Below are 72,089 nucleotides of genomic sequence, written 5' to 3'. Positions count from 1 at the left end.
TTTTTAACGTAACAATTTTTCAGTCATATCGCTACGATGTTTGCAGCGTGGCAGTTTATAGTGATGTCTAGCATTAAGTCATCATGCCAGATACATGTAGCATGCTGTCCCACCCAGTCACATTATCCTGACACCAGGCCGACCAGTCCTAATACTAACCTCGTAATGCTGAGTCCTAGCGATGAAGAATAGAACACATAAGATATAAATTGTATAGTAGCATGCTGGTCCTACCGTGCTTACTCATAGGAAAGCTGGAACCACTGAAACATGGAAAACAAGAAACATAAGGCGTGTAATTTTATATACCGTAAATTGTATTCAACTTTATGTAAAGTATTTCTGATTATGATTCTGAACAGAAAGAAGTCTCTCTATTCTTTGGGAATGGAATTTTATATTTTGTTATGATGTTGTAGCCACTAAGATTGTCTGTGCTTATTAATTATTTACAGTAAATAATTTCAATTGTAAACTAACACTTATAATGCTGATTGCAACTTTGGAATTCAAGGCACTGCAGTTCATTACATACTTGAATGGTCTGAAGTCCTGAATAACGTAATTGTTATGCATGTGTTCAAAATATAGAATGAGATGCATAATGTAATAATGGAATACAAATAGAAGTATTTTGTCTCCTCGTCAACTCTATCTGTATATCTGCCCAACTATATTTTCGATTTTGTAGAACTTACACATGGTAATGACTTTCTGTTTTGATTGCTGTATATATCTTAATATATATAAAATACCAGAAGACAAAGGAATACAGGTGTAGATACCCAAATTCCATAAATAATGTAACCATAATTTGTAATTATGTAATCCACAAGTAATTTGTCAAGTTGCTTGAAGAATGAATAGTCACAAATTACTTAGTTTAACAGCTGAGTAGTATTACTTAAATCTAGGAAATAACAAAGCTTTCGTATTCATAGATATTCTCAATAGTAAAATCTGGATATTTGATGTTTGTACTGCTATTTGAAATATCATCAAGTGCGGTTGTAACAATATGTCAATGCCACATATATGTACAGACTTTAGTATATCTCCTTAGTAACTGAAGTGTTTCTTTGCTCTCCATGTATGTTCCCTTATCCCTTCTTATTTGTCTCTTCTTGGTATGTTATTTTCTATTTCTTAAAGAGAGTAGAATACCTTTTAGGATAAGTGTGCGTGTGTGTGTGCATATATATATATATATATATACATATATATATATATATATATATATATATATATATATATATATATATATATATATATATATATAGAGAGAGAGAGAGAGAGAGAGAGAGAGAGAGAGAGAGAGGAATAGAATAGTGTTTATTTGTATTACAGGACTTCATACATATCTATACATTATGCGGTACAAAAAGATTTTTAGTGCCTAACAAATGAACAACGTATCTGTTGGAAATGTTATACATGAAAGTAATCATTACTGCATTTTCTTTTATTGGGTGAAATATAAATACATATTTCACCATATTTACACACACTAATTTGACGACAACCCTAAAGCCTGCATGGAGCAAATTTTGTTATATTGATCTAAAGTCTTGAGTTGGAGGAATAGATAATAAACGGTTTCTCTAATCTTTAAGGGTTTTATAATAAACGTTGCTAAATTAGCCACCAGGATTTTACTAACATTTATTTTGTTTAAAAGTCCCAAATGTTTGTAATGTTGGATTTTTATATACAAAGTGGGTTATGTTTTTTTTTTCGTAAATCTCTATAGTGCGGACAAGCAGTAATAAAATGGAATTAATCTACAATATTAACGTTACTGATATGACACAATCTTTCGTCATAACAAATACTTTCGTATATTTCGTTATCTCTGACTGGCAAGTTCCCCGCTCTAACTATAGTGATTATATAACAAAAATGCATTTCTCCTAACAATTCTAGATATATTTGAAAAGTGAAATATGTCCCCAAAGATCTCTTGAAACGCAGTCTTTCAATCGGCTTCATCTCATCCTTACAAATATCCAATACACATTTTCCTTTTGTGCTATTTCGTTCATTTTGATTAAATGAATGTAAGACGCTAATGATTTAAACCTGAATGAGGTGTTAAATGAAGAAAGTAAAGCAATAAAAACACAGCATGGTTACAATGAACGCGCATTGATTCACTGGCCTGCGTGCGCATTGAAATGAGTGTGGAATATAAACTAATCAAAATGGCGAACCAACAATAGCTAATGCAAGCATTTAATTGTACTCACAGTTAATCTATGACATTATGATGCTTGAATTAACACTGCAACCAATCATAATTTTTTTTAAAAATATCCTACATCTTTGTTCCCCTTTCCGTTCTTCGGTTTGAGTGCATCTTTTACCATCATTCTTAGCTGCCAAGAAATCGTTGCATGACACAGGTGAAAATACGACTTAACTCGTTTATTCGCTGATTTTCGCCCTTTTTGTGCTACGATGATCCAGACAGAGCGCCGGGAAAAACTGGTATGTGGGGAGAGAGAGAGAGAGAGAGAGAGAAGTGGTTTGGGGATTTCGAAGAATTACCAAAAGGTCATTTTTGTTATGGTCAATCCATGTGCTTCTCTGTTAGTCTATTATGGGGGGAGGGGAGCTGCCTTCTGACATTTTAAGTTGCAGAACTTTATTACCAGAAGAAAAAGGTATTAAATTGATTACAGTGTGTGTGTGTGTGTGTGTGTTTCCTCCTAGCCAAGTAATTTACCGTATAATCAGGCTATTGCAACAGTCTCTCTCTCTCTCTCTCTCTCTCTCTCTCTCTCTCTCAACAGATTACCCCTTATTTTGTCCCTTATCACTGAGACAGACAAAAAGGTAAAGCAGAAAGGATTGTGTAGATTACCATGTTTAATTCATTTAGAAAACTGGGATTATTTATATTTTATATTTTTTTCCCGTTTTTTGGTTATGTTAGTATTAATTAATGAGTTTTTTTTTCCACTACTGATCAATAGAATCGCTAGCCTGCTATTGAAGCAATAGTTACGTATTAACGCGCCATGATCGGATGATATATATATATATATATATATATATATATATATATATATATATATATATATATATATATATAGTTAATTATGTAAGTATAAGGTGTCGTTATCTGGTCCATACGGCAAAGGATTTGTGTGAATATAAATATTTGTGGCAATTTAAAATTACTTTTGGGATTATATGCTTACATTTGGGAATTGAATATTAGGTCTTAAAGAGAATTTAAAAATATATATTTCACTATTGTTAACTACCGGAATTGGCAATATTGGGTCGATATGAGACACATTTTGAATCCAATGTTAGTGGTTTAAGCGGGGTCTACTGGAATTTTACACGTTCGGGGCGGTATTGGGATCAATGGAAATTTAATTTTACGTATTACACTTTGCGACATATGGGAATTTAACATAACGGAATATTCCAGGGTTAGTGAAACTTCAACAGATTGGGTCTGCCGCAGCTAATAAAAGATAATGCTACTACTATTACTACTACTACTACTATTAATAATAATAAATATTATTATTATTTCTTTTGTAACAAATATTATCGATTAATTTAATAATAATAATAATAATAATAATAATAATAATAACTATTCTTAATAATAATAATAATAATAATAACTATTCCTATTTATTTTGTTATGAAAAATGTCGACTAATTTACTAATAATAATAATAATATGGCTAGGGCATTATGTTAGATGAAGTAGTTATTCTTTTTTGGAATTTAGTCATTTTGTGTGGGGTGGAGAGGAGCTATTCAAGTCAGCGTGGATTTGTGCAACCGCGCCACAATGACAAAATACTACTACTACTACTACTACTACTACTACTACTAATAATAATAATAATAATAATAATAATAATATCAATGAAGTCCACTACTGCGGAAATCCGCTCTCCTCAGCACAGCAAATACAGCTTGAGATCGAAAACCACCAGAAGCGCATCGATCTCAAGATAAGAAGAGACTGGCCTAAAAACTCAGAGCAAATACTGCAAATAATAATAATAATAATAATAATAGTAATAATAATAATATATAATAATTGGCGATATTTTTCCTTTGAAAGATTAATAGTTTTGCAGAGAACTTTTTCACTTTTGTGCAGAACTACACAGTAAAACTGTCAACAAGAATTAGTACTGTTGCTAAGGTAGGGGAGAGGGTGGGGATGGAGCAGAATGGGAGGTGAGGGTTTGGGGTGGGAGAGATGTGCATCTTTTTATGATCTCTACCTTCATTGAAACAAAAGGGAACATAATATGAAAAACGTTTATCACTCACCGGTAGTTGTTATCTGTATATTATCTATATATTATCTATATATTATCTATATATTATCTATATATAAACGAGCAAAATAAGTATCAACCAAGGTGTTTGTATTTATAGCATTTCTCTAAATCTTAAAACACTTTTGGGGGAATCGAGGATAAAGTGTAGGTGATTGTATTCTACCTTTTAAAGCTTGATATATATATATATATATATATATATATATATATATATATATATATATATATATATATATATATATATATATATATATATACCAGCAATCGCGTATATCTATCCATTGTAGCGATGTAGCGATACGGCAAACGGAAAATTTAGAGTAAACAATTCAAACCAATGCTTAAATAATAAATTTCTCCGCAACTATTGAATAAATAATGAAATGTATTCCTTTGATGTGGACATTCTTTATTAGGATCTATTGTGATCGGATTTGAGTGTATAATTTGACGCAGTCGCTTTATGAACATTTATACTTTATTCATGTCAGAAAATATTCACAAGCTTGTCACAAGGACGTCTGCAAAGAAACAGCCAATCGAAAACAAATACATAGGTGAATTATTCAAACCATACCACTCTCTATCCGGCGTGACAGGCATTCAAAAGTATTAGCTCTGTATCCACTCTGCTAAACACAACGTTTCGACTTTCGAAATGACCAGGTTCGTCTGGTGGAACTCAGATGCAATCAGTGGAACTGTCAGTAAATTTCACTTGGTAGAGAGTCAGCCCAATTCGTATTCAAACAAACTTGGGTGAAGAGAACGCAGCTTTTGCGACTGGATACGTTTGTGCCATTTTTATAATGATTGGAATATGGATCTAAGGTAGTTCAAAGACTCCTAGTTTTCCTCAATTATCTCTTGTGGACAACCTAGATATTTCTACTCTGTGGAGACAACTGCTATGAGCTATTTAGGTGACAAGATATTTCTGATCTTTATACGACCACAGACAACTGATAAATGCTAATTTGATGACTGGATATTTCTGACCTTAAAGCTTGTTATAGGATTGGAGAGAAGTGATAACTGTTATTTGAACGACAATATATGTCTGATCTTATGGCCAGTTATAGGACCACAGACAAGTGCTAACGATTCATTGGATGACTGGATATTTCTGACTTCAAGGCCTGTCATAGGACTGGAGACAAATTTCTAAATGTTATTAGGATGGCATAACAATAAACAAATAAATCTTTAAAAGTAACGTCGAGAATTAAAAACACAAATACCTGGATAGTATTATACTTTGCTTTTGGATTGGTCGTATGCACATTTGCAGTCTTTAAGCATTTCAGGTATTTTTATCAAGAAAAGTACCAGTACTTAATGCTGAAGACAGGTTTTCTGTCCATGCATCTGTAATGTACATTAGGTGACATAGGACTTTAGAACATTATACAGAGATCAAACCAAAGTGTTGCACTTCATTTTCTGAAACAAAATGAGTGATAGGATGTCAGTTTCAAAAGAAAGTCTGTTTCGATTCGGAATCGTCATTTCCGTGTTGTTTATATTTTGCTTCCATTTGATGGACGCAACGTGCAGAGGTCACGTTATTAAAGCAGGAACACTTGAGTGGGGTAAATTATACGACGGGGACATAATACGAACTTTCTTTGATATTTCTCTAACAAGTTGCGTTGAGGAATGTTACAGACGATTGCATTGTCTTGCGATAAATTATCAACGAAGGTTCTTGCTGTGTATTCTATTTGAAAAGACTCACAGCATCCAATCTACAGAAGACAGGGATGTCGTGTTCAGTAATGTTTCAACGTGGAACTTAGACCTTGAGTTATGTGAAAGAGGAGCTTGTAAAAATCTAGAAAGATGTGAACAAAACCCTGCTGGAGAACGAAACTGCACGAAGAGTGAATGCCCAGCTCCACCCACAATCCCAAATGCGAAAATACACATTCTTGACAGGGCATTTGGAACTAAAGGCTTGTATGAATGCGATCCTAAATACGTTGCCATTGGAGAGCTCAGCACCACGTGCTTGCCATCAGGAAATTGGTCAGATGCTTCAGGTCGCTGCATTTCGTGTCCCATATCTACGGATCCCATAGATACGGATCCTTACAGTTATACGCATGAGTCAATAAACAAACTCTGCTACAGAGTAAGCGTACTTATATGGACTGGTTCTGGAGCAAAAACAAAGTGCGAATCTGAGAATGGACAACTAATTGACCTGAACACTGTAGAGAAATTTCAATTCTTCACGTCTCTTATTACACTAAATAAATTCGTGTCAGCCAGAGGACCAAGATATTGGATTAATTCGCTGTCTGCTGGAGGAGAAGTTCTCAAACAGGGCCTGTTGCCATGGAAAAATGGTAGCAACTTATTATCCATCACATCCGTCGATCCTTGTGTTGCTGTTAATGTGGAACTGAATTTCACGATGGAAACGTTTATGTGCGATAACTCGTCATCCATGTTTAGGTTTGTCTGTGAAAAAATTAAATGACATGAAATTTATGATATCAAAATTGAAAGTGATAATGTGCTTTGCTTTTGTATTGATAAAATCGTCTATTCCTTCTAGCTTGCTTAGTTGATACAAATACACGTATATACGAATCTTCTCTCTCTCTCTCTCTCTCTCTCTCTCTCTCTCGTTCGTCCTCCAAATCTCTGATTTCGCTGAAATATTTTAACTGATTTTGTGTAGTTACGCTGAATCAAGTAGTTTCAAGGCAGACTGAAATACTTATTTATCAAATGCAGTTATTCCACAGGGTAGCGGTCGATAACATGACAGACCGGATTGTTTTTAGTGTGAATTTAGTAGTTGTAATATGTGTGTTTCGCTAATTAATTCAGAAAGTTTTAATCTTGAACACAGGCGTGTATTGTAAATTTAAACAACACACATTTCCAAGTGATACATAAATATTTTTAATTTATGTACTGTATTTTGCAACTGCTAAAAGCAGTATGTAAGTGAAACAAAAATTCTGAATAATAATACTAGTTGTAATGAAATAGTATGGAAGCATGGCTGCACAGACATAACATACCATATGGCTAAACATTTTAGTCCAAACAAACTGTAGTAAACATCATTTTTATTTTGCTTGAGCTCATCCTTATCTTGTCTAAAGAAGTTTAAGGGAGAGAAAATAACATTAATTAATATTTTATTAATTATGAAATGGCCCTCATGTTGAAGGCCCTACAGTAGTACCGTTGTATATTGTATTGTTTTATTCTTATTCGCTTTCTTTTCAGACATGTAACGTTTTTCTTTGTGTGACTTAACATTGTGAGGTATCATGGAAATTGATTATTATATAATTAAAATAGTGGATATTTGTCAAAGAATCATTGAATTTCCCCTAGAATTTTCCTACGATTATTTTTGTTGTTACTGGCTCGACCTACAATTTTCAGGCTAAATAATACAAATGAATTCAAAGCGACTGGCATTTCTGTAGTAACTTGAAAATATTGCTATCACCAGCTTATAACAACAACAAGTATTTCACAAAGTTTGAAGCATCAATATTTTTTTGTCGGAAGAAAAGGTGACACTTCAGCATTATCTTTTGGGTCACAACAAGCGTAATACAAAATTCCTACAAAGTCATTTACAAACGAAGAGACTATTACGTGAGATAAGTTATTTACACACCAAGAGGATATTACGTGAGATAAGTCATTTACAAACGAAGATAATATTTGCGTGAGATAAGGTTATTCTTGCCTGGTACGAAATTTGCTTCAAAATGGTCTCAGTGCGCTGAAATCCTTTTTAATTTACTTTTTACTTTTATTTACAAAGGAATTAGTATTCATAAATAAATCTGTATTACCTTTGTAATTAAAGAGCATGTACCGACATACGTATAGTTTCACAGTCATAAATAAAGTATTCATATTTCTAGACGTATACATTGTCTATACATTGTTTTATTTCCCACAACTAATCAAAATATTTATTTTTCATTTTCTGATTGCATTTTGCTTTATATTTTTACTAACTGTGAAATGCAGACAAATTTTGGTGATGTCTATGGCAAATGGGACACCATACTTTCAGTTGTATCTATCAAAGTCCGTATGTATCCATCTTCTGATTGACTGACAGATTTTATCATTCCTTCCTTCTTTCTTTCCTTCCGTCCATTTGCAGATACAGGACAATATCTATATGAATTTAAAATATTTTATTATATCTGTAAAATATGTAATTTGTATACATGTACGTTATTTTCAATATATGTTCAAGTCTTTGTAATCACGATTTTCTTCACCAAGACAATTGGTATTTCAAATTGTGTATTGCTTTCTTGAAATAATGAAATAAAAAAAAGTATTTATTCTTTTCATTTTGTCTTTAGAACGTTTGTGACATTTTCCTCCTTGTTTCACTTGTGAATAGGGTATGATAGATATGACGTCTTCCCACACAGTACAGTTGAAACATTCCATAGACCTCTTCCACACAAAACAGTTGTTGCATCCCATAGACCTCTTCCGATACAATACAGTTGGAGCATTCCATAGACCTCTTCCCTTACAAATCAGTTGTTTCATTCCATAGACCTCTCCCCCACCCCCACCCCCCACACACACACCAATTGTTGCATTCCAAAGACTTCTTCCCACACACGATTGTTGAAGCATTCCATAGACCTCTCCCCCCACACATAAAGTGTACTTTTCTACAGACCTCTTCCCGTGCAATACAGTTAAAGCATTGCATAGACCTCTTCCCATACAAATCTGTTATTTCATTCCATAGACCTCTCCTTCCCCCCCACACACAAATTGTTGCATTCCAAAGACTCCTTCCCACACAAACCAGTTGTTGCATTCCAAAGACTTCTTCCCACACAAACCAGTTGTTGCATTTCATAGACCTCTTCCCACAAAATACAGTTGAATCATTATATAGACCTCTTCCCATACAAACAAGTTGCATTCCATAGACTTCTTCCCACACAATATGCTTGTTGCATTCCTTTACCCTTTTCACAGACAATACAGCTGAAGCATTCCATAGTCCTCTTCCCACAAAATACAGTTGTTGCATTCAATATGCCTCTTCACCCACAGACCAGTTGTTGTATTACAATGACCACTTCCCATACAAACCAGTTGTTGCATGTCATAGACGTCTTCACACAATACAGTTCAAGCATTCCAGAGACCTCATCCCACATAATACAGTTGGAACATGCGATAGACCTCTTCGCATACATTAAACATGGAGCATTCCATTGACCTCTACCCGTACAAATCAGTTGGATCATTCCATTGACCTCTTCCCATACAAATCAGTTGGAGCTTTCCATTGACCTCTTCCCCTCTTCTCATACAAATCAGTTGGATCATTCCATTGACCTCTTCCCATACAAATCAGTTGGATCATTCCATTGACCTCTTCCCATACAAATCAGTTGGAGCTTTTCCATTGACCTCTTCCCCTCTTCCCATACAATACAGTTGGAACGTTCCTTAGACCTCTTCCATACAAATCAGTTATAGCTTTCCATTGACCTCTTCCCCTCTTCCCATACAATACAGTTGGAACGTTAATTAGACCTCTTCCCATACAAATCAGTTGGAGCTTTTCATTGACCTCTTCCCCTCTTCCCATACAATACAGTTGGAACATTTCTTAGACCTCTTCCCATACAAAACGACTGTGAAAATCAAAATTCAACGTTAAGAACTGACCCTGGGTCAATTTTCAACGTTAAAAGCAGACCTGGAGGGTCAGAATTCAACGAGGGTCAAAATTTAACACTACACCGGCCCTGATTCTAATCTGGGGAAATTGAACCGACACATGTAAGAAAGAAACACATTTTCCAGAACAGTCACATGTGAAAAGTGTAATATTCACAACCATGCTAAACCATGCAACCCGGAAAACGGGATCTATTTCGTGACATGCAAGATATTCAGCACGCAATATGTCAGAAAAACTCAGAAATTAAATGTTAGAAAAATCTCCACCGATCAGACTGGCAAACCAATATAGTAGAAATGAACCAAGACTGCACATTTCTCTTCCACCAGCCTTACTTTCAATGACGTAATCTTGACTTTACTTAAAATGGTGCACAACATATAGTAAAACCAAAGAAAGCTATTGGATTCGCCCGCTACGAGCATTCATACCGACATTCTTAAATCATTTGTCCACGCATAGGCAATAATGAATTTACCATTTTTTAAAAATCACATTTTCTTCATTAATTCGCAATTTTTAAACCCATAGTCTTAATTATTATTTTTCTGTATATAAAAAATGTCAAATGTGAATAAATCCATATGAATTTATTCAAAATCTTATTTTGGTATTTTGGAGTTATTAATTGGTACAACTCAGTTTCGTAAATCTTCTTTAGATTAGAACTTTTTTACACACGTTTTACGAAACCGCCAGTTTAATAAAATAGTATAGCTTTCTAAGTGACAATGTAAACTCAATAAGCATTTGCGGGGTAAGTGAACGCTCGAGTGCATGAAACGTAGGAACGACCTTAGCAAACGCGGGGACCGATTTGGATCATTTTGGCGGAGCCCCCTGGATTTACGTGCTGGGCCTCCTGTGCGCGCGGAATTGGAAATAAACTTTTAAACGAGTTTTATATGATATTTAACTTAAAGTTTTCTTCCATTACACTAAATTATTACAGCGCGATGCCTTGTTGAACGGGAGGCTCCGGTGGGCCTAATCGGTTCAATCGGTGTAAGACCGGTCCTGACGAGACGCTGTAACAACAATATATCCGAGGATGGGGCCGTCCACTCAACTTTGTAACAGCAGCGTTGAATACAACAGTGTTGTCCACCTCCTTGAGTTAAATAATCAACAACTTCATGTAGTGGAGCAAGCCAGCACAAACCATCATATAAAATATGTTTTAGCTTCAACGCCCACACGACACAATGCATTCCAGATCCTGTTGTTGAATTCTGGTTTAAAATATGTCAACATTATTTGGGTGGGTCCAGATCATTTTGTTGTTTGCGGGGGTATAACGCTATTTCTCAGCGCAGGATAAGCTATACATGGCGGTCAGGATAACTTGTGCTAGCAGCTTTCTCACGTACCGGATCGACAGAACACGATATTGGAAGCATCGCTTACAGAGATGAAATGGCAGTTCCCAGATAGCTTATACCAAAAACGTTTCAAAAAAACTCCGGTTGTTGCTTTTTTAATCGCATCTGTATGTAGTTTTTTCGAATTGACAGTAGTAGTGTGGGGCACCTTAGGGACAATGGGAATTACCATTACAGGACCCCTTGGGCAACTCTGGGGACTATGTAAATTTAACATGGAGAAAAATCGTGGGCAACTCTAGGGACAAGGGGAATTTAACATGGGAATAGAGTGTGGGTCTGTCTAGGGACAAGGGGAATTGAACATGGAGAAAAATCGTGGGTCACTCTAGGGACAAGGGGAATTGAACATGGGATTTTTTTTAAATAAAAAAAATAAAAATAAATAATAAAAAAAAATTAAAAAAGTGTTGGCAATTGAAAGTCAATCTCTTTTCAAGAAATGTGGGTGGCCCTGAAAAGGGCCTTTGGGTTTATGTTAATATGTCCTTAACATAAAGGGCAGCTGCGGCATCTTCTTGTCCTCAAGCGGCGTCTTACTGCAGGGCCATAAATTAGAGTCCTCTTGAGGCAACCTTGTCTCTCCACGTACACTCTTCGTATCCACAGACTGATGTCCGACCTGTGGACAACTGTCCACTTGGATCGGACATACATTAGCATGTCCGTCCCAAACATCATTGAAGAAACAAGGGTTGATGATTGACTGTGGTCCACATCTTGAGGCGACAAGAACAGGTGAATCAATGCAGTGAACTGCGCTTATTTATAGGAGTAGGAAGGATTGAAACGGATTGAGTTCATTCACCAATCCAAACACGCGTTACAAAATTCAGTCAGCCCGCATCCAATCGGAAGAGAGCAGTCTGTGACGTCAAGTAGTCTATATAGATTCGCTAGTGCCTGTGTGCAGTCAATCGATGTGAGACAGTGATTCAATATGTCGGAAACTCAGAAAACGATCCATTGGCGTGCACCAGCAGTGGAGACCGCCCAAGGGAACCCGGACTTACTTCCAGAAGAGGTAAATTGGGATTATGTGGATTTTCTTACCTCGCAAGAATTTGTTCCAGAACCTTCGTCACCTTCATTACCACACGTGGAGAATTTTAGACAGAGACAGAAAGAAGAATTGGAGAAATTTATGCAGCAACAAAAGGAAGCAGAACAAGCTTTACTTCTACAGCAACAGCAGCAAGAAGAAGAGGTAAGAAAAAAACAGCAAGAAGAAGAAGAAGCAGCAGCAAAGAAACAAGAGGGTGAAAGTCAAACCGTCACGGTACTGTTAGACATTTTAGCGGAGTTAAGAAGTCTGAAACAAATGTATCAGACTTCTTTATCACGGCCGAAGAGAATACGACCTTCCCGAGCTAAACACTCCAGCCCTGTGACTAAGCCTAATGTACCGCCCTTAGTGATTTCAACCCAATCATCATCAGAAGTAGGCCTCGGCCGTGGCAAAGGTTTAAGGCAGTTAAAGATGATTGCTTAAACTCATCCCTGCACCAAAAAAGGCCCTTTTCAGGGCCACCCACATCTCTCGAAAAGAGACAGACTTTCAATTGCCAATAACTCAAAAAAAAACAAAAAACATTTTACCCCTATAGTACGTGTCTGTGTATGAGTGTGTGAATGTACGTTCTTATTTTAAAATCAAAACCCAAAGACACTTACCTTCTAATACTTAATTTATTCTTTTATCAATAGTTACAATTCAATTCACAATTCACAACACAACACTTTAAAAAGTTCATACACTTCTTCTGTCTCATTGTTTAGTCTCTCTGTTTTTTTAATTTCGTTTTTTTAATTTCTTCACCGTCACAGTCTTTTCCTCTTCTTCCTCCTCACTTTCTTCCCTTCTTCTTTTCTTTTCCTGTTTCTTTTTCTTTACCTGACTGCTTTCTTCCTCTGAAGAATCCCTCTCTTCTTGTGAAGAATCCCTCTTTTCTTCTGACTGCTCTTGTTTCTTTTTTGGGCAATCTGGAGACCAATGTCCTTTTTCTTGACAATAATAACAGGTATCTTGACTTTTGTCTTTTCTAGCCCCTTTTTACTTTTTTGACGGTCTGGACACTCTGAAGACCAATGCCCTTTCTTCTGACAGATATAGCAAGTATCTTCACTTTTATCTCGAAAAGAAGGGGAGTAGTCCGAAGGCTGGTCTGAAGAAATTTTTTTAATGACCCCTCGCAAAGCTCTTATGAAACGTTCGATTTCGCTGGTCTCTTCCATCGTTGTGCTCGGTTAGAGAGTGAAATGAATAGTGAAAGGACAAGACACACACCCTTTTATCTACGCTGGTCTGCCATGAAGATAAATTAGTCCATGCTGTTTAACGTTTAGTCATTTGACGTTTTTCACTCAAGATGAAACGATCCAATTCATTTGAGAAGAAAGAAGAAAGTAAGAGGCAGAAACGTGATCTATCGCCTCATACCAGAGCTGAAGTCTTGGCACAAATTCATGCCAGTGATTTTGAAGAGGACATGAGTGAACCAGAATCCGAACCCTCTAAACAAAGTTCACCACCCTTAGTTAACCCTGAAAAATACTATTCCATTCGAGAGACCGAAAAGCGCTCCTCTAGAAAATTTAGAACCACGGCTTACAAATACACGGTGAAGTTTAAAGATTTCAAGTCCGAAGCACCCTTAGAGAAAGCAGAAGGGTTCATCACCGGGGTGTGGGATTCTTTACTCACCACACTCAAGCGACAATGTCAACCCAAAGAATACGATCGCTTGAGACTTTCCATACAACACGACGGTTTGAAATCCCCTGTTTGGATCGAGTTTAGCAGCCCTGTAGAATTGATCGCTTCCAAAGTCATGGACAAGATTCAACACGTACAACAATCCAATGACCAGTTGGACATCACCGATGGAAAAGCCACACTGGACATGACCCACGTCTCTCCTCCTCAAGGAACTGGACGCAAAAAGATGTTATTGGTGGACGAGCTCCGCATCACCAAAACAAGTCTCGTCCGAATTCACAACCCTGAAGACCAGATGTGTTTAGCCCGGGCTATCGTGGTGGGACGAACTTATGTGAACAAGAACGACACGGCAGAATGGAAAAGAGCCTGGGAGAACATTCGAAAATCGGACCGAGCCAAACAACAAAACGAAGCAGAACTCCTGTTACAACAAGCTGGCCTGTCCAAAGACACACCCTGTGGCATTCCTGAATTGCGAAACTTGCAAGATGCCCTAGCTCCACGCTACACCTTGAAAGTACACCCTCAAGAAGTGCGCGGACCTCTGTTGTTTCGAGGGAAAGATTTTAAGGATGGAAAATACATTCACCGTTATCATCGCGATGACCATTTCGATACCATTACCAGTATCACTGGATTCCTGGGGTACAGTTATTACTGTGAGAAATGTGACTATGGTTATAACAATCGAGAGCAACACAAACATTGTGGATCGAAATGCTCAGGATGTTTGGCCTCTCCACCCTGTCTGAACGAAGGACAAGAACCAGTGCATTGTTCAACTTGTCAGCGCACGTTTGTCAGCCCTGCCTGTTACCAACAACATTTGAAAGCACAAGGTTCACAGAAGAAATGTGCTTGTCGACTCCTGTGATTGTGCCCTACGTGTGGACAAGGCATACGTACCAATAATGCCAAGGCGCACGTATGTCGAGGAAAGAAAAAATGTCACATTTGTCACCACATCGTGGACTTGGAACACCAATGTTACGTGCAAAAATACCAACCCCCACCAGAGAAGGACGATGGTCACAAGAAAGGCAATTTCATCTTTTTCGATTGCGAATGCATGCAAGAGACCGGTATTCACATTCCTAATTTCTGCGTGATTCATCGAGCGTGCGAAAAGTGCATTCAAGAACCTATCTTCAGTCATTGCCCTCACTGCAGTAAGATTCCCGGAGGGCGTGAAAAAATCTTTCAAGGACCGAACACGCTAGCCGATTTTGCACAATGGGTCTTAGACCCCATCGACAAGACGTGGAGCCAAAAGGACATCGAACGTTACGGAGATTGTCATCGTCATGCCACGGTGATGGCTCACAATTTCTCCGGATACGATGGACAGTTTCTTTTGAGGTACTACACGGAACAAGGCACCGAACGTCCTAAAGTGACTTTGAACGGAGCCAAAATCATTTTCATGCAAGTGGGACATGTACAGTTTAAAGATTCGATGAGTTACTTGGCCATGCCTTTGAGTCGAATGCCTAAAACGTTTGGAATGACAGAAATGGCTAAAGGGTATTTTCCACACTTTTTCAATACGGAAGCCAATCAACATGCCGTTCTACCCCATTTGCCTGGGGCTAAAGACTACGACCCGACAACATGCGTACCGAACAACGAGAAGCTTTCTACGCTTGGTACCAGGCTCACGCCTCCGACCCTTTGAACTTTTCGGAAGAAATGCTTAAGTATTGTCGTTCCGACGTGGACATTTTACGGCGTTGCTGTGGAAAATTTCGAGAACTGTTCATGGAACACGGAGGGGTCGATTCTTTGAAAGAAGCTTGCACCATTGCCAAAGCGTGTTCCTTAGTGTAACGGCAACGGTTCATGCCTGAAAACACCGTGGCTGTCATCAGTCCTCAAACCACCAACTATGTCAAACGTCAATACTCGGTCAAAGCCCTACGCTGGTTACATTACTTGTGCGACAAGGAAGACAAATGGATTCAGCATGTCCGCAACGGAGGGGGCGAAAAGACCATCGGAACACATTCGGTCGATGGCTGGGACTTAGAAAACCCCAAGATCGTGTACGAATTTAACGGTTGCTTATTTCACGGATGTCCCGTCTGTTACCCTGACCGCAACACTAAAAATCAGTTTTTGCAACGAACCATGAAAGACTTGTACCAGGCCACTTGTCAGCGACGTCTAAAGTTAGAACAGGAAGGATACCAAGTGGTGGAACTGTGGGAACACGAGTACGATCGCCGTTTGAAAACCGACCCCGAGTTTAAACGTCTCGTGGAAAGTTACCAGTTCATGGACCCGCTGAACCCGAGGGATAGTTTGTACGGAGGAAGGACCAATGCCACCTGTTTGCTGTACCAAGCCGACGAAGAGAAAGGAAAAGAAATGAAATACTTGGACGTGTGTTCGCTGTATCCCTACGTATGCAAATATTGTCGCTTTTCTGCAGGGCACCCACAATTGTTCACGGAACACATCGACCTGAAAAACATTCGACAATACGAAGGTCTGATCAAGTGTAAAGTGTTGCCTCCCACGGACTTGTCCCGTCTTACCTCACCATTGCCAAGGTAAACTGATGTTTCCTTTGTGCCGTACTTGTGCTGAAACGTGCAACCAAGACCAGACTTGTCAGCACACCCAGGAAGAACGCACCTTGACGGGGCTTGGGTCAGCGTAGAATTGTTCAAAGCTCTGGACATGGGATACCAACTGTTAGAAGTGTACGAAATTTGCCACTTTCCCAAGACACAACAATATCACAAGGGTGACCCCACACAGAAAGGCATTTTCGCAGACTACGTCAATGCCTTTTTGAAACTAAAGCAAGAAGCCAGTGGCTATCCGTCCTGGTGTCACACTCCCGAAGACCAAAAGACATTCAAAGAGAAATACCGGGAACAAGAAGGCATCACTTTAGACCACATCGAGAAAAACGAAGGCAGGCGATCGTTTGCCAAAGTGATGTTAAATTGCTTGTGGGGCAAAATGGCACAACGACCGTGTTTACCCAAGACGGAATATTTGACAGAACCTTCCCGCTATTTCCAGATGATTCACGACAAAACCAAATTCATGAAACACGTGGACGTCGTTCGCGAGAATTTGATCTTGGTCAATTACGAAGAAGATCTGGACTTTGTACAAGACGACCCTTTTGGAAATGTCATCATTGCGGCTTACGTGACAGCTCATGCTCGCTTAAAATTGTACGAAGCTTTAGAACTGTTAGGGGAACGCGTCCAGTACTTTGACACGGACAGTTGCATTTACATCCATCACCCGAGTCAACAGCACCCTGACATCGAAGGAGACCGTTTAGGAGCCTGGACAGACGAGCATCCCGACGACAAGATTCTAAGTTTCGTCAGTGGCGGTCCCAAAAATTACGGCTACGAATACCGGGACCCACAAGGAGAAGTGCACACGAAGTGTAAAGTGAAAGGATTGACTCTGAATTATCGTACCAGTCGAGTGGTGAACTTTGGGGTATTGAAAGAAGCCTTGCAATCTGGAGAGGATGAACACTTTAAAGTGACCACCTATCAACCGAACAAAATTGTACGTTTACCCACTCACCACATCGTCAGTCGACCCTTGGAAAAAGTCTATCAAATCGTGTACCAGAAGCGAGTGCGACTTTCCAATCATTTTACCTTACCGTATGGACACGTCGGTATAAAACATTGGTTGTAAGAGGATAGCCACTCACCAGAAGGATGACTTCGCCACAGCAAGAATCCAGTGAGAACTCCAAGTTCAAACCCTACCATTTTCCGGTTTTCTTACCTGACTATTGTGATTGTGCCCGTCGATTGAACACGTTTCAAGCATGGCCTACGGATAGGGAAGGATTACCTTCTTCGCATGTTTTAGCTAGAACAGGATTTGTCTACTTGGGACCTGAGTCTGGATTGGGATACGAAGTACAGTGTTTCGCTTGCGGACTGAAGTTACGAATGGATTTATGTATCTATAAAGACTCAGCTATTCTGGAACATACTCGATGGTCTCCACACTGCCCTTACCTTTCTATGGCCTTTTCACCCATGACACTACGGTACAATGACGACGGTACCTTAGAGACGGTACCTTCCAAAACAAGACATAAAAAAGGAACGATGTACAAGCTTGAGACTGCATTGCGACTAGTATAAAAAATGGTTATGGTCAAGATCGATAGTTCATTGTGACTACCAAGAACAAGCGAACAAGATGAATACTTTCAGAGAAATACAAAACAAGTTCAGACAGGCACAATTCAAGTGTGGGGCTTCTGAAGTGGAATGTGATTGTGAACCTTGCGATGGGAGCGATGCTGTACGCTGTGACCTGAGCGATGCCGTACAGCATCGTGGGAACTTTGTGCTCACTACCCCTATCATGGAAAGTGATGCTGTGCGTGTCAAACCTGAGGGATGCGAAAGCGATGCCACTCGTCCTCTGGGGCACTTTACTGGGTTTCGTTTTAAAGGGGAATGTCCACCTTCACGTCTACCTCCCTACGGATGTCATCCAGCCCTGAGCAAACTCCTGTCCATGTCACCCTGCCCTCATCGAAACGAACCTGTGAAAGACGAATATTCGTTCCCTGTGCGTTTGTCGGAATACTGCAACTTTGAAAATCGTTTTCAATCGTTCAAAGGAAAATGGCCTAAGTATCTGGAAGGACCGACCCCCGAAGAATTAGCCACAGCCGGATTTTACTACTTGGGCGAAGGGGATAAAGTCAAGTGCTTCAGTTGCGGTGTGTCACTTCATCACTGGGAACATCAAGATTCAGTCTACCTAGAACATGCACGATGGTCTCCTAGTTGTCATTGCTTACCCTTAGTAGGACAATATATTTAAATGGATACTTTACAAGAGAACATTCGTGCTTTGCCTGTGGAGTTGAGAGAACGCATTTACCGAGAGCTGGTCAAAATACAAGTCAAGCGTAAAGAACAATTGCATCCGTTACGTCACCGGTGTTTGAACCACTGGTACCTGAATGCTATACAAGGACTGATTGAGTTGAAAGTGTTCCATTGGACAGACATTGATCAACGACCCCCTAGTTTTAAAAAGGATTGGTTTGCTATTGATGATTCTATCTACTACATTGTAAACTTACTGCATCGAATTCCAGAGGAAGAGTTAAGGAATTACCAACATCTTGTACGCAGTGTCAACTTAGTGAAAGAGGAAACTTCTGAACGAATTGTAATGTGTAAATTAGTAATGAAACGATTTAAATTCGGCACTGAAGTAAAACCATGTCTGTGCAAACGGTACATTTCTTGTGTCAGACAAAAGAGGATTTAGTATGACCTATTCATGGATACTTTGCTAGGGAACATTCGTGCTTTACCTGTGGAGTTGAGAGAACGCATTTACCGAGAACTGATCAAAATACAAGTGAAACGCAAACTCAAAGTTATTCATCCGTTTTTAAATTATGCTCTGTTCCAAAGTATAAGAAGACTGATTATGATGGGATATTACATCAGGCACAAAGGTAAACGAGGCTATTGGCCACCACCCAAGGATTCCAAAAACAGTGTATATACTTATGGATACTTTACAAGAGAACATTTTGGGCTTGCCTGTGGAGTTGAGAGAACCCATTTACCGAGAACTGATCAAAATACAAGTGAAACGTAAAGAGCAGTTGCATCCGTTACGTCACCAGATCTTTAACCACTGGTACCTGAATGGTAGAAGAGGACTGATTCGTCAGAAATTGTTTCAGTGGTCAGACCTTGTTCAACACTTTCAGTTAGTGAATAAACTAAATGTTCATAATTTTGGTTACTTCGAGATTCACCTAGAGCAACGTATTGAGGAAGACGAGTTAAAGGATTACCAACATATTTTACGTGGAATCTGCTTAGCGGAAGACGAAACATCTAAACAAACTCTGAAGTGTAGGTTACAGTATGCAAGATTTAGATTCCCTACTGGAGAACGAAGATGTCTAGTTAGAAAGTACCTTTATTGCTTCCGAAATAACGAGACTAAAAAATCAGGAATCCATGCCACGGCTTATGTCACATGTGATTGAACAGATTCCGTGGAAGGAACTCAATGACTATATTCAAACCGTGGATCATTACCATCGATTTTTACAAGAACTGTATCCATTCAATTTGGGTCGACAAGTGGTGTGTGTCTTAGTGACTTGTTTTCTGGGATTTCGTTTACCAGCCGATTCTTTGTGGACTCTTTACGATCAATACTTACCATCCAATGGCCTTAAATGGTCACGAAAAACTCCCTTTGCTCAAAGCCTTACGATTTCGTCTGGATACTTCTCGACCTCTACGGGAAAAAATGATTCGTCAACTTTTAGCTACCCAAGACGTGTATGCCGATGTGTGTGTAGCGTGTGACTTACACCCCCATTGGACAGATGTCCGTGCCTGGAAAGAATGGGATTTTGAGGCTTGAACCCAAGAAGTGGCCCAGTATGCACGAGAGTTGTTCAAGGAAAAAAGTCACTTTTCAACCTGTGTTAGTGACGGTGCCAGAAGAACCCATCACCCAGGACAGGACTGTCGTGGATATGCCTAAAAGACCCTTTCGGGAGGACACTTGTGTGACCTTACCCCCTATAGAACTGGTTAGAACCTTACCCAAAACGTGTTGTACAGACACTTGTGTCTATTCCACGTTGATAATTTCGATGTGCCTTTTATCGTTGTACTTAAGTCTTTGGCTTTTATGTATTTTTGTCTTTCGTATTCATGTTTAAAACATTCAATAAACGTGTCCTGAAAAAAGTATCTAAACTCTTGTCTTGTTTGTGTTCGTGTCACAAGTGACATTCCTAACACTATGGCTACTTCTACTCCCTCTTCCTCTACTGTCAAAGTCATCGACGAACACTTAGATCGTGCCAGTTGGGAGGCTTTGTATCTTCGCCATCCCTTTAACATGCTCATTGCTGGACCTAGCGGTTCAGGCAAAATAGAATTCGTCAAACGTTTGATCGAACATAAACATCATTTGATCGATCGACCACCTCAACGCATCGTGTGGTGTTACAAAGAGTGGCAATCGGCGTGCAGTCTCTTGCGAGAAAGTCAAGGCGATTCCATCGTGCTTGTGGAAGGCATTCCTAAAGAAGACGACGCATCGTCTCTGACTCCCGTCAAACCCATTTGGTCATTTTCGACGACATGTTAGGAGAAGACGAAGAACAAATTAAACTGTGGTTCACGCGCAAAGGGCATCATCGTAATGCCAGTGTCGTTTACATCACCCAAAGTTTGTTTCAACAAAGTAAAGCCCATCGCACCATCAGTCTCAATGCACATTACGTGGTATTGTTTAAAAGCCCTCGAGATAAATCGCAAGTGCAAGTCTTAGCCAAACAGTTAGGGACGCCTTGGCTGACTCAGGCGAACGACGATACCACTCAGACTCCACACGCCTATTTACTCGTCGATTTGAAACCTACGACCCCCGATGATTTGCGATTTCGTACCCACTTGTTTCACCACTGGGGTCAAGACGGAGGGCCTGTCCTGTACACGTCTCCGTCCTCAACTTAAATTCACTATACAAAAAAATCTATAAAAAACCTCAGACACTTTTCGTCTTTCTCACACAACGTCAACATGACGTCCCTTCAATCACATCTCCCCGTCAAATTGATTCGTGCCTTGTATGGCATCAGTCGAGAAAAAAATCCACAAATACGAGCTCGTGTCTTAGAAGCTAGTCTCAAAGAAGTCTTACGATGATTCACGGTAACAGCACGTCAATTACTCCAAGGAATCATTCAGATTCCTCATCAAACCAAACGCTTTTTCGATTGAAACAAAGTCGCTTTGACCCAACTGGCCGATCCCCGCATCGACACTCAAACCAAAAAACAAATCATTTTGAAACCTGGAGGGAGCGGTAATCTAGTCATCATTCGCTCTCTCTTAAGATGGGATCCTAATGCCCCCAAAGTTCTCCCCAAGAAAAAGGTCAAACGAAGCTTCAAGAAGAAGAAGAAGAAAAAGACCAAGTCCCCAAGGAGACCCGTGTCTGCAAGAACTTCTCCAGTGGCGGGACCCTCCTCTTACCAGACACCACCCCGGAAAAAGAAAAGAAGCCCCCAGAAAATGAAGCAGAGAAAAAGTCCCCAGAAAAAGAAAAGTCCACAGAAGAAAACTAGTCGCAAGAGAGGCACTTCGGCCAGGACGCAACCTTACACTCGCAAACCACGACCTGCCACGGCGGTGACCGCGTCTCCGGTAGCCTCAAGTTCATCCACTTTTCCGTTGATGACACCAAGAACTGAAGAGAGATGTTGATCACACCAAGAACTTCTCCGTTGATGACTCCAAGAACTTCCCCAGTGGCAGGACCCTCCAATTTAGTGGCAGTGGCTACGGCTCACAAAGTACCTGCTCCCAAAATCACAGTTCAAGAAAGATCGGGCATGTTACAAAGTTTACTGGATTTGTCCAAGCAAGAACTGGCTGGATTTAGTCCGTTGCGTACCCCTGCACGACGTGTCATGCCTGTCCTGAAGTTGATACGACGTAAAGACAATCAGTGGCGACGCGTTCCAGTATAAAAAAGGTGTGTGACCAAGTAGGGTATCAGTGTTTGGTACTCCTGAAGATGTCACCCTCCAGAAAACATCCCTCTTCTAAACAACCCCAAGGAAAGAAAAGGAAAGGACTGCCTCCACGTTTAGTCAAACATGGGGACATGTTATCTGTCCTGTCCAAAGCTTCTCCACCCCTGCGAAAAAAAACTCATTCAATCGGCCTTCAAAGAGGTCATCGATACCGTGTGCGAATGTTGTTTGAACGTTTTGAAAGGTACGATCCCTTTGTCCAAACACCAGAAACAATGCTTAGGCAAACATCGTCACGTTCTTCGCCAAATGGTTCAAAAGAAAATTCCCCTTCGCCAAAAGATGAAGATGTTGGTCCAACGAGGAGGAATTTTACCCCTCTTGTTAGGCCCCTTACTGAAAGGAGTCTTGGGAACCATGTTGGAAGGACTGATGGGAGCAAGATAAAAAGGCCCTCTGGTGTCCCAAGATCTCAGAATTGACCCCTGACATCCCATGGAAGGACGAAAACTAGCTTTAGTGCCTTACAAACGATGGATGGAATACCATCGTTGGCAAGAACAACACACCCCGCATTTACCTCCCAATCCCAATTTGAGCGAGATGTCCCAGTTACAACACCAATTGCAGTCCTTGATGGATCGCCAAGGTTTGTCCGAAACAGAAAAATCGCAAAAGTACGGTCAACTCTTGCAACGACTGCAACTCTTTCACCAGAAAGCCTCAGACGAAACAGCTCTTCCCACTCTGAAAGATTTTAAGACCTTGATGAAATGTCCAGCACCATCACCAGTACCACTACCACCACTACCAGTGACCAAGATAGAAAAAGGAGAAGAAGAGGAAGGGTTTCAAACTCCACCAGAAAAAGTACGCAAGTTAACAACACCACCTACCTCCAGAATTGGATGGATTAAAAAGATGATGACCACCCCTTCTTCATCACAAGAGAAAAAGAAGGGGAAGACAGACGTGAAACAAGAAAAGATATCCCCTGTTCAGTCCTCCTCCTCCTCTTTCTCGACACCTGTTGCCGGTCGCACACGCAAAGCATTACAATCCAAGAAAGTACCCCAAGAGAAAAAGAGTAGCATCTTCCAAGAGTGGGTGTCTTATTAACACACAAACACAAAAAAAGGAAAAAGTGTTAGCCAGCATTTACTACGATCCCTCCCATCCTGCAGGTTACGCAGGAGTTCAAAAATTGTATCGTGCTGTCAAAACTCGACTGAAAAGTCTCCGTTTACCTCAAGTGCAACGATGGTTACAAGAACAAGCTACTTACACTTTACACAAACCCATTCGACGCAAGTTTTCCAGAAGTCGCACCCTAGTGGAAGGCATCGATCATCAATGGCAAGCCGATTTAGCCGATGTCTCTCATTTGGCCAGCTACAATCGTGGCTTCAAATATTTGTTTTGTGTCATCGATGTCTTTTCCAAATTTGCCTGGGTCGTACCCTTGACTTCCAAATCGAGCAGCGAGTTAGTGCGAGCCCTGCAACGAGTGTTGAAACAAAGCGGTCGTCACCCTCTTCGATGGCAAACGGACAAAGGCAACGAATTTCTGAACCGAGCTTTCCAAAAAGAATTAAAGAAACGTGACATTCATTTTTTTACCACCGAGAATCCCGAAACCAAAGCCAGCATCGTGGAACGTTTTCAACGCACTTTGAAAGAACGCATGTGAAATATTTTACGCATCACCACACTCTGAAGTACATCGACATCTTACCGCACCTGGTGCAAGCGTACAACCAATCTTACCATCGAAGCATGGACGTGCCCCGCAAGAAGTGACTCCCGAGAACGAAGTGTTGGTGTTTGAGCGCCTGTTTGGTACGTCCCCGACGAGGGCTGTCCCCAAGAAAAGTGGAGTGTTGACCGTAGGAGATTGGGTGCGCATTGGCAAAACCAAACGCACTTTCGACAAAGGTTACTTACCTAACTGGACTACCGAATTGTTTCGTGTCACTGGACGAGTGCATGGCCGTCATCCTGCCGTCTATAAATTAGAAGACATGAACGGAGAAGTGCTCAAAGGAACGTTTTACTTACCCGAGTTACAACGTGTCACCAAAATAGAAGTCGACGTGTACGACATCGAAAGCATTCTCGAACGCAGAACCAGTAAAGTGGGCAAACGACGTGTCAAAGAAGTCAAAGTACGTTGGAAAGGATATCCACCCAGTTTTGATTCTTGGATCGACGCTTCGCAAGTCATCGACTATAAAAAGAAGTGACCATCATGCCCTTTCACACAGACGCAGCTACGTCGACCACTCCTTCACCTAGTTCTTCTCTGCAAGATTTACAGAAACAACCCTTGTGGGTGTGGTGTGGAGAACGTGTGCCTAAAACGCAAATCGTCTTTTTCTGCCAAATCTTCGTGGTGTATTGTGTCATCGGGGCAGCCATCGCCAATCTGAGTTTGCAACAAGGAGACAAACAATTGTGGACCATTTTATTGAGCAGTTGCATCGGTTACCTGCTTCCCAATCCCTCCCTGAAATTCTCTTCCAACGGGAACCACGGAAACCTTGTGTCCAGTGCCAGTGCCAGTCACCACTCCAACAACAACAATAACCCCATTTTGGGCGGAGACACGCCTCTGACGTCCAGTAACCCCTTGGACAGCCACAGAACTCTGGAATTATGAGTCACCAAAACCAATTTTACTTAACCTTACCAAGTGACAGTTCCATGGAGGTGTTTCCCCACAACACGTTGTGCTGTTACACAGCCAAATTACCTCAGGCTATCCCATTAGACCACGAAGCCCATTGGGAAGTGGCTTTGGTAGAAATGATTTACCCAACACAAATCAAAAACATCACCGAAACTCAAAACACTTTTGACGTCGAAATTCTGGACCAAACAGTGCAGCAAACCATGATGACCACTCATCAACATAAATCACTTCCGAAGGACACAGTACCCCGTAGCAGCAGTGACACTTCTCCTCCTTTTTACTTTGATCACTTTAAAATTAACTCAGGCCATTTTTTTGTGGTTATTATCTGGTGGAGGCAATCGCTGACAAATTCCATGCAGCATTTGACAAAGTGCTGACCGGACTTAAAAAACGTGTCACCATTGAGTACCATAAACTGTCTCATCGTCTACTCATCAAATTTGACAGTGAGGAAAAAAGTATACGTATTAAATTTTGCCCTGAATTGTATGACATTTTGTGCGAAGACCTGAATATGGTCACGGATAAGCACTCCAAAAGGATTCACATCGCAGACATTGACAACAACGTGCATTTTGCGAGGTATTTTCGTTTCCCGGTAGAACTGAACCAGGGACGGAATTTGATGTTTGTGTACTCCGATGTGGTGGAGTATAACGTGGTGGGACACACCTCTGTGCCGTTACTGCGTGTCATTCCTTTCAAAGTGGATTCTGCCACGGCCACTGACGAGGAAGGTGGAAACACTTATCACGTCCACCGCGAATTTGTACATCCTCATTATTTGCCTGTCAGCTGATAGTGCTGCCAAAAGCAAAATCGAGGACGTCAAACTCTACGTACGACGCGTGGAAGTGTTACCTAAAGCGGGGAATGACATCAGTCAAACGTTGAGCAGAACGACTGCCAAGTATCCCATACGACGCGTGGAAGTGAAAACGTTCACCATTTCCGCTAACCATCATTCCATGATCCAAGATCATCTGTTTCAAGGACAGTTACCCAAACGTTTAATCGTTGGTATGGTCGAGAATGAAGCCTTCAACGGAGCTATCGCTAAAAATCCTTTCAACTTTCAACACTTCAACGTGAAGAAAATCGAAGTCAGTCGCGATGGCAAGACCTTGTGTACCCGACCTTTCGAACGTGACTTTAAGAACAAGAATTACTTGAGATCGTACTTGTCCCTGTACGAAGCCACCGGACAGTTAGGAACCAACACCAGTCACGGTGTTACGTACGACGATTATGCAGGAGGCTATGCTTTGTGGGGTTTTGATTTCACTCCAGACCAAGGCAGCGACGAGGGACATTTCCACCCTATAAAATCGGGCCAGATTCGTGTGGAACTTCAGTTTGCAGAAGAAGTGAAAGAGACAGTGAACGTTATCATGTATGCAGAATTCGATAATACCATAGAAATCAACAGTTTGAGAGAAGTCATTCTAGATTATTAGAAGCTATGGAAGACTGTTATCCCTCTTTACCTAGTGGAGAAACTTTGAAGATGGAATGTGAGGAGACCGTGGAAGAAGAAGAAGAAGAAGAAGAAGAATCCCAAGACGAAGAAGTTATCATGATGAAGTCAAGATGGCCAGAACAAGAAGCCCATTTAGTCTCCTGTTTTGCGACATTCCCGACAATGTAATGAACGAATTAATCAAGGAAGAGTGCTATGGATGTCACAACGATCATCCCAGCCAAATTCAACACGACAAATGTCTGATGTTGAGCCAAGAAGAAAAATTGGACGAATATCTGGACAAAGCTTGGGGTGTCATCGAGATAGAATTCGTGTTGAACGAGTGGTATAAAGACTTGGATAAACATTTTTCTCCTCCATTAACGTCTTTGGAGCGCCGTCGCATCGAATCTCTCTTTGACCAGAATAAGAAGTCGGATCTAAACGCCTTTTACTTGTCAAACATTTTCAAGCAAAAGGTCAGGATCGAACTGATGACTTATCATTACCTGTGAAGAAAAAACACACAAATGGATACCTGGGAACTTTATTATCTTTTGAACCACAGTTCTTATACGGCTTCTTGGAATCCTGTCGTCTGTGCTAAAGATGAACTCCCTCATCGCAAACCTCAAGACCATCAAGCTTATGTAATCAACACGGACGACAGTCATCTCCCAGGAACCCACTGGGTAGCCGTCTACTTTCCTCAAGAAGGATGTGTGGAATATTTTGATTCGTACGGATTGCCTCCTTTGGAAGACGATATCATTGACTTTATGAGAAGAAATGCTCAGACCACCCGATTCAATAATGTGAAATTACAAGGCACAGATTCCTTGGTGTGTGGACAATATTGTGTGTATTTTCTGCATCATCGCAGCCTGGGTTATTCCTTAAAACATTTAGTGACTCATTTTGATCCTCGTTCTTCTTCTAGAAACGATGTGAAAGTAGATCGATGGTTTTGTGACCATTATGCTTATCTTTTGTCTCAAGCTAGGAAACGTAGTGTCCATCAATGGCCTAATGACTTCCAACAGTGGAAATCACAATTTCAGCCCTGTTTAAAGTAGAGTGTGAATTGAAACAAATGTTTGTGATTTGAAAAAAAATGTTTGATGTTATATTGTTGGATTATTATTGTTAAAAATGTTAGAGTTGTTTGTTAGTGTTAAGTGATTTTGAATAAAAAAATGTTGTGTTTTGAAAAAATGCCTTTGTCTTTTGTTTGGCTATAAGAATTTTTGATTCATGCTCTTTGACTTCTTACTATCCCTCTCATAACACTCATAGAACGTTCCGGCTCGAAAACCGTGGAGGGATGTTTTCCTTCACGTCCGCGCTTTGACTTTAAGAACCGGGGTAGTTTCCAGTCAAACCATCCATTGTCGACTCATCCTCCTACGAAGATGTGCTCCAAACTAGCTAAGCTAAACGAAGCCTACGTGAATTTGCATAGGGTCAGACAGAGTCTGATACCGAAAGCTGAAGAGATAGAGAATGTAAGAATGTTAAAAGTCACTGAAGACCTAATAGAAGAGCTCTTCAGAGAAGAAGTGAACAGGGAGAAAGAAGAATGGACAGAGAAGTACATACTTCAGAGACAACAGCAACAGCAACAACAGCAGCAGCAGCAGCAACCTGAACCTGACAGAGGCTTTGTTGATTGTCGTATCGACACCAAAGAGTTCTTCTTCTCTTTCCGAAGAAGCAGACCTATCGTCAGAAAGTCTATCCTCAGAGGACGTCGCATTCTTAGAAACTAAAAGATGGCCCTAGCTTCAACTTGACGCAAGCAAAAGAAACAGCCCTTTTCAGGGCTACCCCAATCTCTAGAAAAGAAATAACAATCGATTTGCCAATGTGTGTGTGTGTGTGTGTGTGTGTGTGTGTGTGTGTAGAGTAATGTGAATATAAACACTGACTCTTATGTGGTGCGAGTGTATGTGTTTGTAAGAGCTGACGTACGTTTGTGTGGATAGTAGATTATTGGGCTTTGTAAGTGATCACGTATGTTTGTGTGGATAGTAGATAATGATCATGTTTCTTTTGCTGCTTGACGTGTGTGGAGAGTAAATTTGGGGTTTGATTTGATTGCTTTACGTATGTGAATAGTATATTATTGATTTAATGAAATGTTTTAGAATAATGATGGGTAGTATAAAAAAGTAAGTGAGTGTTTCTTTTAGGTCCGCGCGTTGTTTGATTGTGATCTAGGTAAGATCAAGTTTGTTTTAGATTCACCGGAGGCAGTCTCCAGATTCATTCAGAGGGAGGCAGCTGCAGCGCACGCTCCTTTACTAGCGAAACAAAGAAACAACAAAAATACAAGATCAAGAGGAAAGAAGACTATCTATAACAAGAATAAACAGAAGAAAAGAAAGAAAAACAATATTTACATCAACTGGAAGACCAAAAACATCAAACGGAACCGAAGCTGACCCATAAAACAGAAACCATAGCAGGAAAACAGAGCAGCAGCATAGGAACAAAGGGATTCCATAGCGGCGTGCGCGGTAAGCACGCTAAACTGCCACACCACCAACAATAAGGTAGGGGGTTTATTTAAGCCAAACTAAACCTACGGGTAACATTGTGCCTTATAAAACCATTAAATAATCGAATTCTGAATACATTTTTCTGAACATAGTAACTAATAACTACTAATACTCGAATAAATAATCCTAACCCCCACCCCTAATTTTACCTAACCCAACTTTTTCCCTGACTAATTTTAATAACTCCCGACCACAAACGGACTAATGCAGGCCCAAAACAGGAGCTAGGAACCACACTAGCAATTCCTGGTTGAGATCCTTGAGACAACTTGTTGTCAAAAGATTTCTCATCAAGGGCAGCAAACGACAAAGTAATTCCCTTTTTTTTTCTTTCTTCTTTCTTTCTGGTTTCCTTTATACCTTTTAATAATACTAGACAGTTTCCTCTTTAATAATAACCAAACTACAACTGATTTACTATTTAATAATACATCAAACTAATCAGCAATTACCTAATTAAACTAAACTATCTAATTCATACACCAAATTCAAGTTTGAATATTAATTTCATGGTTTTACACATATAAACAACCACGGGCGGTACAACGCGAGTATCAAATTACTGAAACAACGCATTCCACTCCACTCGCAGACCGCCAGAATCTAACTAAACTAAACACTCGACGACCAATAGAAATCATCGTCTCAAACCGATATAGAAGACCACTTCTCCGCTAAATTAGAAAGCGCAAGCACTACATTAATCAAAAGCAAGTGCAGCTTACCCCGCTCAAACAAATCCGCGACCTAGTCTCCAATCAAACACAACCTAGCATCGCCCACTTCGGGTGATTAGTTCATTCCGCCAGTAAGATATATCGGAATCACTACATTAACCACAAAACAAGAAATAACCCCACGCACATAGAAAAATAAATAAATAAATAAATAAAATAAATAAATTAATAATAATAATAAACAAATATATAACTAAAAACCAGAAACATTAAAATACAATAAATAATTATAAACAGAATGATATAATAACAAGAGAACAACAAACAAGCAATAAATAAAAATAAATTCTCACATAAAATAAAAATAAACGGAAAAAAGGGGGAAACACAAAACAACATAAAATGGCCACTAAAATAAATAAAATAAGACTTGATGACCAAAAAAGACAGGAAAGAACAAAACAAATTAGGAGAAAACGAAAAATGGATAAAGCTATAGATCAAATAAATAAAAGCGCAGACATCAGTCAAACGGAGGTACAAATGGGAATTTACCACAACAGCTTAGAATCCAGAGAAATAAACATCCAGGAACTTCAAGTACATACAGACACACAGAGGGAAAAAAACCAAACAAGCAGAATCACTAGATCAACTATTAAAAAAAATGAAACACAAATCCAGACAATAGAGGATGCTATAAAAAGCAAAGTCACAAAGAACAAAAAACCAATTAAAATACAAACAGAATTAAACATACATCATAACGAACAGGGACAAACAACAAGCGTTAGTCCCACACCTACAACGACGGAAACACAACCAACCAGGAAAAAAAAAATAAACAATCTGAACTAAACACAAAACGGACTGCAATTTCAGAATCAACAACTCCCAAAACAACACTTACACAAAGCAAGGAAGTAACACCACCAATTAGGAAACAAAATAGCCCTAAAACAACATCAGCAATAACACCAACAAATAAACAAACAACAGCAGCAACACCTCAAAAACAAACAACAGAAGGCCAGAACACATCAACACCATATCTAACAACATCACCCACAACAGCACATCCGACAACAACACAAAAGAAATCTAAAATACCTACACCAATAAATACTAAAAAGAGAACAACTACAGGAATGACAACAATAACGACAACAGCCATCCCAATGATTGAACAACAAAGAATCATGGCAACAACAACACCAGGGACAACAGTCACATCAAAGACTAAACAACTCAACCCAGCAACAACACCCAAACAAGCAACAACAAAGAGAACAACACCAAGAACACCATCTACAACAAAGACTCCCCAAGAGATAAACATATCCACCACTACTATTAAACCTAATACTAATATTACCAAAGTAAACAAACCAAAAAACAACACAATACACAACAGTCAACAGGCAGGCCCTTCTACAAATATAACAACCAATGAGATGACAGTAATTGAAGAGGCATCCACGGAAGGGGACAAACTTAAACAAGACAGAGGAACAAGAACACCTAATTACACTATTCACAACAGTCAACAAGCTGGCCCCTCGATGCACATAACACCACAAGAACTGGAAGAAATCGAAAAAGCCATCAGAGAAGCAGATCAACTCGAACAGATGCCAGCCTATCACAACAATCTCCACAATGAGAATCACGAAGAAACATGCTCCAACAAAGGAAAAAGACCAATGAACAAAAAACAAATAATCAAAAAATCTGAACCACTTCAGCCACAAAAGGACAACCCAAACATACTAAGCAATATCCAAACGGAAACTATAAGGAAACAAACAACTCAGACCCCAAACCACCAGAAGCAACAGGAAATATCAGGTAAGAAAATAAATTCTCTTTCAGACAATCAAATAAACCAAGACAGCGGATCACAAAGAACTAAAACAGGGCAAAGAAATCAGAACAACAACAATCAGCAACAACAGAAATACCCGTACCATCCAACTGAACTTACACTATATATCACAAGCCCAAACCCCAAATTCATCAGGCTAAGTAGTACAACAATAGCCGGATCTCTAAACAACAAACACCGAGGGACATACAGAATTATAAGGCCAAACGCTGAATATATAGTGATATGGTGTACCACCAACAGGCAGGTGGCTGAATATTTGGAGCTAGACCAAATGGCAGGAATGAAAATCAAGATCCAAAGACACCATGCCGTGAACAGAAAAAAAACAGCCACAACAAACATCAGTACCAACAAAAACACTACCTCAAATATCACACAGGACGAGCTGAACAACAGCAGAAAATCAATCCAAGGAACATTCAAGAATCCCACAGATAACAGCTGGCAAACCACAAACAGCGGAACCAGACACACAGACACCCCAAAAGCAAGCTTCAAAGCCATACTGAAACTAACGGGAACCTACAAGCACTACACAACAGCAGACATCGAATATGATCTACACTATTATAGCATACCATACAAGAGAGCTATAAAACTTAAAAACAAGAAGGGACAAGAAACTACCACAGTACTACTGGAGTTTTACAACCCACCACCAAAAAACATCAAAATAGGACCCCAAGCTAAATTGAAACAGCTCAACAAATATATAAATAAACCTCGGTTCTGCACGAATTGTAAAAGATGGGGGCATTTCACCACCAAATGCCACTACCAAACCAGGTGCTATAAATGTGGAGGTCCACACAAACAACAGTGCACGTCAAAAATACAAAAATGTGCCAACTGTCTAGGAAACCACCACCCTAACTCTTACGAATGTCCATATACAAAAATAGAACACAGAACAATAGAAATAATGGAACAACAACAAATACCCTATTATGAAGCAAGGACAAAAGCCAAGAAACCACAACAAACAGTCACAGAAACTGCAGCTACGACAAGACCAAAGGAAAAAAACATAACATCAGATATTGAAATCAATCCGCCAATACAAATACCTAACAAGCCGATAGGAAACAACACTCAAAGGAAAGATAACTCACAACTAGAGAAATATCCAACTAAACAACCACATAAACCAATAACCACAAATGTGGAACTACAACAACAAAACACAAGTAATAATGAAGGTTTGATAGATTCTAATCTAATACAAAAGTACATTGGGGCATTACAGAAAGGGGTCAAACAAATAACAAAAAACAATGAAGTACAAAAACAGGACTTCTTACAACTTTTAATAAAACTCATTGGAACATTCTACCCCAACACTATTTAAAACTGAAAACTAAGGAACTACATAAACGCACTAAAATCTAAAATGGATACAGAAGACAGCACAGACAGTGAAAATAGGATACTCATTTGGCAATGGAACTGCAGAGGACTAAAAAAGAACCATGGGGAACTTTCTGCAGCCATTGCCAATACCAATCCTAAACCAAGCATTATTTGCTTGCAAGAAACCTATCTAACCAATGCAAACAATAAAATACCCAAAATTAGTGAGTACCATACAACATACACAAAAAATAGAACCAATAACACAAGAGGGGGAGGATTAGCCATTTATATACACAACTCGGTTACCGAAACTTATGAAGCTAATCCCACCATAGACCTAAATGGGAGCCCCATAGAGTATCTAGTCATAAATATTAAACTTAAAAATAAAACAATAAACATATATAACATATATGATCCAGGTAGCTCTAGCCTAAATCCCATACAAAACTATATAGATATATTTAAAGAAAGGGGTCAACACACAATTATCTGCGGAGACTTTAATGCACACAATCCAGAGTGGGGAGGCGATCATACTGATACCAGGGGGAAAAACCTAGAAAAGTACACAATGGAACATCAATTAGTAATACTAAACACAGGAACACCCACCAGATTAGACCCAGGAACAGGAAAGCTAACCCCTATAGACATAACTATTGCCACACCCAGCATAGCACTAATCAGCGAATGGGAAGTACTACATCAAAGCACCCTGGGCAGCGACCACTTCCCCATATGCACAACAATATACACACAAAAAACTAAGCAACAAACTAAAATCATACCAAAATGGAAAACTGAAAAAGCTGATTGGAATACATTCTACAAATCATTAGAAAAAATTACACTAGGGGAACTACATAACCACGACAGCAGCCAATTTTATGAAGCCATAACTCAAGCTATCAACAAAGCAGCTACAATCAGTATACCGAAAACACAGAATAAAATAAAACAAACACCTATACCATGGTGGACAGAGGAATGCCGAATAGCAATTCAGGCCAAAAAGAAAGCACTAAATCGGTTCAAACATACTAAAGTAACAGCAGACTTCCTCGAATACAAACGTAAAGAAGCCATAACTCGGACTACAATTAAGGACTCCAAAATCAACTCATGGCGAAAATACTGCTCCACACTTAACCATCATAGCAACTCAAAACAAGTGTGGGGAAAGATTAGAATCATGAAAGGAAACACACCAAAATCAACACCAAAAATTCCTGGTGCGGACACTAACGAAGAAAAAGCCAAACAACTGGCCCAACATTTTGCAAACTCTAGCAGCAACAGCAATCACACCAAGGACTTCATGAAACAAACCACCATTCTCGAAACGGAATTCCCGCACCTATTTAACGATCAAACAAACAACGAAAATACACCACTAAATGATTTATTTAATATAAATGAATGGAGAAAGGCGTTACGTAACAAAAAATCAACATCTCCAGGTGAAGACCTGTTAGGCTACGAATTTTACAAAAAAATACCACCAAACATGGAAAATATAATTCTCCAACTAATTAACCAAATATGGCAAACAGGGAGCATACCAACGACATGGAAACAAGCAATAGTCATTGCCATACCCAAACCCGGGAAAGACCCTACAAATATTAATTCCTACCGCCCAATCTCCCTGACCAACACCCTGTGTAAACTTATGGAGACTATGATAAATAACCGATTAAAACACCACCTAGAACAAAACAAATTATTATCAGAGAATCAAAGCGGATTTAGACCTAGACGATCTACTATAGATCAACTCATCCGGCTAGAAGCCAACATCAAACTTGCTTTCAATGCAAAAAGGAAGAAAGACCGACATCTTATTGCGATCTTCTTAGATCTAGAAAAAGCCTTTGACATGGTGTGGACCAAAGGACTCGTATCCAAACTCAACCAGTATGGTATTACAGGACGCATGCACTGCTGGATCTCTAACTTTCTAACTGGAAGACAGATTAAAACAAGAGTAGGGGATGCACACTAAGAAAAACACACATTGGAAAATGGAACACCACAAGGGAGTGTGATTAGCCCCACTCTATTCAACATCATGATCAATGAACTCAGCAAATACGTCAACACCAACCAAGTGGAACTTTCACAATTTGCTGATGATAGTGGTATCTGGAAAGCAGGCAACCCAAACAGCCAAGAAATTATCAAACAAATTCAACTCAACCTAGATAAGATAGGAACCTGGGCTGACAATTGGGGCTTCAAAATATCCAAAACCAAAACTGTAGGAATGCTTTTTTCCCCAACGAATAAGTGTAAAATAACATACCCTAAATTATATCTACAAAAAACACCAATAAACTTTGTCAAAAATACATACTTTCTAGGAATGTTGCTGGATGAACAATTAAACTGGCAATCTCATATTACCAACATCATACAGAGATGCAATAAAGATCTAAATCTACTTAAAAACATAAAGGGAACAACATGGGGAGCAGATCAACAAAGTATGTTAATGATATATAGGTCACTGATTAGATCCAAATTAGACTATGGCTGCCAGGTATATGCATCGGCAAGCACAAAACTACTTCACAAACTAAACAACATACAGTATAAAGCACTAAGGCTCTGCACAGGAACACTTCCAAACATTGCCCTAGAAGAACTACAAATCCTTACAGGGGATTTACCCCTATACCTAAGAAGGGAGGAACAAACCCTTAGGTATGCCACCAGGAACTCCATACACTCGGATAATAACCCCACCAAAAGTACAATCACCAAATGCCGACTAACATTTAGGCCAAAACTTGTCCCAAATCCACCGGCAGCCAATAAGGTACATACGCTCTGTACCGAAATAGGACAATGGGGACTACAAGCTGAACAACACCAATTAATAGACATAACACCATGGAAAAATAGGACTCCAGACATCAACCTGACAGCACAAAAAATTGGATCCAAAAACGAAAACCCAATAGGACTCTTAGCAGAAATACAAAAGATCATAACGGAAGAGTACCCGACTCATGTTAAAATCTACACAGATGGCTCCAAATCGCAAGAGTTAAAAAGAACGGGAGCAGCTGTGGTTATCCCAGAATATAATATCGAAATAACTGAAAGACTTCCAGACGACTGCTCAATCTACACAGCTGAATTTTGGGCCATAAATGAGGCTCTAAACTGGATTACACTTTCAACCACAAAACAACACGTAATCATCACCGACTCCCTCAGTGTACTTAAATCACTAGAATCTGGTATTTCCAAAAGTAGAGCAAATCTCATGGAAAAAGCGCTACAAACAATAAGGGAAATAGATACCAAACAACAGAAACTAACATTCCTGTGGGTACCCTCACACATTAACCTACCAGGAAATGATAAAGCAGACCTAAGTGCAAAATCCAGCCTCACAAAAAATACCTATCTGACCATGCAATATAGCGTTACAGAAATATATAGTCAAATAACTCAGAAAATCAACCATAAATGGCAACAAACATGGGACAACAGCATCAAGGGCAGACACCTATACCAATGGCAAAAAAAGGTGGAGAGACATATTACAATACCTAGAACACTGCAAAGCCCAGATAACAGAATCATAAATCGAATAAGGACCGCTAAAACCTTACTCAAGGGAAGCTTTGGAAGACATCTCAACAAAGGAATGGACAACCACACCCATTGTCCCCATTGCACCAGCACAGAGACCCTGGAACACGTTTTTAATCAGTGCACCTATTACCACTCGCACAGAATGGAATTTCAAAAACAACAAAAGAAAATCGGATCGCCCTACAAATATCCAGACTTCATAAATCCCAAAACAAACAGCAACAAAGACCTAACATACAAAAACATAATAACATACTTAAAACAAATAAACAAGTATGACAAGATATAACCCAATGAGTTGAAAGCATTAATTGCTAGCTGAAAAGCACACTCAAGGTTAAAAATACAAACAGGATAACACAAAATACAGGCTACCAAACACACATCAATAACGAGAACAGGTACCTTTGAGAAGTCCCCAGGACCTGATTACTCAGCAAAGGTGCCTCCATACTCGATATATAAAAAAGAAGAATAACTAACTTTACAAACAATACAAATCTCTACAAAAAAAATAAAAAATTATTAAATAAAATAAAATAGCAATTTTAAAAATAAAAACTAAAAATAAAATAAAATAAACTAACGAAAAGGGAAAGGAAAAAAAAAAAAAAAAAAAAAAAAACAACAAAAAAACTATCTTTAAGAAAATGGGGAGACAGGCACCTTTCATAAGTCCACCCGGACCTGAGTATTCAGCAAAGGTGCCTGCACCCATAAAATTATTAAAATACATGCATGTACCAATCTTCCCTTCTCTACCTTCCAACTTTGCATGTATATATTCTGACTATAACATCTAAGGTCTGACAACAAGAACAGAATACATTAACTCCCTAAATTTAGATATATAAGGTGACATAAGCCCAGTCATCAGGACCCTCCGCACAAGGCGGAACTAAACTAAAGTCACAACAAAACTTATCATTAATAACACACTACACAGGGAGCACAGGACTTTTTCAGACCACGTGCTGACAATTTTAACTATTAAAAAAAAAAAAAAAAAAAAAAAATATTATTATTATATTAGAGTTTGAGGCACAATGATAATTAAGATAATGGTGTGTGGCAGTTGAGCAGAAGGGGACTCCAACAAGAAAAGACCAGCAACTCACAACAACGATGACAGAAAGAAGACACGGACATCGGTCAATTGCCTCAAAAGAAGCTCTCACATTGGCTATTAGAGGGCTCTTCAGACATACCAAATTTTTGTGGCCCTAATTCAATATGATCATTTTTGGACACCGCCATCAAAATTCAAAACTTAAAAATTACAATACAAGAACTGAAAGTAACGGGTGACAAACACCTAATTGATTGGCATAATTTATGTTTTTTTTTTTTATATACATACACAAAAGTACACTCTGTACATAAACAAAAGAAAAGAAAACTGCTATAGGTTAACATAAACAAATCTAACAACTATCAAGATCAGGATAATTACAGTGGCTAACACGACATTGATATATTTAACGTCCATTAGTACAACTGGACTCGATTTGAACAATAGGCTTTGGCGTTTCTAACAACATGGACCTGTGACGTCGGGCTCCTCCTGGACTCATGCCTTCCCTCCTTTGCCACGGACAGACATTTTAATTAAGTAATGCGGTCATCGCATATAAACACGGGGATGTAGTGGCACCATTCCTACAAACCCGATCAAATAAATAGCCTGGTCATCAGGCATTAACAAGACGCAAAAGTACTAGTACGTAAGCGTCTATAATTCAATATTCATTCATTCATTCAAGTTTGTTTTAGGGGGATGTTTTCCATCACGTCCGCGCTTTTAGTATAAATTAAAAATTGCTCGGCAGTCTAGCTACCCTTGTTGATTGATCAACACCAGAATGAGCAGAAGGCTAGCGAAACTGTTGGAACTTCATGTGCACCTGGAATATGCCAGGCTCATATTAAATGAACTGGCCGCGGAGGCCATCGTAGAAGAGGGAAGAATGAAAGAGGAGGAGAGAAGAAACAAAGAAGAGGAGGAGAGAAGAAACAAAGAAGAGGAGGAGAGAAAAAACAAAGAAGAGGAGGAGAGAAGAAGCAAATAAGAGGAAGAAAAGGAGAGAGAAAATTTCAGAATCCCAGAGACAGAAAATTGGGATTCTGAAGCCATTTATCCCGCCTCTGCTCTCCCCCCAAAAAGAGTGAAAAGAGACTGGGGAAGAAGATGTGTGTGTGGTGCCAGTCCTGGAAGGTGCCATCATTAACCAGGTGCCATGAAGTTCAAAAAACAAACAGCCCTTTTCAGGGCTACCCAATACTCTAGAAAAGAAATAGTAATCGATTTGCCAGTGTGTGTAGGTAGAGTAGTGTGAATATAAACACTCACTCTTTTTTATTATGTTTGTGTTTGTGTTTGTAAGCGCTCACGTATGTTTGTGTGAATAGTAGATAAGGATTTCTTTTTAATGATTTGCGTGTGTGAATAGTAGATTTGGGGTTTGTTTATTGCTGCTTCACGTATATGGATAGTAAATTATATGAAATGAGAAAGTAGGGGATGTTTTCCTTAACGTCCGCGCGTTTTAAGTGATAATATAGGTAATATAATTTTTGGGTTTTAGGGGGATGTTTTCCATCACGTCCGCGCTTTCACTATAAGAACCCACAAAGTTTGTCGTTCGCACCATTCTAAGGAATAAAAAAAGAAGATGGAAGTGTCCCAACTGTTTAATGATTTAAGGCATGTTTATTTTTGGATGGTGGATGGTGAATATGGAGTTGAAAGGATTGAAAGAGATTTGAGGTTAAGAACCAGTGTGCACTACGTGAACGAACTAAAATTAGCCAGGGAGATGATAGAAGGATTAATTGAAGAAGAAGTGAAGATACTGAGAGGGCTAATAAATCCTCCTTATGTCAGAGTGGGGACATTAAAAGAGGCCCTGGAGAAGGTAGAAGAAGTAAGAAGGTTTTTGGAAGAGATAGAAAAAAGGTCAGAGTGGCCCTTTGTCAAAAGGAGTGTTGAAAGGTTGAAAAAAGGGGAAGAAAAGATGAGAAAGGTGATAGATGAAGAAGTGGAGAAAATAAAGGACAGGTGGGCAAAAGATAGAGAAGAAGAAGAAAATAGAAAGAAAAAGGAAGAACTAGAGAAACTGAACGCTAACTGGATAAAAATCCAACAGAAGTTCCGAGCCATGGGTCACCCGGACTGGATACTGGAAACAGAAAACAAGAAAAAGGAAGGAATGATGGAAAAAAAAGGGGATGGATAAAGAAGTTAAGGAGTTAGTTAAAGAAAAGAAGAAGAAACCCAAAGGCCCTTTTCAGGGCCACCCACATTTCTCGAAAAGAGATTGACTTTCAATTGCCAACCCTTTTTTATTTTATTTTTTTTATTTATTCGTATTTCTTTTATTTTTTAAAAACAATCCCATGTTCAATTCCCCTTGTCCCTAGAGTGACCCACGATTTTTCTCCATGTTCAATTCCCCTTGTCCCTAGACAGACCCACACTCTATTCCCATGTTAAATTCCCCTTATCCCTAGAGTTGCCCACGATTTTTCTCCATGTTAAATTTACATACTCCCCAGAGTTGCCCAAGGGGTCTTGTAATGGTAATTCCCATTGTCCCTAGGGTGCCCCACATTACTACTATTGACCTTGATTCAGCATGACAAGTTTACGCAGATGTGATTTTTTTGTTACAATATTACATGTTCAGTCAACAGGTTTCAACTGGTACGTTAATTACCCTCAGTCGGCCTCTCAAGCCATGTGGCAATATAATCTTGCTGGAGAAAAGTACATCAATTCTGCTATACTCAGTGTTACTGTGTTCTCCTACGCTTGCTTTGAAGTACAGATAAACCAAGGACTGCTTCAGGTGGTCCAAGGAGACTCTAATATGTGAAGCTTTACGAGTTAACTTGACTAAGTGCTTGAAGCCGAAAATGCATTTCTCTGCAGAATCTATACATGTAAGAGTGGAATTGTGCAGGAGAACTTCGCGTCATCGATAATTTGTTTTCGTCACGTTTAAGAAAAAAATCAAGATTCCATATTAAATGATGGTTTGAAATCTCTCATTGAATCCTGCCGCAAGGTCACTTACAAGCTTGTCCACGCTGAAATTAAGAAACTGGTGCGAGTCAATTAACTGCTGCTTACCCAGTTATTGGGGATCATGCTTATTGGCACTTTTGATGCTGATACAATCCTTGCGTAATCAGGTGAACATCATACCACCTCAGTTTTTAAAGTACCAGATGGATTTTGTCCTACTTTGGTAAATTCGGAACTATAGATTGCATGCGCTCTCTTGGGCTCCTTTATCCACGCCAGTATTCACGAGCATTGGCATCAGTACCAAAGCGGCCATCAAACTTCCAACAATGAGTGTCCGCGGACAACCATCGTATGACATGACTAGATCTAATTATGTCTACTGAGAGCTGTCGTTTAATCCATCTCGCTGTAACTTCAAGCGATTTAAGACACACCTCAACCGAGTCCTGACCACTACACAGCATTGGTGGTTCAGTTTACGCGTTCTATTGTACTGCAGTGTAACAAAACACGTATCGGATTTGTTCTGCAACTTAGACTGTTTCTAAGAACTTCAAGAATATCAACTAGAATGTCAAGACATTGAAAGCCAGTGATGATATCCAGTTCTTTCAGTTTTCGTTGCACAGATTATTGTACCGTTGTAGATAACATATTATTTTTTTACAAGGTTCTGTCATGATCGTACGCTGCGGATTTTAACTGATTCTACCCCAGTAAACGTTATGCTCATCAGGCAGCTTATGCTATTACGTAAATGCATGCAATGTCGACATGAAACTTTCACACCTTTTCACATACTATGGTGGTGTACTATTAGTTGGAAAAGTTTGACCCACACATAATGTTACCGCGACTCTATACTGAGTACAAATAACAAATCAATATTAAATTGCCTGTTTGTGTATGTAAATTATAAAATTTGATGCAGTCTTTTTTTCCACCGAAGTAGATTTACGATGTCAGGATTAAGTCTCTTAAGCTTACCGATGTGAGTAACTTGTACTGGAAATCCTATGTTTATAAAAGTGCTTTTGCTATTTCTAGGTTGGTCTTGATTATTACGTTCAGGATGAAGCGCGGATAAGAGAGTCCGTTCTAAACATTGTCATTATTTTCACAAAGATTATTCCTTGGTACCGAACACGGGCCGTTGTTGAATTGTTACTCAAACCGCGGAAAGGCTTTAATGGGGAAATTAACATCTGATGTGATGTGATGTGATTTTGATTTTTAGCGTAGCTTTAACAATTTTTCAGTCATATCGCTACGATGTCTGCAGTGTGGCAGTTTATAGTGATGTCTAGCACTGGGGCATCATGCCGCAGATATGTAGCATGATGTCCCACACAGTCACATTATCCTGACACCAGGCCGACCAGTCCTAACACTAACCTCTTAATGCTGAACGCCAAGCGAGGCAGCTGTTAGTACCATTTTTTTAAAAGTCTCTGGTATGACTCGGCCGGGGATCGAACCCTCGACCTTCCGCATCCGAGGCGGACGCTCTAACCACTAGGCCACCGGAGCGGTCAAATTAACAGCTCAGCTCTTGCACCTGTCCACAGTCCATCCTAATCCTGTTTTGGGGAATTTTGCCTTTCAAAACCTTTGTCAGTTTTATCATTAACGGTCTCGGTTGCTTTATGGTTCAAGATTATACGCGCACCACCATGAATCGAAGGATTTGCGATTTAAGACACGTCATTACTATCAAGGTAAAGCGGAATAATCAAATTCAGATAGAGAAAAATCTCCATATTTACAACTGATGTACCCATACAACGTAACGTCGATATGATTCGCGGACGCATCTTTAAAAGTTTTGCTGCATTATTATCTGGCACATATTCAATTTGAAAACTTCCCGGTAATCTTGTAAATCCCAACAACATTATTGTAACTAAAATTTGGGTACTTATAAATGTCGTGCTTCTGTAGTAGCCTTAGTGGCAATATTATGTGCTATACCCCGGCGATACTCCTGCTCATGACCAACCACCTGCGCTATGTCACCCCGTTTGATACAGGTGGTACCCTTAATATAATACTGTGCAACCATGTCACAAAGCTGCTTCACAGCCAACCGTGGGGAAAGTCCTAGTATTACATGTATGTAAGTTTTTCTCATACTGCTTATAATTCATATTTACTATAATTAAAAACTGCAATCGCTACAATCCTGGCTACTTCTTAATTAATTTATTTTTGTTTTCAATGGCGTTGAGTGTTTCTACAATGATAGGTTCGTTGACACTTCGCCGGCATACACCATAATGCAAGTGAAACGATCCACAAAGCCGGCAAAGCTGATTATGCACCTTTACACTGATACCACGTTTAAGACACGGTCAAGCATCTAGAACAACATATACTAATTAATGGTAGCATGTGATTTCCAATATTCACAGGTTCAGGTTCTGCCATATAGTTCACGTCTTCCAGGGCATACATCTTTGTAGCGAGTGCGTCCTAATACCACTGAACTTCTTATATATATGCAAAGGTATCTCTAAATGGGCAAGGAGAGTGCCATGATGAGTAACCATTTAATGTATGGTAACCTGAAATACTGTATTAGGATCTTGTATATAGATATGGGCAATTTCATTAATCAGTAAAAAGTAAATCTACAAACAATATGTGTCTCAAGTCAATCTCACCCTAAACGAGTTCCAATGATCAGAATACGATTCTGCACCAGCCAACATACTTCCGTTCGCAGAGTCAAATCCAATAATTCTAAACATTGGATTTTCCTTCTCTGGACCTTGGAAAGGATTCATAAAAAATCTCTCCCACTGATTAATGTTTATGGATACCATCGTTATATAAAGTATATTTCTAATTCATTTGCTCACTATTGGATTCATTATCATTTCACTGTCAACATCACTAAATGTCAACAGTTTAAAGTTGTCCTGAAAATATAAAACAATGAGTTTTTATACTTTTTTAAGTATCCCTCGCCATCATTGAGCTTCCAGTAAAATCCCCTAAATATATTAAGTTGTTATGATGTTCCCGATGCCCATTTAAGGAATCATAGAATATCCTTTGAGCCTCTTTGACAAATAGGTAAGATGCATTTAAAGACAATATAAATTTAATCTTTTCTGTAATACTAGAAACACTCCATCATTCAGGTAATTTCATTCCAGCATTAGCTATGCTCATAAACCTTATAAAATACTATATGCATCAATCGGTTAATTTGTTTCCATTATATCTACCCAATTTTAATTCTTTAATATAAAAGAAATAAGTCTACACATGGGTTGTGCTATGTGCATTTGTATTTCTTTGAGAATAAAAGCATGTTATTGATTTTACGTTTTAAAACATGAAAACTCTTTCAAAACTCAGCGGTATGAATTTCTAACCCCCTATTATGCTGAAGAACAGCATAGAAGTTTTAGAGGCCATTTCATACCAAACTATGCCTAAAACATTTATAAATATCTCATAAATCTAATTAAAAGCTGCCTTACATCGTCGGGCTGCCTTTCATCTTCATATACAACCAAACTAAGCTTAGCTGTTCCCTCATTTATGAAAGAAAAATATTATTTTTCCATAAGTGCAATTGGAACCTGCAATATCTGGAACAGCATTAAAGCACGTTAACAAAGTATCCACTAAAAACACATAACGAGTAAGTTAAAGATCTTGTAATTAAAGTTATAGGGCTTCTGGGAAAAAAATATACAGGAGCACGCTCCCCCCCCCACCCGCATATTAATTCAATGTGAAAAACTATTTTATTTTAAAATACGATTCCATGGCTTGTTACATTGACCCTTACATAGTCTTGGAATAATAACTCAAGGTCTCTCAAATATTGATTTCACTTCCACCAGCAATAATTGCTGCTGTACAAACGTATATGCCACTAGTGTGCCTAACAACGGCTGCACTGATAACTGAGGGTTGCCTGCGTGTGAGTGAGTGTGTGTGTGTGTGTGTGTGTGTGTGTGTGTGCGCGCGCGCGTGTGTGTGTGTGTGTGTCTAATAGAATACCAATGATAGTGGCCAATATGTTAATAAAGATTGATGCAACTCAGGAGAGTAAACGGTCCCAACTTAACAGTGGATGTATTCGTAAATTTACACTTGCATTTTCTTGCGCTACAAATCCAGTTATAGGAGTCGATCTGTTTATGACGCAAGCGCTGACGGTGTAAGTGAATATGAACCTGTGGTACTCATATCGTATCTGCGTGCACCCACAACGTTTCCTCGTACCTATGCCAGTACGTTTCACATGGACATCTTTCTTATGATGCCCCAGTGCTAGACATTATGAACTTTCACAATGCAGAAATCTTAGTGACCTGATTGAAAACTTGTTAAAGCTACGTTAAAAGTCCAAATCATACACACAAACGTTGTACTACCGTGGCAATGATATTAGTACTAAACTTGGCAGTAATCTGTTTTTCAGAGGGAAAACAAATTGCACAAGTTATGATCTGTGAAATATATTTTCTTACAAAGTTCCTTCATTAGGGTACACAATAGCTGAATTTGAAAATATTGGTCGATGATTGACGGTATTAATTTATCTTACATTTCATAACTGTCAATTTTCTCAAACAATGTATTTTCCAGATACACAAGCAACCTTTATCTTGGAATATTTATTGAGCTTGTTATTTCCATCTTGGTCTTCTTTACAATCCAGTTAAGCTCGTGATCGATGTAGTGGATCATTGGTTAGTGTACCAGATTCGTGATCAAAAGGGTACAGGTATGAATCCTACCATCCGACTAGCCTGAGTCAGCAACCATCCAAGCAAGCACTTTACTCCGAATGTGTTGGCACTAAATAACCTACTTATACTGATGTACCATAAAACAGTTACAAATTTACATGAATTTAAACTATTTAGTTTTTGGAAGAGATTTGTTGCGATTTATTGATATGTACCTTTTGCTTGTCACAGGGGTATACGTAAAGCACGGTAAGCATTTAGTCTCACATCATTTGTTTACATTGTTACAAATAGTTTCATGTAGACAGGTATTTTGAGAACATGATTTTACCTTGAATGCTTTGTATGATTGATATTATGTGCTATGTTCGATGTATTTTACAGTGTCAACAATTTTCGTTTTGGAGATAATTTATGTATTGGAGGCACCACCAGTTTTCACAATGCAGTATGTGCAAGCATAATTGAACATTAATCAACAGTTTATATAACAGGTTTTTATGTAAAAGAAGCTCTGCTTGACATTAAAATAATGTACTTACCACATTGCGCACATTCAAATTTTCCTGCAACAGTAACTCGCGAATGTTTATTCTGACACAATGTTTCTAGAGATTGGTCATATATTTGTAAGTAGAAGTGTAAAAATATAATTAACATGCAATATTTTTTTAAAATCATAATATCTTAATGGTAGTTAATATTTATTGTACCTTAAATACGTGTTTGCAATAAGTCTCTATTTTGGCAGTGTCTTATATGGTGTAGTGTAACTGAATGTGATTTGATCCCATAAGATCACCTTGCTGTGAATATCTGTGTTTACGTCACTAAAGAAACAGTCAGTCTAAGAGTGAATTGTAACAAAATCGACTTTTTGTGCCTCTGACAAAGACCCAGATGAAACTAATTGGCATCTTTTCCTAATGCCACCAAATAAGCATCTGTTCAAAATAAACAGCTATGAGGATTTCAATGTATCGGATGTCAGATTTAATCCATCATCATCCAAGATCCATTAGATTGCATTAAAGGTTTTTTTTAGTGAAAAAAACCATGTCGATATGAGCATCTGTTCATGAGAATTAGCAAAAATGAGCTTGTCAAGATTGCCACCACACCGTAATGTTAGATTGAAAACACCATATTATTTCAGATAAGCACCTTTGACATTTAGAATGAATTATAGTTTTTGCATAAACCCCGTTTGTACCCCACCTAATAATTTTAAAAATGAAAATCATTAATGTGTTGAAAAATGCACAGGACTTAGTCATTTCATTCAGTGATCTATAATTTGAATCTGATTGTGACCATAATGACTGTCATCATCTGTGCATTTCATACTTAATAGAATTTCCATACTAACGAGGCACTATATTGCATACACTATGGACAAGTCTATTCATCCACTTTGACAGCTGTCAGATAATTCTGTCAATTAATGTACCGGTACAGTTAAAAGTTGAATTATATTCCTTTGCACACATGTACATAGAAATAAAATCTACGTGGAAGGCAAATTTGTAGTTACAATTCATTTCCTTTGGTTGATTTGACATTGTAAATATTGGAAGCAAACAACTTATTATTAGCCTTCTAAACACATATATGTATATTCTTCCATCCACCCATTAGCTGAAAATGGACTTGCTCAGGAAATGGAAAAGACCAGTGACCAGGGTCATCTTGTATACTGAAAACTTTTGTTTGGTATGAAAGGTGCAGATGTTAACAATGTTAGTGCACCCTGGTTACAATCAGGTTTGAAATTATAAATGAATGAATGACCTAAATTCTGTGAATTTTTCATCTCATTTATGCTTTTCATTTTTTAAATCAGTAGAACGGTACAAACAGGGAGGTATTTTAAGACTATGAACATCATAAGTCTGGATTAAAAATCCAGTGTTGAAACAACCGTTCATTTATTAGAAAGTTGAGACAAGATTTTCCAGATGGCCATGTGAATATCAGATCAGCAATGTTTTTCTTTAAGACCAAGCAGAGCATGTGATGTATTTGCGTGAAACGTTTAAAAGGCAATTCACCCAATAGCTAAGCAGTAGTGATAAAATCTTGTGCTAATGAACACACCTTGTACAACATACAAATGACAACAGCCCATCACATAAACGCTACTGTCTCCCACTATTAAAGCTAACAAACCTAGCATCTGTGAAAAGCATTATTAGAAGTTAATAGAAAGTTTAGAAAATTTTGGCTCCCAGTACGAATTTGAACTACATAATTTATTCTTCAAGTGGGAATTCCATAGACGTCAACCATTCAGGCTCGCAATTTGTGAGAAAAGAAAAGATAAAAATTAGTGAGTTTTGACATGAAATCCTGAAGCGATATTCAAGTCCAGGAATATTTGTCTGAACAATTGTTTAGCATGGTCTCCAGCAGATAAAGGTAGCTTGCAGGTCTTCTAACAAGAGCTGAAATCTGCTGTGAGTTCTTAATTTTCCCAACCTCTATGTGCTTTTTACTACCAATGTACTTCCTCACATCGTCTCTGCCACCATGCCCAATGCTAAAATTTGTGGCACACAGTGTGAAAAAAGCTTGATGTATATCGGTGTTTGTTGGCTAAATATATGACCAACTTTTGGTATATTCCAAACTAAACTTCACTATTTGTGTAACACGTTTCTGTTTCCTTTTTGATGAAGACATTTTCAAGATGCGGTACTGAATGGTAATTCAAATCAGTGTTTTGCGGCGCAGAGCAAAATGCCGGTTAGGCCCCAGTTTCTCTCAAAATCATTTGTAAAACTGCTCTTATACATATAGATTAAAATATGCTATAGTTCCAATAATATCGTGACTACCAGTACTGGACCATTTCAGCAACTGCTGATATCACGACTATCGCTTAACAGGAAATCTGTAATTTTATTAAAGAGTTAAAATAATTGAGAATTGGGGAATTCGTGATATTTTTTGCATGTGGCATGATTCCGTAAATCACTGAAAAAGTCATGACATTCACACCAAAATCGTGAGGGTTGGCAGCGCTTGAATTCCATAGAGAAGTGTTACACCTTGAGCACACCCAGGGAACATTCTCTGAACTCAGACTTTCAGTATATGCTGCTCTCGCAAAAGAAATCCCATATCGTCATCATTATATGGGCACAGAGGTACAGTAAAACCTGTCATGAGCGACCACCTCTCATTTCCGAGCATAACTGCAATGTAGGGATCGATTTTATTTGTCTCCTTGATTGAAAAACCTAGGTACATCACTACATATAGAGACAGTAATGGCCTTAGCAAACATGCAAACATTGGGCCCCCTGAATTGATATGCAGGGCCCCTTATGACCATGGCATTTGAAAATAAACTTTTGAACAAGTTTTAAAAGATATTAAATTTAAGTTTTCTTCCATTGCTTTAAAACTACTATCTTTCTATAAATATATTGTTAAAAATTACTAACACACAGGGCCCCTGTGAGATTGGGACCGGATTGAGCCAAATCAGTCCAACTGGTCTAACGCATCCCTCTTTAGAAACAGTAAATCATAATGCAATATAACAATATACCTGTGCTCAGAGGAAACATCAACTATTGGTTTTGAAACAGCTTCTGTACAAGAGATCTCTGCTTAACAGCAGTATAGACCCTTATACGTGACAGGTGCTAGCTCAATTAAAAGCAAACTGCTATCAATCTTGTGATGTATTTTACAGGTCCGCCAACTGAAAATAATAATACAAGTGTCCTTCATAGCTTATAAAAGCTTTATTCAACAAACTGATTGAAAAGAAACAAGTGAACACTGTATATACACTAATCATGGCTGAATGATATATATATTTTTTAATAAGTTGCAAAGACCTACTATTTGCAAAGAAAAATTGTGACAAATATTAGTATAACAGTAAAAATAATTAATCACAACGATACTAAAGAGATGCTGGACTGATAAATATAGATAAATACATATAAACATACCCTTAATTTCAAACGTACAGTATAACCATGTAAATTATACTTATTAATAAACGTAAAAACTGCACTAAGTCAATCTATATTATCCGACTGGATCAGAATGAAAGGAATTCCATTATATTGCATATATTTCCATCAGTAAACATTATTAAAGAGACTGACTATTAAAGGCACTTATCATCTTGAATAGAAAACCAATCAACAGTCAAATCCAAAAAGGATAACCTGTAATGAACAATCACCTGTTTTAAACAGCCAGGTTTTGTGGTCCAATTGACCAACTTACTTTTTACAGCTTGCGCTTGAGACTGGTTTGATCTGTACTTGTTTTAGATTTTGCCCAATTATAAAAGCTTAGCTCAACTTTTACATTAATCATGTGAAATAAAAGGAAGCTAAAATGGTCATTTCTCAACGGACTTTTGTCCATTTTAAATTTTTTTCCAGGAAATCTTACAAAAATGTACAGATTTACTAGCATTATATTTACAGCCGTTTTCTCGATGGTCAATTACCACACAAATGGCATGCAATTTGAGATTTTTCTGATAGTTTTGGATTCTGATTTGGCAACAAATACTTGGTTTAGTTTTAATTTGGCAACTAATACCAGGTTTAGTTCTAATTTGACAACTAATACCAGGTTTAGTTCTAATTTGACAACTAATACCAGGTTTAGTTCTAATTTGACAACTAATACCAGGTTTAGTTCTAATTTGACAACTAATACCAGGTTTAGTTGTACAAAATAGACCAATTGCAGTCATTAAACGGAAGATCATATGGGTACATTCAACTATTCCCTCCATAATTTGGTCTCAAACATTAAAGTAAGAAATTACTCTGGCGCCAGTGTATTGGATACTGGCTGAATGCAATCGAAGGTTTGGATTTATTGTGTCCCTTATCAGTCCTGGTACAGTGAATTTGCTAAAGTAAATCTAAAGCTTGTAATACATCATAAAAATATTTGTTGTATTTAATTCATTGTTACTGGCTCCAAGAAAATGTTCAAACTAGAACACAGCAAATGGTCAGTTTGTTTTACACATTTCCACTTAAATGTACATGTATGACTTTTAATGTGCTTTTTCAGTTAAAGTGACTTTTAGGGGCCAGCACCTATCAATTAAGTACAAAAGAAAATATTAAGATGTCATTCTGATTTACATTGACCATGTAAAATACAAAAGAATGTTAGGGAGAAACAACTCCTTCTATTCAATTCAACCAAGTTTACTATCCCATCGTCAGGCACTTGTGATTAATTAACCATTTTTACCTGTCCCATTAATATCTTTTCAATGTAATTGTTTGAAAATATGGTCAAAAATGGAATACTTTTCATGCCAGGAGATAGTCATAGATTAATACATGTACTTTTTAAATATGATACGTCATTGTATTTATCATTTGATCTAAATTTCACACTCACTTTCTATTAGTTTTATTACAGAAGAAATAATCTAAAAGCAAATAATGAAGTAAGAGAAACATAGTAAATCATGTGTACTGATGCAAGGAGTTTGGAATTTTCCCTATGTATGTAGGAAGGACTGAAACATTTAACCAGAGAATACAAGATTTGTATCAAAGATAAGGCTTTCTAGGTCCCTGCTTGAAATCATATCCCCCAAAAGATTTGATTTCCCAATCATGTTCAAACATGTTTGGAAGACTTTTTTTCTTGTACATGCCATCATTTGCATTAATTTGTTTTTTTTTTTTAAAAAACATTGCAGAATATTTAAAGGTAGTGTACAATTTATATATTACAATATATAGATGGATGATGTCAAATAAATGACACCATACTGGTAGTGTGTAAACATTACTACCTTTGGGAAAGACAGATCTAGGAAGCCAAAAGGGAAAGACGTGGGACAACGTTTTGGTGGATGAGAAAGAAAAATCCCACCCCTGCTTAAGGCTCTGCAGGCCAATACAAAGCCGATCACACTATTCTGACACACTGTAAGATCTTCCTCTATATCACATTGGTTCATGTCTTAATTAAATAATTCCATCTAAACTATTTTTGAAATTTTTGCACAATATGATTTTAAGATGTAAAAATTGTCGTCCAAAAGGTTAAGTGCCAAACTTGCATAGCATCTATATATCACAATTAGGAAAAAAGGCTGAAGTAAAATTAAAGACACCTTTATTGGTTCAAGGTAATGAAGGAGAAAGTCAGCATGTTAGCATGAGAGTCTAGTTAGTAAACAAAACTTTCTTAATCATGTAGCACAATATAAAATATTTCATCTTCATGTCCCAAGTATGTTGATTGAAAAATACATGGCATCAGTTATTAAAAATATGATTTCATTTACAATCACAATTTCACATGTCAGCAGGAAAATTTGCCATGGTAGTATGATTGTCAACACATTGATAAACAATCAATTACATGGGTCGCTACATCTGTTCATTTATTTCCTGAACATGTCATGGATGTATGATATAATAACTCTTGGCTACAAAAGTTAACTAAATTTAAACATCTACATGTTCTGAATTGTGAGACATGTTTTTGTAATAATGTGTAATTTTCAAACGAAATAATCATACTTTTTTTTTATTAAAGGATATTTTCCTACTATAATGAAAAAGTCTCATCTTTGCAGAAATTTTCAGTAGTTCTTTCCATAAATCTACAACCATTTCATACTTAGGAAGCCTCTGTTTTCATCAAATGGTTACTTAACTACAGGTATCGATAGTCTGTTGCTGTAACTCTTTGTAAACTTGGACTGGTTCTTTATCAAGTTACCACCAGGTATAGCCACCTCCCTTTACTCCAGTGAACCAGTCTGCACTTTGTTGAGTTCCTACCACAGTGTGACCCTGCATTACAGCAAGCTGAGCTGCATTGGGAGCAACACCTGGTGGAGGTGGCTGAAAATAATTTTAGAAGTCAATACTAAATTTATACATTATAATTTTATTCTTCTTTCATTTTCCCCAAATTTATACATTATCTTTTTAAAGGTCATTCATAAGCAAGTGTAAGAGAAGTTAACTTCAACAAATGACTTAGAAATCTGTAGCATAAATAATACTTCTTTATTTTCTCTTTTCCCTTACAATCTGACAAATCCATATATCTCATGACTTGGTTCTGTTCCATTTATAAAGAAATGGTGTTTTGAAAAGGCACATTCATATAAAAGCAATCGTAATGTCCTAAACAAGAACATGCATCAAATATATCTCAATGCAGTAATTTACAAAAAAAGTCATACATATTGGTAGTTGGAAATTTCTCCATAAAATTAGAAACCCTAATCCATTTGGACCACCTTGGCTGTTTCTACAACTGGATTGCCTGTAGGACTGGCCAAAATATTACAAGTTAAAAAATACATCAATGCATTCACAACTTCTCGGTCAATCCTAGTTTCTTAAATAACCCATGAAAGGCACATAAAGGTCTTGTGAAAATGTATCCACCATAATATCTGGAATACTTTCTGAGCTAAGTTGAATATAAGATCTGCTGTAGTGTAGACATAAATACTGATGAATAAAGGGCAATAACTCCATAATAAATGGACCTGACAAGACAAAACCTTATAAAGTCAGTAATTTACCCTCCTAAATCTGACACAGCGACTGGCTACTTTATATTGCCCCCCGTTACCCCACTGAGGGAACACTGCCAACCCCATTACTTAAAATTCATTGGTATTTTACTATTCCAAATTGATCCTGAGCTATACTGGTTACTATGATAAGATCATATTAGGATAGCATGTTAATTAACAAGGGTCATAACTCTATCCAAGATAGAGCTGACATGACAAAACCCATGAAAGGCATAAAAAGATCTTGAGAAAATGTATCAACCATGCTGCAACTATTTGGACCACCTTGGATTTTGACTGCCAGTACGACTTGTCAAAATTTTGCAAATTAAAAAATATATCCATGCATTCAAAATATCTTGGTCAATCCTAGTTTCTTAAATAACCCATGAAAGGCACTATAAGTCTTGAGAAAATGCATCCACCATATTTTTGCACCATAATATCCCGAGCTGGATATAAGATCTGATGTAGTGTAAATATAATATTGATGGACAAAGGGCAATAATGTTATAATTGGACTTGACAAGACAAAAATGTATAAAGGCATCTATATGCGACAAGAAATTCATCTACCAAATGGCATCCAAATATGTGCAAGGAATGTAGCGGTATACTGTTTACGAGATACATGACTGGACAGACAAATGGACAGATTGATGGATGAAAAAAGAGATACGTAAACTGTGACATACGTAAACTTGCAGATAGGCAATGAACCAAAAATATGTGCACCAACTGCGTTTTCTCAATCTTCAAGTGCACACACAGTATATAGTTCCGCTTCTCCCATCGTGTTTATGTGCAAATCATTATTATTACATTTATCATGATGTTAAAGTTTCATCAAAGTTGCCCTTCACCATAATGTCAAAGCCATATGTAGCCTTGTAAAACTCAACTTACAGAAAAAATGACATACATAGAGGCCCCAGGAATGTAACCCTTATGTATCTCGGGGAGTACCTGTACTGGGTTCAATATCTCATTACTTAAATGCCTAATGTCTTGTTACATCTCACTTTTTTGGGGTAAATTGGCTACCCTTTGTTCAACCATTCATATGGAAAGAATGCTTAACTCACAACATAGCTAATGGGAAGATAACTCTTATAGTACAAACGATACATACATTGAGCTAACCCTGCCAAATTGACCCTAATATTGTTCGATTTTTAATATCACGGTGCAATCATTATATCTAAAATGATTGCATCTCTTGCGGCATACCATGATTATCATGATGCATACCATGGTTATCATGATGCATATTGTGATTATCATGCTGCACACCATGATCATCATGTTGCATACTCTGATTATCATGCTGCATACCATGATGATCATGCTGCATATGTTAATCATCATGTTTCATACTGTGATTATGATGCTTCATATCATGATCATGTTGCATACTGTGATTATCATGCTGCATATCATGATCATCAAGCTGCATATTGTGATCATGCTGCATACTGTGATTACCATGATCATGCTGCATACTATGATCATCATGCTGCATACTGTGATTATTATGCTGCACACCATGATCATGTTGCATATTGTGATTATCATGCTGCATATTGTGATTAATATGCTGCACACCAAGATCATCATGCTGCATACCGTGATCATCATGCTGCATAGTGTGATCATCATGCTGCATAGTGTGATCATCATGCTGCATACTATGATTTTCATGCTGACAGATGTCAGATCTTACTTACAAAATATTTACTACAGATCACAACTCACAGGTATCCTGGGTTGTGCAATGCCATCAAACCGAGCACCTGCATCAAAAGCATTGTGTGCCATCATAATGTGTTGCTGCTGGGGAGGTATTGCTTGCTGGGCACACTGAAACTAACAACAGATGAGTCGTGACTGGTTAAGGACAAGCATCTGATATATAGAATAGAAAGTAGTTCCTTTATGAGTGCAATATGAAGTTGCGTGTGTTCAGTATCATAAAATATTGAACGATTCTGACAATGCAAAGTTAACAGAGAAAAAAAATGAGCATATAATAATCTTTGACTCATATGACTCCTCTTTAAAAAGCCTTTGAAAACGAAAGATTATTATTGGGCAGACACAATGTTAGCTGTCTTAGTTATCAGTTTATTTACTGCTTCAAGTGTTAGGCCACAAGTGTCTGAAACTCCATCAGTGTAGCTAAAAAATGTCAGAACATCTGCGAATGAAATATACATACATATATATACAAACAGAGTTTCTTTCTTCTTCGATATTCTGACATTTTCTTCCTAGAGTGACAGTTTGAAAGGAGCACGGTTAGCCTATTCCTATGAGTAGTGTAAATTTTGCTTCCAAAATCACCTTTTAATTGTTACAGTCTAAATAGTTTCAGGTTTTCACAATGATATTTTAGTCACATCTAGCAAGGTGCCAACTTTTCACTGTATTACCACGCTCAGTTAATGTCAAATGATCAGATCTTTCCTCCTTACTAGTTGACGATCTTTCCATCTCACCAACTTTCCTAAAGAAATCAGTTCTCTTTTGTTTCAACATAATTCACAGCTGTTGTGCTTTAGTTATTTCTCTAATAGCAATTGCAACACCTCAACAGCTTAAGCAGGTCTAGATCACAAGGCGCCTTCTACTCAAACAATAATTTCTATAAGTATGTAAGGGAATGAAATCATGATCAAAAGACATCAATTTTATCTTAATGGATTCTTTTTCTTATGTGTTCTATAAAGTGCATGTCTCTTCATCATTTTTGCAAGAAATCCATTATCCCATGGCCTGGCAACATCTCTGAACCAACGTGTATTGTAATTTCCATGCAGTGAACTATGAACAAATCACAAATCAATCATACCTGAAGTGCAATAGCTATCAGGGAACCTGGCTAGCAGTGTGCAAAACCAAAAAAGTCTATCTTCCAGTATGTCCAATAACTCTGAAACCCTACAAGACATCTACATAATTATGTAGTTCTTACATTAAGTGTATATGAAATAAAATTAAGAAAATAAAAATAATTTTTTTATATATAAAATATAGAAGATGAAGAAGTTAAATTTCAACACAGCAGGCGTTACCACATGGTTTAAAAATATCAACACAGCAGGCGTTACCACATGGTTTAAAAATTTCAACACAGCAGGCGTTACCACATGGTTTAAAAATATCAACAGAGCAGGCGTTACCACGTGGTTTAAAAATTTCAACACAGCAGGCGTTACCACATGGTTTAAACATTTCAACACAGCAGGCGTTACCACATTGTTTAAAAATATCAACACAGTAGGCGGGAACGGCCTTAGCACACTTGGGGCCCGATTTGGAAAATTTTGGAGGGGCTCCCTGTGAACATGGCATTTGGAAATAAACTTTTAAACATGTATTATATTACAATGAACTTAAAATTTTCTTCCATCACTTTAAAATTACTTTCTCTCTAGAGATATGTTTTTAAAAAATTACAAACGCACAGAACCTGTTATGATATAAGCTTATATACCAAATCTAATAAAAATCTGAACCAGAAGTCCAGTCACCAGTTTTCACATGCCCAGGCAATCAGATGCAAGATTATCTCATTGAGAGATCTCTCCAGTACAAGCTTACATTTCTGTACAGAAATATGGCTTCTAGTAATGAGTACACTTCAGGTGAACTGAAGGACTTTAACTTGAGAATCTCACTCATCTGATATATAAAAAATGCTGTGTGTGTGTGTGTGTGTGTGTGTGTGTGTGTGTGTGTGTGTGTGTGTGTGTGTGCTTTGGACTTTTAACACAGCTTTAACAATTTTTAAGTCATATCGCTATGATGTGTACACATGACAGTTATCTAGCACTGGGACATAATGCCGCAGACATGTAGCATGATGTCTCACCCAGTCACATTATCCTGACACCAGGCTGACCAGTCCTAACATAACCTCTTAATGCTGAGTGCCAAGTGAGGCAGCAATTAGTACCATTTTATAAGTCTTTGGTATGACTTTGCCGTGGTTTGAACCCCAAACCTCATGCATCTGAGGTGGATGCTCAAACCATTCTAGTTCCAAACCCTATGCAGCTCAATGGCGTGTTGTTGTCTCTTAACTTGACATACTCACATTGGCATGTGATATCCTTTCCAGCTTGTATTCAGAAGAATGTGAATATTCCTTTTTATTTTCCTATGTTTATTAATAACACTTTTCAAGGGGCTTATTTTCCCTTTCGTCTTAAACATGAATCACTTGCATGACGCCATTTTGAAGAAAATTCTATGATCATGCAGATGCTTCGCATGAACAAATAGGTGCAGTTTAAAGCGTCTGATGTGCTGCTGTAAAGTTAGTCTCGTTCCCTGACCAATTTCACTACTTTTAATATAAAACCCAGATCTAAATAAAACCCCGATGAACAAATTTTCCAGATTTTTCGGCAATGATCATTTTCCCGTAGTTTTTGCTTTTATGCCTTAAGTCCGTATTTTAAGGGTAATTTACATAAGACTTGCATCAAAATCGTAAGAGTTGGCAGATCTGAAATGGTGCAGGATTATTAATTACTATCTGAATGACCTGGCTTGACTTGGCTGCAACTGCCTCTACACTGAATGACCTTATGTATGGCTGTGCTGACAAACATCAACAAATTATGCACTACTTCAATTTTGATAATATACAATAACTGTAAAATGCCAGCAACCAGTGACACAAGCCATGGGCAATGATCCACTATTCTCCTTTATCACCTATGGCAGCCTTGTTATTCATGAATATACATAAAACTGCTTCACTGATTAATGTGAGTACAGGTAAAAATTTGACACCACTGAGGCACAGCATGACCTTTCATGCCATACGAAAGTTCAAAGTTTTTCTTTCAAACAGTCGCTTATCGATCAATACAAAGGATATCTTAATTTGTGTGTGACATTGTGTTTATCAATCAGTACAAAGGGTATTTTAATTTATGCTTGGGACAGCATGCTTATCAATCAATACAAAGGGAATTTTAATTTATGTGTGGGACATCAAGTTTATCAATCAATACAAAGAGTATTTTATGTGTGTGACATTGTGCTTATCGATTAATACAAGGGGTATTTTAATTTATGTGCGAGACATCATGCTTGTCAATCAATATAAAGGGTATTTTATGTGTGGGACATCATGCTTACCAATCAATACAAAGGGTATCATAATTTATGTGTGGGACATCGTGCTTATCAATCATTACAAAGGGTATTTTAATTTATGTGTGGGACACCGTGCTTATCGATCAATACAAAGGGTATTTTATGTGTGTGACACTGTACTTATCAATCAATACAAAGGGTATTTTATGTGTGGGACATCATTCTTACCGATCAATATAAAGGGTATTTTAATTTATGTGTGACAATGTGCTTATCGACCAGTACAAAGGGTATTTTAATTTATGTGGGACATCGTGCTTATCAATCAATACAAAGGGTACTTTAATTTATGTGGGACACTGTGCTTATCGATCAATACAAAGGGTATTTTATGTGTGTGACACTGTGCTTATCAATCAATACAATGGGTATTTTAATTTATGTGTGAGACATCATGCTTATCAATCAATACAAAGAGTATTTTATGTGTGGGACATCATGCTTATCGATCAATACAAAGGGTATTTTATGTGTGGGACATCATGATTATCGACCAATACAAAAGGTATTTTAATTTATGTGTGAGACAGCATGCTTATCAATCAATATAAATGGTATTTAAATTTATGTGTGGGACATCATGCTTATCAATCAATACAAAGGGTATTTTAATTTATGTGTGGGACACCGTGCTTATCGATCAATACAAAAGGTATTTTATGTGTGTGACATTCTTATCGATCAACACAAAGGATATTGTATGTGTGGGACATCATGCTTATAAATCAATACAAAGGGTATTTTAATTTGTGTGTGGGACATCATGCTTATCGATCAACAGAAAGGGTGTTTTATCTGTGGGACATCAATCAATACAAAGGGTATTTTAATTTGTGTGGGACATCATGCTCATCAATCAATACAAAGAGTATTTTATGTGTGTGACATCATGCTTATCAATCAATACAAAGAGTATTTTATGTGTGTGACATCATGCTTATCGATCAATACAAAGAGTATTTTATGTGTGTGACATCATGCTTATCGATCAATACAAAGGGTATTTTATGTGTGTGACATCTTGCTTATCAATCAATACAAAGAGTATTTTATGTGTGGGACACCATGCTTATCGATCAATACCAAGAGTATTTTATGTGTGTGACATCATGCTTATCAATCAATACAAAGGGTATCTTAATTTATGTGTGTGACATCATGCTTATCAATCAATACAAAGGGTATTTTATGTGTGTGACATCATGCTTATCAATCAATACAAAGGGTATCTTAATTTATGTGTGTGACATCATGCTTATCGATCAATACAAAGAGTATTTTATGTGTGAGACCTCATGCTTATCAATCAATACAAAGGGTATTTTAATTTATGTGTGGGACATCATGCTTATCAATCAATACAAAGGGTATTTTATGTGTGGGACATTGTGCTTGTTGAATTGTCTAATTATGTGAAAAACTAGGAAATCTCATCACAGGCAGCAAAAGGTGATAAATGTGCACATCAGATTGTTGCCATGTAATGCAACCAACTACTCCCAAAATGTAACCTTTATGTTGATTTGTTACCGCTGTATATGGAGGAGGGGGTCCTTGAGGGGGAATGCTGGCATATGCTTGATATGCGGCTCCATACATTGGTGGTGCACCAGTCATGGGTTGAGCCATTAATGGCATCCCTGGGAAAGAAAATGTTTCAAGAATATTCACATAATAATGATCATTTATTCACTAAATAATACTCATTACAAATTATTTTTAAATGTATTTGATACACGTACAGTACTACCCCTCTTGAAAGGCACCTCTCTAAAGAGGCCACTTATGATCAGAGGTCACCATTCATAACACCAAAATAACACATTTTGTTTTACAATCCCCCCACCATCATGTGCCAGACCATTTGTGATGGCAAGTTTCCAATGATGATGAGATGGCCTCTCAAGAGACAAACTACTGCATATAAAAAAATGTTGTATGGTTTAACACCATTTTCAGCACAAGATAGGCTATACATGGCGGCCAGTATAAATGGTGGAGGAAGAACCCAAGAAAACCCCAGAAAGTACCACCAACCCAAGAGAAGCTACTGGCAATCTTTCTCACATACCCATATTGGCCGAGCCCGTGACTCGAACCCACGCAGACAGGTGAAATGGATGGCAGCTATCCATAATGTTAAGTGCTTTAGACCACTCCACAATTCGGAGCCCCGAAGAAGAAAAAGATTATTACATAGAGAGACATACAGCAAAACAGACTAACTACAACTGAATCTGCCTCAAATATCACCTTCATCATTCAATCACATGACTTAACCAGCCACGTTTTTAAACCACCAACAAAGTTTTTAAAAACAAAACCGGTATCAAAGGCACACCTTTTGCAGAGATCAGATTTCCTTTCCTGTCATAGCAGCCAAAAGTTTAAATGTAATGCTATGAAAAAACTTTACACATTTTCAAACAGTCTTGTTGCTGTTATAAGGTTTAATGCCATTTTTCAGCACAAGATAGGCTACACATGGCAGCCAGTATAAATGGTGGAGGAAGAACCTGGGAAAACCCCAGAAAGAACTACTGACACATAAGAAGCTACTGGCAAGCTTTCTCATGTACCCAAATGGCCGAGCCCAAGACTCAAACCCATGCAGACAGTGGTGAGATGGCAGTGATCTGTAACAGTGAGTACATATGGTTCAGCGTCACTGACTTAATGCGGAGCAACATAAACTGAAACTGCTGTCATGTTTCTCCATGAAGATCCGAAGTAACTCGGCCACATAGAATGAGTACGAAGGCCTTCCGAAATATGAAATATGAAACACATCACGAATAAGTATAACATTATAACATGATGAAACTTGGTTTGAATGTTTAACCTATAGGAATAATGACGATCTGGAAATGTATGATGTGCCAAGATAAGAAGTATGTGTTGTTTGCACTAAGTCAGAACTACATGTACCTGTATCGACAAGGCTTATTGAATATTTAACTAAGACATAGACATGCACACCTCAAGGAAATAATTGACTATGATCGAATTCAATACACTGTCAAGGAATATGTTGGAAACTATTGTAGAGAATCAGGAATCTGCCATTGTATTATGACTTCTTCGATATAATTTAAAAAATCACTTGAACACAGGTCGTGCCATTTTCGTTGCACGGTATAAGAAACAACTAGATGGAAACAATCTAGATTCGTTCATTCGATAACGTTATTTACTAGATTTGGATCCCTTTAGATCTTTCGACTTGATAATGGATTATTACCTTTAGAAAGGTTTTTTGTTCATGGAATAAATATTTCTTTTGGTATATTTTTAATGCGATTATTCCAATCGGGTTTAGAGTTGCTATTGCCACAGCAGCTTCGTCCGAAATGTTGACCCGTAACAAAGATTATATTTCCGTGTTTACGAGGTATTATTAATACCTCTTGAAAGCAAATAATCGTGAAGAAGGGGAACTAAATTAGTATCAATGTTAGCATCATGGTCACGTATAACTGTCATTATATTTAGATTTCGGGATAATCTCTCATGTATATTTGTATTTTCTAGATTTACTTGTACACAAATATTCAAATATCCATATTAACTAATTTTACACACTGCAACCATTTTCCAAAGTTACAATTCAATTTAACAGTTGCAAAATCTAGAATATCACATGAATAAAATAAACTAGTTTACTACGAAGTAACAAAATAGCGAATTACAATATTAATTCTAACCACGAGCTAGCAATCTACATAATTCTTTACATAATCATAGCTCATTTCTCAAATACGCATGTAAATTAAACACTACGTGTGGTAATTCTACGTACTAATGATTCTAGTAATGAAGTATACATACTGCACATAATTACAATTACAATGCCGTAATATTCTGCAACAATCGAACAAATAAGTCATTGACCTTTGCGAAGCTTTGTCTTTCCTTAGAATTTCCTAAGTTTTCCCGCCAATTTACGAGTGGCTATCCCGGAGTTATTGCTTTATTGGTGTGGTCCGTCTCAGAATTACGTCATTTGACGAACCCATTAGTACCTAAAGTTCTAGGATTTTACGTGTGTGTCTTTCCTTTTTAGTAAGTATGTTGTTTGTATATTTTTATTTCAAATTTCATTTGGAATTATATTCATAGGGTTTATACGCCGCCCTAATCCAGTGTCTCAGTACTCCATTACCCTGGCTGATTTTGGGGTTATTTGCTTGAGTGATCCAGGCCAGTGGATTGATGTTGTCTGATGTATGCTATGTGTTTGTTCTATTTTGTTTGGTTGCTTTAATTCTTGTGTTTGTGTTCGGATTGACTCTGATGAGTCAAATCTTGTCGATTTTTTTTAAATTTTTTTTTTATAGATTGTGGGGTATAGAAGAATTTTAGTGTGAGTAGTAGATTGTAGAGAAGTCGTAGAGTGTATTGTGTGAGTAGATACGGTATAGGTAGTACTTGTGTGTTGATGTATGTACCGTAGGTGTAATTGTTGTCAGAGATAGTGCAGTCTTACAAGGACCTCTCTTGACAGAAAATTTCTGTCTTATGATAAAATGAAGAAGAGAAAAAATATATATAATTTTTTTAAAAATTTGTTTACAAGTTTTCATGTTTTTATATCTTATTCATTTTGGATTATGTCATTAGTATTCAAAATCGTCCCTTCTTACTTTTATAATGGAGTTAATATACCCTATTATGTCATTAGCATTCAAAATCGTCCCTTCTTACTTTTATAATGGAGTTAATATACCCTATTGTGTCATTAGCATTCAAAATCGTCCCTTGTTACTTTTATAATGGAGTTAATATACCCTATTATGTCATTAGTATTCAAAATCGTCCCTTCTTACTTTTATAATGGAGTTAATATACCCTATTATGCCATTAGCATTCAAAATCGTCCCTTCTTACTTTTATAATGGAGTTAATATACCCTATTATGCCATTAGTATTCAAAATCGTCCCTTCTTACTTTTATAATGGAGTTAATATACCCTATTATGCCATTAGTATTCAAAATCGTCCCTTCTTACTTTTATAATGGAGTTAATATACCCTATTATGCCATTAGCATTCAAAATCGTCCCTTCTTACTTTTATAATGGAGTTAATATACCCTATTATGTCATTGTATATATTCTTTTCATCAATGTTATTTGTAAATAAAAGTTCCATGTTTACTTATAATTTTATTTTTTATGACTTGACTATCTGTATCGATGTTTGGACATTATAATATCATATGCTCTTTAGAATCAGTATGTTTCTTAATTAACCTGCATCTTGCTATTATGTTAATTAAATGTCTATCGAAAGCAGCTGCACCAGTCATCCAGCTTCCATGTAGATATAAAAAAAATAATCTATCTTGTATAGCTGTTGATTCAATTCTCGCGTATTTTTTCCATTTTATTGACCAAGTTGGGTTCGGATGTTTGAATTCTTTTGAGTGTTCGTCTTGATTTACTATCGCATTTAGTACATTATACATGTTCTTAATTTTGTCCCATAATTTTTCTCGCTATATTTGTATAATAATTCGCTTATTCATCAACACTTTCCAGAGGATTTGGTTGGTAGATTGTTTTGATAGACTGTATTACTAAAGCTGCATATATATATATATATATATATATATATATATATATATATATATATATATATATATATATATATATATATATATATATATATATATATATATGTATATATATACATAAGCTTCCCATGGTAATTGTGGGAGAGCTATTCAGATATTTAAATTTGTTTAAAATATTTGATTTTTGTAGTAGACTTAGGATGGGTAATCCTCCTTTTTCCTTCGGTCTGCATATATGTTGATGTTGCTTTAGCTTTCCAGCACGAAGTTTCACAATTGCTGAAGTTTCTAGTCTAAATTACTCAATTAAATTCGGACTGAAATGGTGACAACACCCTCTCTCAATTCCGACTGGATATCGATTCTACTCTGTTTTATTCATCTTAGGAGACAATGCTCCGACCGTCTGTCAACGTGGTGAGATTTACGACGCCAATAAGGGCCTTTGTTCATGAGCAAAGCTTTCAACGTCCACATGTGATTTTTGACACCCAAGAAAGCTGGCTTTCGTAACAATTACAAACAGGACAACTATAACGCGGTGTCTAACATATATACATGGCTTCTAACCAATTCCTATGTTTTTGATTTACGTAATTGTCAAGGAGTCACAAAATATGTTTATCATTTTGACTTCGACAGACGCAGATGATTTTTTACATAAATTTTGTTTTGTATTGCTTACCCTAAATTTTCCTGTTAAGAGTTATTGTTAATACGAATTGGCATCACAGGTGGGTGGGTGTAATATTGTAAAATGTCATGTATAGTACGTAATTTTGTTAAAGGTATAGAGGATTACCTTAAAAATATGTCATTACAATGTTTATCAGCAACCTGTTTTAGCGAAAATGTATTTATCTGAGATAAAAGATGCACATTCATATTGTATTTTACGCGCAATAGATCACGGTTAGATAACATCCAGTTTTTGCATTGTAATTACCTTGAGGTCTAATCAAAAGTGACTAGCGCTAGTTTTCACATACATTGGGCATTGCGTACAATGTATGTGGCAATCACCACGATACCAGATCATGGGGGCTGCTATATTGGTCTTCTTCTAATCAACCCGGTACCTTAACTGACAGTCATATTGTACACAAGAAAAGATCACACTAATGTGCGCATACATATGTTGTCTGAAAATGGACCTTTGCTGATAAAGAATGTTCTCATGTGTAGAAGAAAAGATCATCAAATAGCAACATGTACACTAACTTCGTCTTGAATTATTAAGTACGAAAACTCCTTTTCTTGTATACACATTACTTTTTGCAAAAAGAAAACTTGTTAGTAATAATACAAACAATAATAATAATACTAATAATTGGTACCATTTTTTATAAGTGTCATGGTATGCTTCAGACAAGGATCGAACCGACGACCTCCGGCATCCGAGGCGGACGCTCTAACCACTAGTCCACCGGAGCGGTCATACATACATACATACATACATACATACATACATACATACTAATAATAAAGTAATAATAACAAAGTATTTCCACCTTATTTTTAATATATGGATGTATCAATGCATTGAATGAGCGGAGCATAAGGATAATAAATGATTCATTTAAATTTAGTAAGATCGATACCGAAAAACATTCAAAGCATCTCATCGGGAATATTAATCATTGTAGTTCTATTCACATTAAACAATGGCCTTTTTGTTATAGACAATGTTTGAAGAGAAATTTGATCTTTCAGTGTATAACGTTGTCAGTTCTGAGACGATAATTCTCTCCAGATATCCGATGATTTTTTAGAAACGTAGAAAGGACCTGGCGTATTGACTTGGATGGTATAGTACTTGTCTTGATTTAGGAAGGTCTCTGGATCAGGTTCCTCCATGGTTTAAATATTTTCAAAGCTGATGTCTGGTGGCCCAAGAATACGAATTTTAGTCTCTGTAAATAACTGTTTTCATTAGTTAAAAAGACACACGAAGGGGAGGTGGATCGTTTTTGAAAGTAGGGACAAGTGTCTCAGAAACTGATCGAGTGCATTGTCAAAGCTGATGCATGTGATAGAGCGCCCGTCTAAATTGGGGGATGGGGGTTCGGTGCATGGTTTAAGCCCCATCTCAGCATACAGCTCTTTTTCTGTGGCACATGGATCAGGGGCTTTGTTTCCTTGCTTCCATGCAAAATGTTCCTGCACGTGTTACGATTTATCCAGCATATATTTTGAATTAGAACGGCACAGTCGTGCCTGTCCAGAAATCGTACACTCGGAGAGCTACCTGCCACGTATAATCGACACTCAGTATACATCAAAAACAGGACTTCTGATTCATCAGAAATAAAGTTCACGATAAACTAAGAGAACCCAAATCGGTGTGGACATTATTAGCCTGACACGTGATCAAATTCGCATGAAAACATCGAGTACAGTGTACTCAGATGACCTTTTCGTATTTCATCCACTAACTTCATTACCATGTTATTAATATTTATTTAAACTAAAGTATGTTCCAATCAAACTCATATCTCTGAGGAATTGATTTAAACTGCGATAGACCAGTTTTCAGGTACAATGTTATAGATAACCTCAATAACAGATTTAGCAAACGCGTACCCCCCCCCCACCCCACACCCCGTGAGCACTGCAGTTGGAAATAAACTTTTAACTTAGTTTTGTATGATATTGAACTTATCAGTTTCTTCAACGGACATGTAAGCCCGATTAGAATAGATCGCCTCTCAAAAAGATAAAAATGTGGCAGTGTTCCAGAAATAAAATAAAGCAACACTCTGGTTGTCTCTCGAGCCTACCATTTTAACGACTTTTGTTTTGGTCGATTGACTTTCATTTCAGAGACAAACATGTAAGCGAGGGATACACTTGTTTCTCGACATGTCGCAATAAAAGAGATTGTAATATCCGAAGGTTCAGGTAAATAATCTTCTGGGTTTTATGATACAGGAATAGCACTTTCCTCTATGTCTTGTGTAGAGTTGTATCTGACAACATTAATTTATGTGTAACTATTTTACAAATTAAGTTTAGATAAACTATCACAGTGGTTCTTTGCAAAGAACATGAGGAGTATGCGTCAGTGAAAAGAGGGCTAACATTGCTACAGATTAGACAACCCCTAACTACCCCAGCCCTCATTTCCTGGATGGATACTCCTAATTTTATTTGTACGAGCCCCCTGTGTAAACCATCATGCGCTATGTTTTTATTGAATCTTGTATATAACCCATGGGGAACCTCATTTATACATACAACTATTTTACCCGTGGTGCTGACCACTGAAGACTAAAACCACATAATAAGTTAGGTCATGATCATGAGAAGCTGATTGGTGTGTGTGTGTGTTTGTGTGTGTGTGTGGTTGATTTTTAACGTAACAATTTTTCAGTCATATCGCTACGATGTTTGCAGCATGGCAGTTTATAGTGATGTCTAGCATTAAGTCATCATGCCAGATACATGTAGCATGATGTCCCACCCAGTCACATTATCCTGACACCAGGCCGACCAGTCCTAATACTAACCTCTTAATGCTGAGTCCTAGCGATGAAGAATAGAACACATAAGATATAAATTGTATAGTAGCATGCTGGTCCTACCGTGCTTACTCACAGGAAAGCTGGAACCACTGAAACATGGAAAACAAGAAACATAAGGCGTGTAATTTTATATACCGTAAATTGTATTCAACTTTATGAAAAGTATTTCTGATCATGATTCTGAACAGAAAGAAGTCTCTCTATTCTTTGGGAATGGAATTTTATATTTTGTTATGATGTTGTAGCCACTAAGATTGTCTGTGCTTATTAATTATTTACAGTAAATAATTTCAATTGTAAACTAACACTTATAATGCTGATTGCAATTTTGGAATTCAAGGCACTGCAGTTCATTACATACTTGAATGGTCTGAAGTCCTGAATAACGTAATTGGTATGCATGTGTTCAAAATATAGAATGAAATACATAATGTAATAATGGAATACAAATAGAAGTATTTTGTCTCTTCGTTAACTTTATCTGTATATCTGCCCAACTATATTTTCGATTTTGTAGAACTTACACATGGTAATGACTTTCTGTTTTGATTGCTGTATATATCTTAATATATATAAAATACCAGAAGACAAAGGAATACAGGTGTAGATACCCAAATTCCATAAATAATGTAACCATAATTTGTAATTATGTAATCCACAAGTAATTTGTCAAGTTGCTTGAAGAATGAATAGTCACAAATTACTTAGTTTAACAGTTGAGTAGTATTACTTAAATCTAGGAAATAACAAAGCTTTCGTATTCATAGATATTCTCAATAGTAAAATCTGGATATTTGATGTTTGTACTGCTATTTGAAATATCATCAAGTGCGGTTGTAACAATATGTCAATGTCACATATATGTACAGACTTTAGTATATCTCCTTAGTAACTGAAGTGTTTCTTTGCTCTCCATGTATGTTCCCTTATCCCTTCTTATCTGTCTCTTCTTGGCATGTTATTTTCTATTTCTTAAAGAGAGTAGAATACCTTTTAGGATAAGTGTGCGTGTGTGTGTGCATATATATATATATATATATATATATATATAGAGAGAGAGAGAGAGAGAGAGAGAGAGAGACAGAGACAGAGAGAGACAGAGAGAGAGAGAAGAATAGAATAGTGTTTATTTGTATTACAGGACTTCATACATATCTATACATTATGCGGTACAAAAAGATTTTTAGTGCCTAACAAATGAACAACGTATCTATTGGAAATGTTATACATGAAAGTAATCATTACTGCATTTTTTTTATTGGGTGAAATATAAATACATATTTCACCATATTTACACACACTAATTTGACGACAACCCTAAAGCCTGCATGGAGCAAATTTTGTTATATTGATCTAAAGTCTTGAGTGGGAGGAATAGATAATAAACGGTTTCTCTAATCTTTAAGGGTTTTATAATAAACGTTGCTAAATTAGCCACCAGGATTTTGCTAACATTTATTTTGTTTAAAAGTCCCAAATGTTTGTAATGTTGGATTTTTATATACAAAGTGGGTTATGTTTTTTTTTTCGTAAATCTCTATAGTGCGGACAAGCAGTAATAAAATGGAATTCATCTTCAATATTAAGGTTACTGATATGACACAATCTTTCGTCATAACAAATACTTTCGTATATTTCGTTATCTCTGACTGGCAAGTTCCCCGCTCTAACTATAGTGATTATATAACAAAAATGCATTTCTCCTAACAATTCTAGATATATTTGAAAAGTGAAATATGTCCCCAAAGATCTCTTGAAACGCAGTCTTTCAATCGGCTTCATCTCATCCTTACAAATATCCAATACACATTTTCCTTTTGTGCAATTTCGTTCATTTTGATTAAATGAATGTAAGACGCTAATGATTTAAACCTGAATGAGGTGTTAAATGAAGAAAGTAAAGCAATAAAAACACAGCATGGTTACAATGAACGCGCATTGATTCACTGGCCTGCGTGCGCATTGAAATGAGTGTGGAATATAAACTAATCAAAATGGCGAACCAACAATAGCTAATGCAAGCATTTAATTGTACTCACAGTTAATCTATGACATTATGATGCTTGAATTAACACTGCAACCAATCATAATTTTTTTTTAAAATATCCTACATCTTTGTTCCCCTTTCTGTTCTTCGGTTTGAGTGCATCTTTTACCATCATTCTTAGCTGCCAAGAAATCGTTGCATGACACAGGTGAAAATACGACTTAACTCGTTTATTCGCTGATTTTCGCCCTTTTTGTGCTACGATGATCCAGACAGAGCGCTGGGTAAAACTGGTATGTGGGGGGAGAGAGAGAGAGAGAGAGAGAGAGAGAGAGAAGTGGTTTGGGTATTTCGAAGAATTACCAAAAGGTCATTTTTGTTATGGTCAATCCATGTGCTTCTCTGTTAGTCTATTATGGGGGGAGGGGAGCTGCCTTCTGACATTTTAAGTTGCAGAACTTTATTACCAGAAGAAAAAGGTATTAAATTGATTACAGTGTGTGTGTGTGTGTTTCCTCCTAGCCAAGTAATTTACCGTATAATCAGGCTATTGCAACAGTCTCTCTCTCTCTCTCTCTCTCTCTCTCCACAGATTACCCCTTATTTTGTCCCTTATCACTGAGACAGACAAAAAGGTAAAGCAGAAAGGATTGTGTAGATTACCATGTTTAATTCATTTAGAAAACTGGGATTATTTATATTTTATATTTTTTCCCCGTTTTTTGGTTATGTTAGTATTAATTAATGAGTTTTTTTTTCCACTACTGATCAATAGAATCGCTAGCCTGCTATTGAAGCAATAGTTACAGTCTACGTATTAACGCGCCATGATCGGATGATATATATATATATATATATATATATATATATATATATATATATATATATATATATATATATATATATATATATATATATATATATATATATATATATATATATATATATAGTTAATTATGTAAGTATAAGGTGTCGTTATCTGGTCCATACGGCAAAGGATTTGTGTGAATATAAATATTTGTGGCAATTTAAAATTACTTTTGGGATTATATGCTTACATTTGGGAATTGAATATTAGGTCTTAAAGAGAATTTAAAAATATATATTTCACTATTGTTAACTACCGGAATTGGCAATATTGGGTCGATATGAGACACATTTTGAATCCAATGTTAGTGGTTTAAGCGGGGTCTACTGGAATTTTACACGTTCGGGGCGGTATTGGGATCAATGGAAATTTAATTTTACGTATTACACTTTGCGACATATGGGAATTTAACATAACGGAATATTCCAGGGTTAGTGAAACTTCAACAGATTGGGTCTGCCGCAGCTAATAAAAGATAATGCTACTACTATTACTACTACTACTACTATTAATAATAATAAATATTATTATTATTTCTTTTGTAACAAATATTATCGATTAATTTAATAATAATAATAATAATAATAATAATAATAATAACTATTCTTAATAATAATAATAATAATAATAACTATTCCTATTTATTTTGTTATGAAAAATGTCGACTAATTTACTAATAATAATACTAATATGGCTAGGGCATTAGGTTATATGAAGTAGTTATTCTTTTTGGAATTTAGTCATTTTGTGTGTGGTGGAGAGGAGCTATTCAAGTCAGCGTGGATTTGTGCAACCGCGCCACAATGACAAAATACTACTACTACTACTACTACTACTACTACTAATAATAATAATAATAATAATAATAATATCAATGAAGTCCACTACTGCGGAAATCCGCTCTCCTCAGCACAGCAAATACAGCTTGAGATCGAAAACCACCAGAAGCGCATCGATCTCAAGATAAGAAGAGACTGGCCTAAAAACTCAGAGCAAATACTGCAAATAATAATAATAATAATAATAATAATAATAGTAATAATAATAATATATAATAATTGGCGATATTTTTCCTTTGAAAGATTAATAGTTGTGCAGAGAACTTTTTCACTTTTGTACAGAACTACACAGTAAAACTGTCAACAAGAATTAGTACTGTTGCTAAGGTAGGGGAGAGGGTGGGGATGGAGCAGAATGGGAGGTGAGGGTTTGGGGTGGGAGAGATGTGCATCTTTTTATGATCTCTACCTTCATTGAAACAAAAGGGAACATAATATGAAAAACGTTTATCACTCACCGGTAGTTGTTATCTGTATATTATCTATATATTATCTATATATAAACGAGCAAAATAAGTATCAACCAAGGTGTTTGTATTTATAGCATTTCTCTAAATCTTAAAACACTTTTGGGGGAATCGAGGATAAAGTGTAGGTGATTGTATTCTACCTTTTAAAGCTTGATATATATACCAGCAATCGCGTATATCTATCCATTGTAGCGATACGGCAAACGGAAAATATAGAGTAAACAATTCAAACCAATGCTTAAATAATAAATTTCTCCGCAACTATTGAATAAATAATGAAATGTATTCCTTTGATGCGGGCATTCTTTATTAGGATCTATTGTGATCGGATTTGAGTGTATAATTTGACGCAGTCGCTTTATGAACATTTATACTTTATTCATGTCAGAAAATATTTACAAGCTTGTCACAAGGAC

The 72,089-nt window shown here is 37.4% G+C and overlaps 1 protein-coding gene across 1 annotated transcript; it reads right to left on the bottom strand.

The window, feature by feature from the left end:
- Positions 1-51,782: 51,782 nt before the first annotated feature.
- On the bottom strand, positions 51,783-60,046 carry LOC149791972 (DAZ-associated protein 2-like). The gene is made up of 3 exons (XM_089969307.1): positions 59,941-60,046; positions 54,994-55,098; positions 51,783-52,549 (listed from the first exon to the last, which is right to left on the bottom strand). Exons 1-3 carry the CDS (start codon positions 60,037-60,039, stop codon positions 52,421-52,423), a joined length of 333 nt encoding a protein of 110 aa, XP_089825433.1. The 5' UTR covers positions 60,040-60,046; the 3' UTR covers positions 51,783-52,420.
- Positions 60,047-72,089: the final 12,043 nt, after the last annotated feature.

The sequence above is a fragment of the Sinohyriopsis cumingii genome, chromosome 9 (genome assembly GCF_028554795.1).
Source record: "Sinohyriopsis cumingii isolate HCF-2022 chromosome 9, ASM2855479v2, whole genome shotgun sequence".
Taxonomy (NCBI): Eukaryota; Metazoa; Mollusca; class Bivalvia; order Unionida; family Unionidae; genus Sinohyriopsis; species Sinohyriopsis cumingii.
This window is presented reverse-complemented; position numbering and strand designations above follow the sequence as displayed.

What these genes read in the sequence shown, in the direction of transcription:
- LOC149791972 (XM_089969307.1), bottom strand. Translation starts at nt 60,039, where the DNA reads ATGGCTCAACCCATGACTGGTGCACCACCAATGTATGGAGCCGCATAT. An exon ending in CCCCTCCTCCATATACAGCG is followed by an intron (nt 55,099 to 59,940) that starts GTAACAAATCAA and finishes TGTTAGTTTCAG; the next exon opens with TGTGCCCAGCAAGCAATACC. An exon ending in TTGCACAACCCAGGATACCT is followed by an intron (nt 52,550 to 54,993) that starts GTGAGTTGTGAT and finishes AATTATTTTCAG; the next exon opens with CCACCTCCACCAGGTGTTGC.